The sequence below is a fragment of the Pongo pygmaeus genome, chromosome 19, assembly GCF_028885625.2.
Source record: "Pongo pygmaeus isolate AG05252 chromosome 19, NHGRI_mPonPyg2-v2.0_pri, whole genome shotgun sequence".
In the NCBI taxonomy this organism is placed as follows: domain Eukaryota; kingdom Metazoa; phylum Chordata; class Mammalia; order Primates; family Hominidae; genus Pongo; species Pongo pygmaeus.
This window is the reverse complement of record NC_072392.2, coordinates 74,069,846-74,128,109: the sequence shown is the minus strand read 5'-3', so window position 1 is coordinate 74,128,109 and position 58,264 is coordinate 74,069,846. Positions and strand designations below refer to the sequence as shown.

Genomic DNA, 58,264 nt, shown 5'->3' with positions numbered 1-58,264 from the left:
TCTAAGATATACAAAAGTATAATAAAAATTGTGAAACAATACGAACACAAGATTATAGAGTAATAGCACATAACGAATATACACGTTTCATTCAAGGTCCTAGGCTCATAACTCCCATAGCCCTTTTATTGATGTTAGGGCACTTTACACTTCAGAAGCAGGCCTCAGAAAACAGAATCTCTCTCTCTCTCTCTTTCTCACTCGCTTACTTGCTCTTGCTCTCTCTCTCTCTCTCGCTCCCTCTCTCTGGCCTTCTCCTCCCCTCTTTTCACCTGCTCCTTTTACTCCTCAAGGCAAGAATCTTCCCCCACTGTTCTTGGCACTGGCCGTCAAGATATTCTCCTACCTACCTTGTCTGATTGTAGGTCATGAGATCCCCATTTCAGAAGAGGTTGTGCCCCATGCCCTGGAGGAAGGAAGGCTGCATAGAGAGACCAAGAAGGATCTGACAGACAGGCCTTGCTGGGTTTCACCACTCACTCTACTAACATTAGATCATACTCTTTTTGTCCAATCACATTTCCAATGGTTGTCCATCATGCCCATCTACTGAAGTTTCCATAAAATGTTCAAAAAAAAAAAAAAAAAACCACAAAGTTTGAGGAGCTTCCAGATAGCTGAATGTGTGGAGGTTCCTGGAATGTGCTGTTCCCAGAGAGGTTATGAAAGCTCCTCATACCCCTTCCCCCACACCTCACCCTATGCATCTCTTCTTCTGTACCTTTTGTAATTGTCTTTATAATAAACCAATAAGCTAAATGTTTCCCTGAGTCCTGGGACCTGCTCTAGCACATTCATCAAACTTGAGGGTGTCATGGAATTCCCAATTTATGGCTGGTTGGTCGGAAGCACAGGCAAAACAACCTGAAGCTTGTGCTTGGCACTGGAAGTATGGGGCAGTCTTACAGAACTGAGCCCTCCCCTTGTAAAACCTGAAGCTATCACCAAGTAAATAGCGTTAGAATGGAATTGGAGTGGAAAACACGCAGCTGGTATCTGCTGCAGAATTTATTTCCTTGCTTATTGATGGGGAGAAATCCCACAAATTAGCCACAGAAATCTTCTGTGTTGATTGTTGTTGAGTGAGAGAATAGAAAGAACATTTGAGTGTGTTTTTTTTTTCCTTCTACCCAATAGCATAAGATGTAAAAATAGCTTATGCTACTGGGTAGAAGAACAAAATGCTAAATCAAGACTCCTGAGTTCTAGTCCCAACTTTGTAACTAGCTATCCATGAATCCTTGAGCAAGTCCCTTCACTTGCCTGGGTACCTATTTCTAATTTGGGAAATGAGAGAATTGAGTCATTACTGACAACATCCCTTCCAGGCATAAGAGAGTAGATAATTTCCTAAACAGGCTACACACTGACCAGTAATCGCTTCAGATGCCCAAAGAGGAAAAAAATATACAGTGGTCAAATTATACTGTATGCATTATCACCATCTTGCAAGTTTATAAAGTCACACTGGAATATTAAAGGGACTGAGATGCCCTGCAATAAAGAAAGCTCTACAACCAGTGGCCGGGCTCAGTGGCCCACACCTGTCATCCTAGCACTTTCGGAGGCTGAGGCAGGTGGATCACCTGAGGTCACAAGTTCGAGACCAGCATGACAAACATGGCAAAACCCCGTGTCTACTAAAAATACAAAAATTAGCCAGGCATCATGGTGGGCACCTGTGGTCTTACAGGCTGAAGCAGGAGAATCACTTGAATCCAGGAGGTGGAGGTTGGGGTGAAACAAGATCGTGCCACTACACTACAGCCTGGGTGACAGAGTGAGAGTCCATCTCCAAAAACAAAAAAAGAAAAGAAAAGAAAAAAAAACTCTATAACAATTACTCCCACACTAACTTAGCCAGAAAACTCTCTATTTTTATGTTACCTGTTAACACCCTGTAACACAAATACTCCTCAAAATATACTTTGAAAAATGATGAAAGAGAGCATCAACTGATGTTTTTATAATACCTGTATAATATTCCTATGTATTGTGAAGCAGAAAATAAATGTTAACTGCAAGGATGGATTTAAATGAATGTGATGTTGGCTATATACTATCACCGTTCTTATTCTAATTTTCAGAGAGAGTTCTAGAAGAAGCAAGCATTAAATAAAAGACGCATAGTGAGGCTTTCATTCCAAGGGATAAAATCTTTCGTCGTTAAATCAAAGTGGTGAGCCAATGCCTGGGGATAGAGGGGTATGGGAAGTGATTGCTTAAAGGTGTCATGGGGGTGTTCTTCTGTGATGATGGAAAAGTTTTTGAAACTAGAGAGAGATGATGTTGCCCAACATTATAAATATACTATATGTCACTCAATTATACACTTTAAAATGGTTAATTGTAGGTTATGTGAATTTAACCTCCATTTTAAAAAATCAAAAGAACAGGACCTCTGCTAGCACAACTTTAAAAGAATTAGGAAAAGGCACCACTTTGGAGAAGATCCAGACAGAGGGGTGCACAGTTTGTTGAGCCTCCAGCTTGATGTAAGAAATAATATGCTCCTTCCTCTGAGTGGACAGAACCACAAGCCACACATCAGGGCGCGACCTGTACATCCATACACAATGGCCCTACAATGTATTCAACATTTTATTCCCCTTATTTAGAGCTCTGTTGTCTCTGAGAGGGTTTAGGTTGGATGTATCTTTTAATTAAAAGGACTTTGGCTCAGCAGCACCCCAAAAAAGCCTGGTTGGCATTCAGGAGGGAAGAGATAGATCTTGTGACTTGGCGTAGGATAAAAGTTGGTGGTAAGAGGAGGTCCTTGAAGTTTATGTGTTATCTGGTCTAGATTACTAAGATGGAAGGCCAGAGCAGAAGCACAGAAGCCCTACATAGGAATGTTGTATTCATTTGACTGGTACATCAATCATGTTTTATTTCTCGAGAATCTAAGTAAGGCAGTCACAACTGAATTAGAGAACTAGTAAAATGGAGATGAAGAAATTGGGAGAATCCCCAGAACTTGTAACTAGAAAACCAGAACCATGATATCTTAAAGAAAAATAATTTCAAACATTAGTATCTGTGTTAAACCGAAGTCCAGCGTTCAGGAATAACAGACAAACACATTCTTTCTTCTTATGGTAGTGGAATGGTCTGGAGCCCATCACTTAAATGAAGCAATGAAAGCCAGAGGGAATCAGCACAGTAATAAGAAATGTGGTATATACATACAATGGAATACTATTGAGTCTATTAAAAAGCAGGAAATTCGGTCACATATTACAACACACCTAAACTTGAAGGATATTATGTAAAGTGAAATAAAATAAATTTCATTTTCTTAATTTACTTAGAGGAGGTAAGGGAATGTTCAGATTAGTCTTCGTTCTGTGGCACAGGAGTCAAATTCTCAAGTAAGTGTCATACCTTAAATTTTGCATTGAGGAAGATGTTGAAAATAGTGCCACAGTAGAAAAGCCCAGAAAGAGAGAACTGATATGAAACGCCACTGTCTCCAGTGCTCTTATCAATAATGTATTTCAAGTCCTCAGATATCTGAGCCTTTTGCAAAAGGAGACACATCTGTTTAGTATCAAAGATTCTGCTAAATTTAGATCTGAATTAAATAGCTCCTGAAGTTGTTGTCATGACACATCCACGTATTTCAAGCATCCAACATAAAAAATATTAGCTAATCAAAGAATCTGTGATGTAGCTTTGCTTAAGAAGAAGCAAGGAATTCACAAAGAATCACATCTTTTAAACCAAATTTGATGTGGGATTTGAAAATATGTCTTAATTCTGACTGAGAAAGAGTTATGATGTAAACTCAAAGCTGTCATTTCTAGAGAAGCAGAACTACCACTTGGTGTTCTGGTTCAAAATCCAAGAGTAGCATTGTAACTTGCATTTCTCTGTAATGAATCCATACTCCATGGAGGCCTGGTCACCTTTTATTGCATCTAAACAAAACCTTTATATTCACCATCATCAGCTGTCTCATTCAAATTATATAAACTTTCCAGTTCACTGGATTAGTCTCTAATATCTATAATAAACTGCATACAGCTGATCTAACACTCTGTAGTAAATCACATACTCCAGCATTAATATGTTAAAAAGTATAATTTTATGCAGTTAAAACATCTAAATCTGTAGAATATCCTAAGATAAAAGACGAGACAAAGTCACAAGGAGGTTAACTTTTTTAGCACTTAAGATTTTCTTGAAGTGTGCTTATTATGCTGTTAATAAATAAATAAAATCTCTAGGAATGGCTCTAGTATACAGTGTTATTACTTACCCTAAGCTCTCCCTTCCTTCCTTTTACTCTCAAAAAAGTCTGTAAGAAAGGAAGCAAATTTTTTTTTTTTTTGGTTACGGAGGTTAATTCTTTTTTTATTTTATTTTATTATTATTATACTTTAAGTTTTAGGGTACATGTGCACAATTTTACGGCTTGCTTTCACCCTTGGATTTTCCTTAGAATGACTGCTTACATAAAAAAAGAAGAAAGGAAAGAAAAGAAAGAAAGAAAGAATGAAAGAAAGAAAGAAGAAAGAAAGAAAAAGAAAAGAAAGAAAGAAGGAAAGAAAGAAAGAATGAGAAAGAAGGAAAGAAAGGAAGGAAGGAAGGGAATGAAGGAAGGAAGAAAGGGAGAAAGACAGAGAGAAAGAGAGAGAAAGAGAGAAAGAATTGACTGTAGTGTTTAAAGAGTTTAGTCTGGAATCAGAGGGTGTGGATTCAAATTTCAGATTCACTAGATACTAGTGTGAACTTGGGTAAGTTACTTCAATCTGTTGTGGCTCAGTTTTCTCACATGGTTGATGGGAGCGGCAATGATACCTAGCCCATAGATTGCTGTGAAAATTCAGCAAATTGACACATGCGAAGTACTCAGAACTATTTAGGCACATAATCAGTGATGGAAAAATGTTATCAAGAGCAATTAATGCCAGTCTCCCAGGCCTGAGAAAGCATCCCTTTCTGGCCAGCTGAATGTAGTCTTGCTTCACAGTCAAAGGGAAGATAAGAAAGTTAGAGAAGGACTGCAGTTAAAATGGGAGGGAATTAAACTGTCATGTGAGACCCAATCACCCAGTTGTAAGGGTCAACACTGAGTAATGTTGACAATCCTTAAAGGTGAGGCATCAGTCAATTATTCCTTGACCATGAGGAAATTTTAAGAAACATGAGGAGTTAGGGATCATATTCCTAATTAATGCCAATGACTACTTGACCACGGTAAAGAAGCCTAATTGCAGACCAAATACAATCAACTTTCAAAGGCTCTCAGTAGGTTCAACAAATAATTCAGGGAGAGGCCAATTATCATTCAGAGACAAATTATCAAACACAAATAAGGAAGAGACTTCAGGAATTATGTAAACAGTAGCTGGCCAAGGCTTATAAAAGGCCCAATGTGGCAGCCATCACCAAAACTCAGAAACTCCTCCAAGCAACCCAGACTTCAGACCAGCTCCCAACACCATGACCTGCTGCCAGACCAGTTTCTGTGGATATCCCAGCTGCTCCACCAGTGGGACATGCGGCTCCAGCTGCTGCCAGCCAAGCTGCTGTGAGACCAGCTGCTGCCAGCCACGCAGCTGCCAGACCAGCTTCTGCGGATTTCCCAGCTTCTCGACCAGTGAGACCTGCAGCTCCAGCTGCTGCCAGCCAAGCTGCTGTGAGACCAGCTGCTGCCAGCCAAGCTGCTGCCAGCCAAGCTGCTGCCAGACCAGCTCCTGCAGAACTGGCTGTGGCATTGGTGGTGGCATCGGCTATGGCCAGGAGGGCAGCAGTGGAGCTGTGAGCACCCGTATCAGGTGGTGCCGCCCAGACTGCCGTGTGGAGGGTACCTGCCTGCCCCCCTGCTGCGTGGTGAGCTGCACACCCCCATCCTGCTGCCAGCTGCACCACGCCGAGGCCTCCTGCTGCCGCCCGTCCTACTGTGGACAGTCCTGCTGCCGCCCAGTCTGCTGCTGCTACTCCTGTGAGCCCACCTGCTAAAAGCCAGTTTGCTGATTTTCAACTTGAAATTTCCACTTTCAGTTCCATTCATGAATGAATTATTTCTTCAAGCACTTATGGACCACTAACAAATTCTTGAACCTTTCTTTGGCTTTGTTATGGGGGCTACCAAATATTTTGGCCTCAGAATTATCTGATTCCTTTCAATTCCAGAAAGACCTTGCTCTTCTCTCTGAGGAGGCCAAAATACAAATTTGACCCAAGAAATGAAAAAGTTGATTTACCTTGAAATTGAGCCTTTACAAGCATTGAAGCCCATGCTCTGAGTTTCAGCGCCGACGAGACCATGGAAGAGCCATCTGTCCTTCTCAGGACACTCACTTCCTGTATTCCACCGTCCTGCAAATTTTACCCCCTATGAAAGAGGAATAATATACCAAGGTCTAATAAATTTTAACTATTGGTGCAACAAACATATCTTTTTTTTTCATTGAGTGTACTCAGGATGTATATTTCATAGAATGTCATATGAAAAATTTTAATCTGCTTTTGATATCCCTTCTCTTCTAATACCACATTAGGAAATTTGTTATCCAGAGGTCCAGTGGAGGTTAATGACCATAAAAACATAGAGTAAATGTAGTTATTTAGGGCCTCAGAAATGGCAAAGGCTCTGTTACCATAACTTAACCTTACACACTGCTTTCACAACCAGGAAGTTACAGAAATCAAATTCTCTGGCTGGGTGTGGTGGCTCACACCTGTAATCCCAGCATTTTGGGAGGCCAATGTGGGCAGATCATGAGATTGGGAGTTTGAGATCAGCTTGGCCAACATGGTGAAACCCCATCTCTACTAAAAAAATCAATTGCACTTCTATATACTAACCATGAAAAATCTGTAAGTAAAATTTTAAAAACAATTCCATTTACAATAACATTGAAAGAATAAAATACTTATGGCCGGGCATGGTGGCTCATGCTTGTAATCCCAGCACTTTGGTAAGCTGAGGCAGGCAGATCACCTGAGGTTAAGAGTTCAAGTCCAGCGTGGCCAATATAGTAAAACCCTGTCTCTACTAAAAATACAAAAATTAGCCAGGTATGTTCGTGGATGCCTATGGTCCCAGCTACTGGGGAGGCTGAGGCATGAGAATTGCTTGAACCCAGGAGGTGGAGGTTACAGTGAGCCAAGATTGTGCCACTTCACTCCAGCCTGGGTGACAGAGTGAGACTCCATTTCAAAAAATAATAATAATAATAAAAATAAAATAAAGAATAAAATACTTAGGAACAAACTTAACCTTGGAGGGGAAAGATTTGTACACCAGAAACTACAAAATGTTACTGAAAGAAATTAAAGAAGATACAAATAAATGAAAAGACATCCTGAGATCATGGATTGTAGGATTTAATATTGTTAAGATATCAATACTACCCAGAGAATCTACAGATTTAATGCAATACCTGTAAAAATCCCAATGATGTTTTTGCAGAAATTTTAAAAAAATCTATCCTAAAATACATATGAAATCAGAAGGGGTCCTATATAGCCAAAACAATCTTAAAAAAGAACAAAGTTGGTCTCACATTTTCCTATTTCAAAATTTACTGCAAAGGTACAGTAATCATAACAGTGTGATACTGACATAAAGACAGATATATAAAGCAATGGAAAAGAACAGAGAGCCTAGAAATAAACCCTCAAATACATATATGGTTAAATGAGTTCATTTATTTATTTATTTGAATTGACAAAAATTATATGTATTTATTGTGTACAACACATTGTTTTGGAATATGTATACTTTGTACAATCAAACTAATTAACATATGCATTACCTCACATAAGTTTTTTTGTAGCGAAAACACAAAATCTACTTTCTTAGCAATTTTCAGGACTGTAACATATTGTTATGAACTATAGTCTCTATGTTGTACAATAGATCTCTTGAATTTATTCCTCTTATCTAACTGAAATTTTGTAATCCTTTGACCAACATCTTCCCAACACACTCCACCACCACCCTACCCCCTGGTAACCACCATTCTACTTTCTACTTCTATGAGTTCAACTTTTTCTTTTTTTTGAGGTTTTTTTGTTTTTATTATACTTTAAGTTCTAGGGTACATGTGCACAACGTGCGGGTTTGTTACATATGTACACATGTGCCATGTTGGTGTGCTGTACCCAATAACTAATCATTTACATTAAGTTCCACTTATAAGTGAGAAAGTGCAATATTAGTCTTTTTCTTTGTCTGACTTATTTCACTTAGTATAATGTTCTCAAATTTCATCTGTGTTGCCCCAAATAGCAGGATTTCCTTCTTTTATGACCAATAATATTCCAGTGTGTGAGTGTGTGTGTGTGTATGTGTGCATGTATCGCATTTTCTTTATCCATTCATTTAATGATGGACATGGACACTTAGGTTGCTTCCATATCTTGGCTATTGGGAGTAATGCTGCAATGAACATGGGAATGCAGATGTCTCTTCAAAATACTGATTTACTTTCCTTCGGGTGTGTACACAGAAGTGGGATTGCTTGATTATATGACAGTTCTATTTTTAATGTTCTGAGGAATCTTCATATTGTTTTCCATAATGGCTGTACTAATTTACATTTCCACCAACAGTGTGCCAGAGTTCTCTTTTCTCCACCTCCTCTCCAACACTTGCTATCTTTTGTCTTTTTGATAATAACTACCTAATATGTGTGAGACGATATCTCATTGTGGTTTCAATTTGCATTATCTGATGATTGGTGATTTTGAAAATTTTTCATATACCTGTTGTCCATTTGTAGATTTTTTTTGAGAAAAGTCTATTTAGATTTTTTGCCCATTTTTCAATTACGTTATTTGTTTTCTTACTACAGGTATTGAGTTGTTTGAGTTTCCTCTATATTTTGGATATTAACTCCTTATCAGATATGTGGTTTATAAATATTTTCTCCCATTCAATGGTTTGTCTCTTCACTCAGTTTAGTGTTTTATTGGCTGTGCAGAAGCTTTTTAGTTTGATGTAATCCCACTTGTCTATTTTTGCTGATGCTTTTGGATTCGTGTTCACAATATCACAATATTGGCCAGGCAAAAGTCATGGAGTTTCCTCTGTTTTCTTCTAATACTTTTATCATTTTGAGTCTTTCTTACATTTCAGTCTTTTAATCCATTCTAAGTTGGTTTTTGTATATAATATGAGATAATGGTCTAATTTCATTCTTCTGCATGTGAATGTGGTCAAATGATTTTCAACAAGGATGACAAGACTATTTACAAATGGTTAAGATGGTTAATGTAAATGGTTCATAAATTTTATGGTATGTATATTTTACCACAATTAAAAATTTGTAACTATAAACATGTGTAGGAGACCCAAATTTTTCTGAAATAGAAGATATATATGTATATATGCTGGTTTATATTTGCAGAAGCAAGGATAAAGGTGTCAAAGAATGTGCACCAAATTCTTAATATTGATTACCTCCAGAGCATTAGTTTTGGAAGAGATGTGTGCATCTTCCGGGAAGGGAAAAGATACTAATTTTTCTTTATATACCTCTGTACTCTTTGACTTATTACAATGTGTATTCATTACTAGCACATATGTTTAATTTAATAGAGTCAGAAAACAATCTACAAGCAAAAGTCATTAAAGATTTTAGTTAGCAATATGTACATTCACTACTACTGAAGGCAAGAATATTAGATAGAGCTCTGAGGATCCTATAACTTGCACAAATTGATCATAGAAAGGCATACTTGGTTTGAAAGTTGATACATCAGGTTGTAGTTCATGTTTTGATGACACTAATGTTAGTCTTTCCAAGTCTGGACAAATTGTTTGTAAAACCATGATCATGGTTAAGTGACCATTTAAGGAAAAAGGTCAGTTAAGATAAATTCTGCCTAAAGGTTATCAAAAGACAAGTATGACAAAACGTGCCAGGGCAACACTTGGCTCAAGGCTAGTCTGTTATGTGACTTGCATAAAGAGGCACTTCTGTGCTTGGCTTCCATGGTGAGACTTCACTTAGTCCAGAAGGCAAAGAAGAAACATAATGAGACTTAATTGAACAATGGAAAAAGCAGGCTATTGAAATGCTATTTATAACTTTCTAAACACCTCAAGTATTAGCCAGAGACTCATACTGAAATTGACATCAAGAAAAGGTGTTAGGTAAAGATGCAGCTCTAGGGAACATATAAAAGGACAGATATAGAAGGTGCAGCCCAAACTCAGAAACCTCTCTTAACACAGCTCTCAACCCAACTTCTGACACCATGGCCAGCTGTTCCACCAGTGGGACCTGTGGCTCCAGCTGCTGCCAGTCAAGCTGCTGTGAAACTAGCTCCTGCCAGCCAAGCTGCTGCCAGACCAGCTCCTGCAGAACTGGCTGTGGCATTGGTGGTGGCATCGGCTATGGCCAGGAGGGCAGCAGTGGAGCTGTGAGCACCCGTATCAGGTGGTGCCGCCCAGATTGCCGCGTGGAGGGCAACTCCCTGCCCCCCTGCTGCCTGGTAAGCTGCACACCCCCATCCTGCTGCCAGCTGCACCACGCCGAGGCCTCCTGCTGCCGCCCGTCCTACTGTGGACAGTCCTGCTGCCGCCCAGCCTGCTGCTGCGACTGCTGTGAGCCCACCTGCTAAAAGCCAGGTTGCTGATCGCTTAAGAATGAAAGAGGAAGCACAGCAAAATTGTGCTGATTTCTGAAGAACTGTTCGATTTTACCTGGATGTTAAGTACCATGATGTTGTTAAGCTGCTCAGAGATAATGAAACTCCTAGTTAGGACACTGTGGATGTGCCGAATTCACTTACTGAAACATGTATCAATCAGTGTTCTGGATAGCTTGCATTGCTTGAGCAGAGGACCAGGATGGAATAGTTCATCATTTCAGTGACATCTCTGCTCCCCCAACTCTCTCTTGATGCCCATGCATCTGCAGACCTGGTTTTTCCTTGAATATCTCTGATTAATTCAAATAAAATGTTTTAATGTGCAAAGCAAACTGAGTTATGTCCTCCTTCTACCTTTAAACATGTCTTCTTGTAGCTGGTATTCAAGAGTGGATTTGCAATTTGATAATAATACCAAGGCATAACCATAAAGTCTAAACCAGAAAGATGAAATACAAAGTAAATTATGCTTGAATCCATCAGCTTAAAAATGCTCCATGAATTAAAGAATTTTTATAGTTCAAATATTTACATGCTCTAATCTATTATGATTAGGTCTAGACCAATAAAGCTTGACTTTTAGCTAAAATGTTAAGGTTGATCAAAGCTATTGATTTCTACCTAAATGTAATTCTACCATCTTTTGTCTCCTTCCATTTAATATACTAAATGTTCTCCTTCATTTATGCCCCAAAATCTAAAGAAATTGCATTACCTTCTAAATAGATTTAAAAATATCTACTAGATACTACCTATTTTCCAAGAGAATTTAGGTTTAATTTCTACACCTTAGCCTTTCGCATTCTTCCCACTGATCTCTGAATTGCTCTCTAAGCTTCAACTCCCACTATTCACCTTCATTTGATGTAGGTATGCATAAGGTGTATCTTTGGTCTAAATGATAGTAGAAGAAACAGCTATAGAGAGCACCCGCTGAGTTCTACCATTGCCATTTGTCAGACAGAAGCATTAGAAATCTGAAACAGCTCTATTATATTTGGCACTTTGCAACCCAACTTAAAAGATATTCTCTTAAGAAGTTAACACGCTGGGCGCGATGGCTTACGCCTGTAATCCCAGCACTTTGGGAGGCCGAGACAGGTGGATCACGAGGTCAGGAGATGGAGACCATCCTGGCTAACATGGTGAAACCCCGTCTTTACTAAAAATACAAAAAAAAAAAATTAGCCAGGTGTGGTTGTGGGTGCCTGCAGTCCCAGCTACTCGGGAGGCTGAGGCAGGAGTATGGCGTGAACCCAGGAGGTGGAGTTTGCAGTGAGCCAAGATCATGCCACTGTACTCCAGCCTGGGCAACAGAGCAAGACTCTGTCTCAAAAAAAAAAAAAAAAAAAAAAAAAATTTAACACAACCTAGAACAAAACAAAACATATTTTGCCATTTAATTTTTAAATTCTTCATTAGGCATTAGAGTGTAATACACAAAATACAACAGGATGCAAATATAGAAAGAAACACATTTTCCACATTATTTACAAGCTCCCAGAACTTACCTCTATCATTTAATTGGTAGCAATGATGGGTTACACACAAAATTATGCAATTTCCAAGAGGAATAAAGTAGATGGCAGTACATTCTTCAAAGTGTCATAACTCCTAGATATTTTTTCCCGAGCCTGGTTCCACTACTAAATCCAAAAAATAAAATAAAATAAAATAAATCAAAAAACACATTTTCTAGTCTCTTTACAGCAAATAACAAGACTCTTTCATGAGAAGTACTACAGCTTGAAAGTTCTCTTTAATCATGTGTGAGTGGCATTGATATCCACGAATCATGCCTTTTACTCCACCTATTCAATAAACATTTATTAAGGTTCTACCACAAACTAAGGACTCTGCTGGATACCTTCCTAAATACTATGTCAGTTTGGTACCCAAGAACAGATTTCTGGTCTGGAACAGGAATAATATTCACACATTCCAAATTGGTTGAAATCAAAGGAACTATAATCAGTAATTCAATAGGACATTGGAACAAAAAAAGGTGAAATCTGCAAATTATGTCTGACCAAAGGTACTCCTTCAGTTAGTAGATATCCAGATATCCAAAATTCAATAGAATGTAGTCTATATATCTAGAAGGAAAAAAATAATAGTTAAATATAACAGCACAATTATTACTCTTAGCCTTAGAGGTCTGGATAGATTGTCACATGGAATAACTATTATGTAAAATGAGAGCATTCTTTTGGACTAAAATGGAAGGACTCTTTGAACATGGGAAACCACAAACATATTCCAAAGAGCAAAGGACTGATATGAGGAGTCCAGAAGAAACTATAAAACAGAGTAATTTCTAAACTATTGCTCATAATGTGTCATAAGTATTCCAACGTAAGCCAATCAGAGATCCACTGAGAAACAAATTTAAACAAAAACAAAGAAAATATGTTAACAATTTTGTAAACAGCAGCTGGTTCAGATATATAAAAGGGCCAACGTGGAAGTCACCACCAAAACTCAGAAACTCCTCCAAGCAACCTAACTCTCAACCCAACTCCCAACGCCATGACCTGCTGCCAGACCAGCTTCTGTGGATATCCCAGCTTCTCCACCAGTGGGACCTGCGGCTCCAGCTGCTGCCAGCCAAGCTGCTGTGAGACCAGCTGCTGCCAGCCACGCAGCTGCCAGACCAGCTTCTGCGGATTTCCCAGCTTCTCAACCAGTGAGACCTGCAGCTCCAGCTGCTGTCAGCCAAGCTGCTGTGAGACCAGCTGCTGCCAGCCAAGCTGTTGCCAGACCAGCTCCTGCGGAACTGGCTGTGGCATTGGTGGTGGCATCAGCTATGGCCAGGAGGGCAGCAGTGGAGCTGTGAGCACCCGTATCAGGTGGTGCCGCCCAGACAGTCGTGTGGAGGGCACCTACCTGCCCCCCTGCTGTGTGGTGAGCTGCACGCCCCCATCCTGCTGCCAACTGCACCATGCCCAAGCCTCCTGCTGCCGCCCGTCCTACTGTGGACAGTCCTGCTGCCGCCCAGTCTGCTGCTGTGAGCCCACTTGCTGAAAGCCAGTTTGCTTATTTTCAGTTGCCTAGGTCACAGTGTCTCTGAACTGTTCATCCTTTGACCACCCCTGGACCACTAACAAGCTCTCAGACTTTGCATTACCTGTGATGGAGACTACTAAGTATATGAGCTCACAATTCTATCTGATTCCATTCTACAGTGGATACCTTGACGCTTCACTGGGGACACAGAAATGCTACAAAGCCACCTGCTGATCATCAATTTGCTTGGGATATACTATTTCTGATATTTCTGCAGGATTAAAAATTAATGACATGTTGTGGAATTTATCCATGAGAACTGTCCACAAGTCTAATGTTTCCATGCTTTATAATCTATTTTATCTTGTTTACCTAAAATTTTTTGCAACATCAAAGACACCAAATTACAGCCAAGTGACATTCCTCAAGTGTCACCAGAGAGAATGGAAGCTCATCACCCAACATTCAGCTTCTAAGAAGTAGGCTGGACTTTCCACGTTTTAACATCTGATCCATCCCTTGGTTTTTGGATCATAATGATCTTGCCTGCTGGATATTTCAGTTATATCTGTGATACAATGTCTTCTGTCATTTCTTCATAAATATTATATACTAGGCAAAGAAACCATTGTCTTTGTTTTCACTTGTACATAACCTGGTTTAACTGCTTATAATTCAAGAATGTCTACTTGAGGCCAGGAGCAGTGTTTCACACTTGTAATCCTAGCAATTTGGGAGGCTGAAGTGGGCGGATTACCTGAGCTCACGAGTTTGAGACCAGCCTGGGCAACATGGTGAAACCCTGTCTCTACTAAAAATACAAAAAAAAAAAAAAAAATTAGCTGGGCGTGGTGGTGCATGCCTGTAGTCCCAGCTACTTGGGAGGCTGAGGCAGGAGAATTGCTTGAACCCGGGAGGTGGAGGTTTCAGTGAGCTGAGATCATGCTACTGCACTCCATTACACTATGCAATAAACTGCAGTAAGCTCTCAAAATGGCAATTTCCTATGTATGACACCAAAGAAGACATAAGGTGCACTAAACAGTTAAGTAATGGTAAAAAGACACATATTTCCAAGTCCAAAGCAAACGTGAGAGCCTTTCTTTTATTGAGGATCATTGGCCATGTAAGGGTAGGTGGACAATGAAAAGGATGAAGCAAGATGAATTAAGGTACTAAAGGATGGAGACAAGAATGAAAAGGGGGAGAAGAGAACAAAATATAGGAGAAAAGACAGAAAGAAGACACAGTGAAAAAGGCTAGGTACAAGAGGCTGAAAGAAAAGGAGGAAGAGTGATGGAGAAGACACACCTGAAGGGAAAGGAGGTGAACCAGCGTGGCCTTATTAGTACCATATGCTGTGCATGTGCCAAGTACACATCATGCGAACTTTGCTTCACATAACATCTATATCGATCCTGTGAAATAGATATTGTGATCCTGGCTTGTAAATAAGTAAGTCTAAAAGAAGTTAAATAGCTTGTTTACAGTCACATAGCTCATAAGTTTAGAAACAAAACTGAAATCTGAATGCAACTCTGACTCCAAAATTTATGGAGAGAATGAAATTAAGAAAATAGATATAAAGGAGCGTGTGGGAAAGTTTATAAGATTTAAGGACGGCTATTTGAGAGACTGTGGGCTTCAGAATAAGTTACTCTGTGCTGCTGGTTAAGTTGTGGTCTCAGAACTCCCTATTATACTCAGCTTTATGATGTTAGCAATGAAATCTGCAAGCCACATTGTTGCTTTTCCAGCTTTCCATATTAGGCCTTGCTCCAGCCAGCCAGCACCCCATCCTCAGAGTTCCGAGTCAGGTCCACTGGGACTATCCTCCAAGTTCAGAGACATCAGAACATGTCAAGAAAAAATATGACTGTCAGTTCTGCAGGACCCAGCCTCTAAACTTATACATTTTAATAACTCCTAACTCTTCCTTGTTCCTTCAACCCTAGGGTCAGTAGCTGCTTCCTGTAGTTGCTACTTCCATGTTCAAATAATTGGCATGGATTTTGTCTCCTCGCTAGATGCTGACTGATAGAAAAGTTGTTACCAGGAGTGGTCCTGGAAAGTAGACCTTCATAGATGGGACTTGGGGATTGCTTTGGTAAAGTCCCTGAGCTTGAACCCAGTGTTAAACTCCTTGCCAATAAAAAATGAAATGCATTGCATGCAATAACATCACCATTATTACTTTGGTTGTTTAAATAAAGCACCTATTAAAATAAGTGGCTTGGGGGCTCAAGTTGCTGCTGCTCTTGACTATTAAGACAGTCGTGATGATTATAAGCATTGTGGTGAAGGATGTCTTCTGAGTGAACTGCGTGCTTTCAGAAAGAAAAATGGCAAATTCAAGACCTTAATATCTCAGGTCAGGTCATAATCAGAGATCCAGAAAAGATTCAGCAGCAGCCCTAAAATAATCACTTGTTTGTTATAGCCACAGGACTGATACTGCCCTATATTAAACACTAACTAAATTTAATTGTGTGAGTTGCATAATTGAAAGGTAAGTTGAATTCACAGCTTCAACAAGACTGTCATGTGAAAGTTAGGGAACTGACAAGGAAGAAGTTTTAGAATTGAAACCTGGCATAAGGATTTCTGTCTGAACTCAAAGGGGGCTGAGGATCTTGAATCTCCAAGTCATTCTGAGCCTCCTTTACCAGTAAAAATAGATTTCCCTCCTGATGAGTCTGATGAGAACAGCTGTCCACTGCTGGAAAATCCTCTAATAAACTCAATTAGGAAATGTACTTATATGGAATGCCTATTGTGCTGAATAGCCACCATAACTATAACTTTTTCCTACTAGTCCTGTATTTCTGATCACATTTCAGATGTTCCATAGGGCAAATATGATGTATGATCCAGGAAAAATAGCTCATACATGAAAAAACATGCAATAGGCCAAAATCCAGAATACTGACAACACCAAATGCTGACAAGAATATGGAGCAATAGGAACTCTCATTCATTGCTGGTGGGAATGGAAAATGGTACAGCCACTTTGGAAGACAGTTTGACAGTTTCTTACCAAACTAAACATATTCTTACCATACAATCCAGCAATCATACAACTTGGTATATACCTTAAAAAGTTGAAAACATATGTCCACTCAAAAACCCGCATATGGATGTTTAAAGTAGCTTTATTCATAATTGCCCAAACTTGAAAACAACCAAGATGCCCTTCAGTAGGAGAATGGATAAACTGTGGTACATCCAGACAATGAAATACTATTTAGTGCTGAAAAGAAATGAGTTATCAAGCCATGAAAAGACATAGATGAGATTTAAATGCATATGACTAAATGAAAGAAGCCATTTGAAAAGGCTAAATACTGTATGACTCCAAGTATATGACATTCTGAAAAAAGTAAAACTATGGAGACTAAAAAAATGAGTGGTTGCCAGGGGTTAGGGGTAGAAGGGGTGGAATAGGAACAACAAAAAAGGATTTTAGGGCAGTGAAACTATTCTGTATGATACTATAAGGTGGGTACAAATCATGTATTTATCCAAACCCGTAAAATGAACAACAAAAGTGAACCCAAATGAAAACTATGGACTCTGGATGATTATGTGTCAATGTAGATTTATCAATTGTAAAAAAATGTATCACTCTAGCGGGAGATGTTGATAATGGGGAAGCTACATATGTGTGAAAACAGGGGGTATATAGGAAACCTGTGTGCTTGATTTTGCTGTGAACTCAAAACTACTCTGGAAATAAAGTGTATTTTTAAAAAGCATTATTGTATTATTATATATTAGCAGAAACCTGAGGAATATGTGTAAGTGTATTTTTGGGGTAGTAAACCAAAGAAGATGGAATATGACACTCTAATAATCTCACTTAGGGAAGTTGCTTATGAGGAATGCCTAAATGATGTGATTACACTTAAAGATTCTGGATGTAAAATTTCTGTACAAAGAATTATTTGATTTGTTGGTTTAAACTTGAAATCAACAATGGCCTATGTTTACTGACGCTCACGTGTCAGGACTTTTTTGACATAATGTAAAGGAAAGGAATCAAAGACTTAAGGAGATAGGAATTTTGGAGACGATTTATCATGTGACACTGCACACATACGCATCGCCAAGTAACTTTCCAAAGGTCCCAGAGAAAACTGCCTTCACTCAAGGCTTTTATATTCATGAGAGACTCTTGCAGTAGCCTAGATATGATGGTGGAGATACTCCCTCTCTTTGATTTCAGTAGAGAAAATAGGATCTCAGAGCACTGGAAGCTAAGCCACAAAACTTGACTACCAAAGTAAAAGTAAGTGCAGTTGGCCTGTTTGAATTGCATGGGTCCACTTACACGCAGATTTTTTTCAACCAAACACTGATTGAAATACAGTATTCTCAAGACGCAAAATTTGCATATATGGAGGACCAACTTTTCATAAACACTCCACAGGGCTGACTGTGAGACTTGAATATGTGCAGATTTTGTATATGCAGGAGGCCTGGAACCAATTCCCCCCACCCAGTACACTGAGAGACAACTGTACATTCACTGTAAAAAGAAACAGAGATATAGTGGTAGCCAGAATGCTTTGACCCACAGGGTTCTGTCAGTAGTTAGTTTATTATGGTATCCTTGGAATGAAATTAAGGGGAAGCCTATTAAAATGTTGGCTGATATCTATACTTAGATGTTCAGGGGATTGTATTAGTTTCCAATTGCTCCTCTAACAAATTACCACAAAATTGGCAATCTAAAATAACACAAATGTATTATCTCACAGATTTTGTGGGTCAGGAGTACAGCAGGGCATGGCGAGATTCTTTGCTCTTGGTCTTATGGGAGTAAAACCAAAGTATCAGCTGGTTCTCATCTGAGGCTCAGTCTTCTTCCAGGAATTGTTTTATTGGCAGGATTCATTTCCTTCTCATGTTTTCATATAGTCCCCTCCATCTTCAAACCAGCAGTGGTAGGTCAAGTTCATGTTATACTTTGAATCTCTCTGATTTCCTACCCTACCCCCACTTCCCTCTCCAATGTCCTCTTCTGCTCTCAGCTGGGAAAAAAAAATGTTCTGCTTTTAAGGGCACATATAATTAAATTGGACGCACCTGGATAATTCAGGATATTGTCACTATCTTGAAGTCAACTGATTAGTAACCTTAATTACATTTGAAATGTCCCTTTTGTTACATAGCAGACATGCTACATAACATCCCCAAGTCCCATCTATGAAGGTCTACTTTCCAGGACCACTCCTGGTAACAACTTTTCCATTAGTCAGCATGTAGTGAGGAGACAAAATCCATGCCAATTATTTGAACATGGAAGTAGCAACTACAGGAAGCAGCTACTGACCCTAGGGTTGAAGGTACATGACCTTGGGTCATGACACAAGGGCTCAGAGGCCTTGGAGCCTGAAATTCTGCCAATTACAGGAACTATTAGACATTAAGTTGACACTAATTTCTAGAGACCCAAATGCCACTGGTCCTCCAAAAAAAAGTGGTGACTTTTGATGGCCAGATGATAGTTAGAATCTTGGTCTACATTTGAATCACAGTGGACCCAGTGGGCCTGCAGAACAATTCCCCAATTTGTGAATGTATAATTGGAATAATCATGCTTGACAGCTGGCAGAATCCCCACATTGGCACTGAGGAATAAAGCTCATTTGGTAAAAAGAACCAAGTTGAAGCCCCCAGAAGTTTCCCTTGATACAAGAATAGTAAATAAAAAATAATACTATATTGATGGGAAAATTTTGAAGATGGGTGCCATTATCAGAGACTTGGAAAAAGCTGGGTTGTGATACCTACCATCTCCCCATTGAGCTTGTTTATCCCGTGGACAAAGCAGATAAACCCTGGAGTATAACCAAACAATTATGTATTATTGTTTTAAATGAATTCAGGTGGTGACCTCAACTGGAGATGATGTTCCAAATGTTGTGTCTTGAATGGAGCAAATTAAGACAGCCCCTGGCACCTGGTATGCAGCTATTGACAAGAAAATGCATTTTTCTCTGTATCAGGGCAACCAGAAGTACTTTTCTTTGACCTGGCATGGCCAACAGTAACCTTCCAAGCATTGCCTCAGGGCTATGTCAACTATCCTGCTCTCTGTCCTAATATACTCATGGTATTAATCATCTTGACTTTCCATACAACATCATAACAGTCCACTATATCAATGACATCATGCTGGTTACATGTGACGAGCAGGAAGTAACAAGTACCTTAGAGGACTTGGTAAAACATTAATGAACTCCAGGGCAAGAAATAAACTCTACAAAATTAAAAAGCTCACCTCCTCAATGAAGTTTCTTGGAGTCCAATTGTCTGGAACACACTGATACATCCTTTCCAAGGTGAAAGATATATATTTTAAGCTAACTTCAGCTAAAAAGGCACAACTCTCGGTGGGCATTTTTGTATTTTGGGGTCAACATATACCATATATGAGTTTGTTATTTCAACCCACTTAATGAATAACTCAAAATGCTGCTAGGTTTTAGGGGGGACAAGAGCAAGAGAAGGCTCTAAAGAAAAGTCCCAGCTATGGGCGTGGTGGCACGCACTTGTAATCCCAGCTACTTGAGAGGCTGAGGCAGGAGAATTGCTTGAACCTGGGAGGCAGAGCTTGCAGTGAGCCCAGATCACTCCTCTGCACTCCAGCCTGGGTGACAGAGCAAGACTCCATTAAAAAAAAGAAGAAGAAGAAAGAAAAGAAAAGTCCCAGCTACAATTCAAGCTGCTATTTCATTTGAGCCTTATAAGCCAGCACATCCAACCATATTTGAAGTGTCTATGGAAAACACATGCTCACTGTATGTAGCCTCTGGCAAGCATCAATAGAAGAATTACAGGTCAGACTTATAAGGTTTTGGAGAAAATCCATGCCCTCCTCTGAAAATAACTACTGTCCTTTTGATAAACTACTTCCGGCTTGCTAGTGGGCAAGAACTGGAAAAAATGGAATGACTGTGCAACCTGAGCTTCTCATGCTTAGCTGGGTGTTATCTACCCACCAAACTATAAGGCTGGATGTGCACAGGAGCAATCTATTAAGGCAGGGGCCCCCAACCCCTGGGCAGTGGACTGGTACCAGTTGTGGCCTATTAGGAACCAGGCAGCACAGCAGGAGGTGAGCCACCGGCCAGAAGCAGTACTGCTTGAGCTCTGTCTCCTGTCAGATCAGCGGTGGCGTTACATTCTCACAGAAGCGCAAACCCTGTTGTGAACCATGCATGTGAGGGATCTAGGCTGTGGGCTCCTTATAAGACTCTAATTCCTGATGATGTGTCACCGTCTCCTATCACTCGCAGGTGTGACCGTCTAGTTGCAGGAAAACAAGCTCAGGGCTCCCATCAATTCTACATTACGGCGAGTTGTATAATTATCTCATTCTATATTACACTATAATAATAATAGAAATAAAGTGCACAATAAATGTAACGCACTTGAATCATCCTGAACCATCCCTACCCACCTCCCTGCTCCATGGAAAAATTGTCTTCCATGAAGCCGGTCCCTCGTGCCAAAAAGTTTGGGGGCTATGCCATATGCTACACCCCAAGCTAAGTAAGCTTCATATTAACCTAATTTCATTGAACACTTACATCAATCCTGTAAAATAGATACTGTTACATTACCTTTGTAGATGAGGAAATCAAACCTAAAGGCGGTTCAATAGTTTATTCATAAGTAAAAAACAGAAATACAAACCCAACTCTGATCCCAAAATTCTTGATGAGACCATGAAGTTAAGGAATTGGAAGTAAAGATTGGTGTTGGGAGATTCAGTAGATCCAAGGATATCTCTTTGGGCAGCTGTGGGCTTCAGGATAAGTTCCTCTTTGTGCCCATTACGTTTCTATTTCTCGGCTCCAAGGCCTCCCTTCTGTACTCTGCAAAACACACTGTGGCTTTGACTGCGGTTCTGTTAGGCTTTTCCACTAGGGGGTGACAGAGGAAAACTGCAAAGCTGGAATAGGAAGGCAGGATTTGTTCCTTCCTTCTGCTCCATTTGGGGCTTCCTGTATGCTAAGCAGATCCCAGGATAATTGCCCCAAGTCACACTTCTCACTCCAGCAGGTGCAGATCCTGCCCATGGCAGCACATGAATTCAGTTTGCAGTTTTCTCAACACTTGTAGAACCAGCTTCATTGTCTCCTTTCCAGGGTCACCAGGACCAACCAGTCCTCTCTTAAAACAACAGTTTCAGCTCTACAGGACATCTCCCTCTCTAAGGTTTAATTCCTTGCCTCTTGCATTTAAAGCTAGGCCTTTAAAGCTTCCCTGGAAAACTAGGGCTTTCTTCAGTTTCCACATTTGTGGTATTTTAGGGTCCTCTTTTAATCCTTTCAGTTATCTAGTGAACAGCTTAAAAATTATTCGTATGAATTTTATTCAATAGAAAAAGAAAGGGTTTGGTTCTCATCTTCTGTGGGACCCTAACTGTTATACTCTTACTGCCTTTGAAAAATCAGATTATTTAGTGAGCCATTTGTACAGAATGTTCACTTACTCCCTTTCATTAATCACCATAGTGGATTATGAGAAAAAAATTATATCTGAGCTTTGGAGATGGCAGTCAGAGAATTACAGCATTTTAGACCTGATAGAATCCAATTGAGAAACTAGAAAGATTACTCAACAACATTAAGCTCTGTAGTTAAGAAAGTTCCACCTTTTCTATCAAAAGCCTTCCATGAAAAGTGGGATGTGCCCAGAGACCTGACTGCAGATGGCCCTTTGTTAATGACTGACTTATCCCAAAAATCATAACTCTGACTTAAGAAACCTATTCTCCATCATGATTATTCTGTTAAATGCCATTAGACAGAATTAGTTTTAAAAGCTCAAAGACACAAAGGGATGTTGAGAAACTTGAAGGGAGAAAATGTTGAATCATCACATCAACTAAAGCATGTAAGCCTTGGGTAAGACTGGAGATTTGAGAGTTTAGTAAAATTGTTTTGTGAGGTTGAGAGAGACTAATCCAAAGCACCAAGTATTATGAGCCTATGTTGGGCCTATTCATTTCTAAGCATGTTCTCTTTTTTCTTCTTTGTTCTTGCATTACAAATATGGGATAGAGAAACAGGACTGGTACAGTACACAACATGAAAATCAAAATTCCTGGCTTTTAATTGGTTAATACTTAACATACAAAATTTCAATAATTTTACTTTCTTAATTTTTTAATATCTTATTTATTTTAGTTGCATGAATGAAACAAACCAAATATTTTCCCAAAAGGATCAGAGAAATCTTGGTCCAAATGGGGCCAGAGTAAAGAACTACAATTATGTTATCTCTAAGACAGTACTGACTTGTTCAAAAGATGACACCTGTGACCCTGGGAAAAAAGATCCTAATGGGCTGATAACCTTACGGTAAGAAGAAGGGAAAGAACTCAGGATTTTCAGAGCAACTGAAGCCAGGAAGCATGAGGAAGTTTGAGAAGAGTTAGAGATGACAGAGGTTGACAGCAACAGCCACAAAAAACTCTGAACAGAAGGAAATTCAAGGTTCTCTATTCAGGAGAGGTTGAGGGAGAAAAAAACAATAGAATCCTAGAGATAGAATTCAGGAAACTCTGAGGTTAACATTTTTGCCCTTTACTCCAACGCTTGTTGGTTTAGTGATCAGAAGGGACCAAACAGAAAGAGAACTGCACAAAAGACAGGGATAGAAGTTAGAGGGAACCAGAAGCTGGGACTAGAAGTCGTACGAAACACTTGTTTTCTGTGTTAACATGTACTAAGCAAAACAAACTTGTTATGTTGTTTCTCAGGGGTCCCCAAGCCCCAGGCTGCAGAGTGATACCTGTCCCTGGCCTGTTAGGAACTGGATCACACAGCAGGAGGTGAGCAGCCGAGGAGCAAGTATTCCCGCCTGAGATTCGCCTCCTGTCAGATCAGTAGATCGGCAGCATTAGATTCTCATAGAAGTGCAAAGCCTATTGTGAACTGCACGTGTGAGGGATCCAGGTTGCAAGTTCCTTGTGAGAATCTGTCTGAGGTGGGACAGTTTCATCCCAAAACCATCCCACCCTCATCCCACCCACAGTCAGTGGAAAAATTGTCCTCCATGAAACCGGTCACTGGTGTCAAAAAGGCTGGGGACTGCTATTGTATTTGAGTATAGGTTGACACTTTAATCACTCTAAAGATGTTTTTAACTGTAGGAAGGGACAGAGAGTGGGATGAGAAAGGAATCAGAAGACCTGAGTTTAAAATCCCAAATCTACTCACTAACTGACTGTGACCTTAGACAAATCTTCTCAGAAGCTCAGTTTTTGTCTTGTATATCAAATGGGGGTTCTAATATGTCACAGTATTGCTGTGAATAACAAATAAGGTTATTAATAGTAATATGCCTGGCATATAGCAGGTGCTCAATAAATTTTATTTTCTATGTCTCTTCTCCATTCAAGTGTATGTCTTCAGGAGCAGAAAGCCCTTTTGGCTATGGAGAGGATAGCATAGTCATGTGTGGAAAATAGCTTTAAAAATAGGAAGAGCATTGCTCAGGGTGATGTTGTATTCCATTTGAATAAAATGGTTCACACAAAAACGGTCATCTCATTCTCAGTCTAAGTGCTTCATAGTAAGCACAATTTTCATCTATATGTTGGAGCCTTCCAAATCTTTACCTCCAGTACTAAGCGTGGTGTACTCTCGAAAATCAAAACACACTTAATATTTTTGGGAAGGTTTTTCTCATGTTGTCGTCCTCCTTTCTGTTCTTTTCATCCCAATGGACTCAGATGTCAAATTTCCACTCAGGAAAACTGACCAGCTATGATTACAAGCTGTTGCAATACATCTTATTCTATGGAGGAAATTACTAACTGTACCAAAATATAAATTGTATCACTTCATGTAAATCACAGATAGTAATGAGAAAGACAGAATGAGGAAGAGGTCATGCTCAAGCAGATAGAGCATTTCTTCAGTCCCCTCTGAGTAATAAATCCTGCTAGGCATTTGTGATGACTGCCTCCTGAAAAAGGCAATGTGGTAGAGGGGACATGAGGAGCGCACACTGCTTCCCAGTGATCTTACAGGGTTCCAGCAAAGCAAGGTAGAGGGGCACAGTTTCCTTTGTGGAGGCGGGGTCTTCACTGGTTGCAAAAACTATAATGAAGACTATCAACAGGCAGGCTTTCCAGGCATGGGAAACCTAAAAGCTAAACTCCCAAATTTAGCCCTAGATTCCCTATTGTTGGAGAGAAAGAATAGCTGAAAATGACGGGGAAGAAAAAACTCCAGCCTCCCTCTGCTTATTTAGTAACAACAATCACACCTATTAGAATCATTTATTAAGGACTTACTATGTTCCAGGCACTGCATTGCACATTTTAATGCTTTCTTTAATTTACTCTTTAAACATCCTATCAATGTGATAGCAATATTGGCCATATTTACAAATGAAGGAGTTAAAGAGGTAACTTCCCTGCCTTAGAAAAATATATACCAGTGGTTCTCCATGGGTCTACTTAATTCAAGTTCAGACTCCTCATCTTGGGGTCAAGACTCTATATCTTGCTTTTATCTCACACAATTGTTCTCTAGACACCGCGCACTATTCATGGCTTCCTAACAACCATTTTTTCTTTTCCACTTCTTCTATGCATTTACTGCTGCTCTTCCCTACAGCTGGAATGCCTTCCTACTCCTCTGCCTTGCATTCAAGCCCGGTGTACCCTGCGAATCCCAGTAAATTCTAAGATATTTAAGAGTACACCATGTCCTGCTTGTCCTTGAATGCCTTAAATCTCCTAGCACAGTACAAAGCAAATAGCACGTGCTCAACAGAGATAGGTTGAAATAAACCAAGTTGTATATTTTCTCTTGAAAAATGTAATAATCAATAATAGAGAGATTATAAACTAATGTATAGTGACTAAGAATGCAGACTCTGGAGCCAGGTGGCCTTGGTTCAGATTTTAATTCCATCACTTACCAGCTATTGACTTTGAGCAACTTACTTAACTGCTCTATGCCTCAGTTTCCTTCAGCTATGAAAGAGATGATAGCTTTAATACCAACCTCATAGGGCTGTGGTAAGAATTAAATGACATGATACATGTAGTGCGCTTTTAAAAAAATCTGTTACACAGAAAATTCTGTATGAGAATTTGCCCTTACCGTATAGCCAACTATATGTTTAGTAAAATAAGCTAAAAACTCAAAGTATATTTTAAAACCATAGTGTCATGTTATTTAAATACATAACAATTAAGTCTCTTAATTTCAAAAAATTTCAAGTACTACAGGAGCTCTTTGGAAAATCAGTAGTCATTTAATTCAATACAGTAGTCAGATTTATCTAATCAATGGAGAAAAAAGTCTCTGATTCAAAATAAAATTATAAAGTACAACAATTGTTAGAAAATAATTCCAAGGATGAAAATTCCAAAGCTTACTCCAGAATATTGTAAGTTTAAATATCTTAATATTTCACATAGTAGGCAGCTGAAAATTTTATTTTACCAGTGCCTGGCATATAGTAGGTACTCAAATTTTATGGAGTGTCTATTTTCCTAAACATATTAATTTTAGTTAACACATATTTTTATATATTAATCATATAGAATTATCTGTTACTATCTGTATACTCCACAGCCTACAATAATACATAAGAATTAAACTGAAAGCCTAGGGTTCCCAGGAAAAATAGGTAACACTTCCAGCCAGCTGGCTAAGCAACCACTTGCAAGAATGTTGCATGTGCCACGTGACTGAAAGCTATGAGATCAGCTCTGCATGTTGCCAGATGACAACTACAGAGACTATCAGATGTCCTCAAGTGGAAAACACCACTACTTCCATTTAAAAGAAATTCAATTTGGGGGTAATTTTCAGTGCAAGCTAATAAGGTGACGAGATATATCAGGCTTGACTATAACCACAAACTGGAAAAAAAAAAAAAATCTGATGCAACTGGAAAACACTCCCAAAGTTCACCATTTAACCCAAGCCCAGAATCCTTTGCGTGAATGCTCAGCAAATAGCAAAGTAAACAAAGAATAAATTGATGTCAATGGCAGCCCTGATACCAGCCATTCTTTCTTTCAATCTATACTATAAAGGAATGCACTGGCAGTTTCAAAGATCATGCAGTTCAGGAAATGAAGACCAAATGTTTTCACTTACCAGACATTTTTATTAGGATGACAAACTTTAAAGGTTCCTATATCCTGCTTTTGTGAAGGGATGAAGAATTCCAACAGGCTTTAGGAAAATTGAGTGGCCCAAAAGTGTGAAGCTTCCTAACATCCCTGCTGACTCAGGAGGTGACACTGTGGAAGGCGTTTCCCAACAGCCACCCAGAAATTCACTGAGTTGTTGGGAGATGGATATTGGTAAGGCACAAAGTGGCTCACAGCAAAACATGACTAACGCACATAAAAGTGACTATCTCATTCTTAGTCCACACACATCATTGAAAGCAAAATTTTTCCTGTATGTTGGAGCCTCCCAAATCTGCACCTCCAGCTCTGCTCCCTCTCACAGCTTCGGGATGTTTTGTCTGTCGGTCCCAAACTAAACTCATCTCCAATCCCTTTCCTATCACCCCAGACAGCAGCCGTTTCTACGAGTAAATCTGACACCTAGATATGATCCTTGGCTCCACACATCCTCTCAATCAGCATGACCTATCATCTCCACTTTCAAAAGGGCTTCCAAACTCTACCACTTCTTAACAGTTCATCAAAAACTAGCATCAACTGTCTATCCTCACACTTTCTAGTTGTGCCAGTTTCCACTTTGCTCTGCTGCAGTTCATTTTCCTTTGAACATAAATCGCATCTTATCACTCCCTTCTTTAAGTCATCCAGTGGATTTCAACACCCTTAGAGTAAAATCTAAACTGTGTAGAACAACTAAAAAATCCTACACGGCCTGCCACCTGCCACCTTCTGTAACCTTATTTCCTATTATACTCCTTCAAAATCCTACACAGCCTGCCACCTGCCACCTTCTGTAACCTTATTTCCCATCACACTCCTTCAAAATCCTACACGGCCTGCCACCTGCCACCTTCTGTAACCTCATTTCCTATTACACTCCTTCTCTTCACTATAGTCCAGCCACTCTGACCACTCTAACTAAGTTAGTACACTCCCTGGCACTTCTCTGGAGTTCTTATTTATTCATTTGTTAGTTTTTTTATTGTCTGTCTCTCCCACTTGACAACAAGGACCTTATCTGACCTGTTTATTGCTCTATGCTTAGTACCTAGCATAGTCTTAGACATTTTGTTGAGGGCATTAATAAATTTTAAAAGTACATGAGCATAATCTACAATTATATAAAATTTAATTCCACAAAAATATTGATTTTGTGCCAACTATTGTTATTAGGTGAGCCATCATTCACTAGCAGTGTGACTTTAGAATCATTACTTAATATCCTTACTCTTGGTTTCATCATCTGGGAAATGGGTACAGTAATAGTGTATCCAGCAGTGATCTTAAAGGGTTGTAAGATATGAGGAAGAAGTTGCACAATAATACTTAGCACCATGCCTGACACATGGTATACATCTCATACATGCAAAGTGTTAGCAGAGGATTAGTGTTCCCATTACCTTAAAAACAAAAATATTAATTTTATTGTGGAAACTGATGTACTACCCAGAGGGTGGTCCCTAAAAACTGAATGATGTGATAAGAAATCTCCGGTAAGTCTCTCTTCTCTATTCCCACAAAACTGTGATATCTTCTAAGACACTCCTCACTCCCCTAGAACACCCAAATAGTTTCTTAATTATTGTCCTTGTCTTCAAATTACCTCCCTTCTACAGCGTAGTCTTTTGACTAAGAAAATAGCTCTAAACTCAACTCCCCTTGTGGTCCCAAGACCTTCAATGACCTGGCCTCATCCTTCCTACCAGTCTTACGCTCAACTAATCTTGAGGGTCTTCTGCAGTGTAGTCAGACAATACCCCTAAAGCAGGAGGGAATCTGGCACAGTGATTAAGACCATGGAGTCTGAAGCCATACTGTTTGGCTTCAAATGCCAGCTACTCACTCGCTAGCTACTTAGCCTCTCTATGCCTCAGGTTCCTCATCTGTCAAAGGGCAAGGAAAATATCATTGCATACATCATTATAAGGTTGTTGTAAGAACTGTATGAGATAATGCATGCAAAGCACTCAGCACATTACTTAATACTTAGTAAGTGGCAATGATAACCATGGTGAGCCTCCCCTCAAAAACTACAGCATCTTTCCAAAATCTAGTCATGTCACATACCTGTTCAGCAACCTTAACATAATGCCCATCGCCTACAAGATAAAGTTCAAAATCCTAAGTGTAGGACACTAAGCACAGTACAAATTCTTCATACTGTGGCACTAACCCACCTTTCCATCTTCATTCCAACAGATTCAGAACCTATGCTTCAACCCGGCAACACTTTTTGCCATACCATGGGTGTCCTGTGGCATTTTGTTTCAATGGCTGAAATAGCCTTACTATTTATTTCTATCTGCTAAGCTCCTTTTCACCCTTCAAGATCCAAACAAATGTTCTCTTTTTGTGAAGGGCTTCCTAAGTTTTTCAGGAGAAGTCTATGGCTTCTACCTCTAAACTCTCATATCATAACCTGGAAAATCTAAATGTACACTCCTTTGTTATTGTTTGCTGGCTTATTTCTCTGAGTCTGTCTTCTTCTCTATGACCCCTGTAAGGGCAGGAGCCTATTGCGACTTTTTGCATGATACCCAACATACAACAGGTGTTCAATCAATGAGCATTTTATATGTAAATTCTAATTTTGATATGTAAATATCTAAGAGAGATGAGATGTAAATTCCAGCATAGGAATCCAAAACTGCAAAATCATTCCAATAAGAAAATGGCTAAAATGAAAGCAGTTTCATGCTAAGCATTTTTTTAATCCAACATCTTGTTGATTTGCATCTCATTGGGCTTCTGATTCCTCTGCATTGTGCAATTTTCTACTTTAGAACTTGAGCCATCTTATCTGAAAAAATGGGTCAAGAAAATATGTACGTGTTTTTAAGCCTTTCTAAGTAAGCTATTTCTAAAGGTTTTACCAGTTTAGTATTTTTCATATTCTAAAGTAATTCTAAATCATCATACTAAATTTTCTACCTTTATCTACTTTTACAACTTTATTTTTAGACTTTTAGTGGTTTAGATGAAACTTGGAAATGTCTCTATTCTGGACCACAGAGCCTGTAAGTAAGACAGGGGTGTTCAATGTTTTGGCTTCCCTGAGCCACATTGAAAGAAGAAGAATTGTCTTGGGCCACACATAAAATACACTAACACTAATGACAGCTGATGAGCAAAAAAAGAAAAAAAAAATCACAAAAAAATCTCATAATGTTTTAAGAAAGTTTATGAATTTGTGTTGTGGTGCATTCAGTGCCATTCTGGGCCACAGGTTGAACAAGCTTGCTGTAAGATGTTGCTAAATCTCCCCAAGTATGTTTCATAAAGCACTGACCTATAGAGCTAATCTCTGAAAACAAACAAAAAGCAGTCCATGGTCAAGTAAGTTTGGAGAAAAATATATGCTATATCTCTGTATTGAAAAGTCATAGAGCATTTTAGCACATTAAAGGCTCTGAGAGGCCCAACAATGAAGAACTCAGCATTTCCCAAACTTACTTACCAGAGAACACTTTCAAGTCCCTTGGAACCAGTGTTCATGGAACTCAACCTGGGAAATACTGCACCATTTAGCTTCTGAATGGCCCAATACAACTAGCTTTTTGGTTATAAATAATCTCCATTTATAACACAGTTGGACGGAGCTTAAAGGACGCCCATCTTTGTCACCCATGCAGGTCTTCATTCCCATCTGCATGTTCTTACCAAGTGATCGTTCAGAGCATATTTGAAAGTAATGCAGAACAAACGATTTGTTACAGCTCTGTTAGAAAGTGCCTCTTTACACAAAACCAAAATCTATTTCTCTATAGATTCTATCCATTCATCTTCATTCAGTTTATTAGAGCCACAAATAATAAATCTAAAATGTTATATCACTTTTTCAGCCCGAGGGCCTAAAGGATCACATAGAACCTTTGGTCACTGGTAGAACAGCAAACAAAAAGCTTACTTGTCCTCTTCATCTGAAAAGTAAACAAAAGACGTGGGAAAGGTTTGCAGATGCCTGGCATACCGAGCCATTATTAGTGAGGGTATAATGATTAGAAGATAATGGCCCAGTACCTTTGAAGACTGGAATGAAGCTTTCTGTGTAGTGACACACTGGCAATGTGAATAGTCCTAATTTGACAACAAAACAACCTAAATCTCTTTTATGAGGTGAGCAGTGTATCTTAGGTAATAAACACTTAAGTAATTAGATGGTTTTTATGGAAATAGCTATAAACTGAAACATGGGGAAAAAACCCTCAGTAATAGGCTGACGCCCAGGGAGATGGGTATATAAGAGCCAGAGCAGAAGAGAGGAGCATCGAGACACCAATAGACTTCTTCTCTCAACTCAACAAAAACCCACCTCCCATTGCTATGGATTGCTGTGCTCTCCGCTCCTGCAGCGTCCCCACTGGCCCTGCCACCACCTTCTGCTCCTTTGATAAAAGCTGCCGCTGCGGAGTCTGCCTACCCAGCACCTGCCCACATGAGATCAGCCTCCTTCAGCCCATCTGCTGTGACACCTGCCCCCCACCCTGCTGCAAGCCTGATACCTATGTGCCAACTTGCTGGCTGCTCAACAACCATTACCAGACTCCCGGACTGAGTGGGATCAACCTGACCACTTATGTTCAGCCTGGCTGTGAGAGTCCCTGTGAGCCCCGCTGTTAACCAGCGGAGTCTGCACAGGTTCCATGAGGTGGCTGCCCAATGTTCTCCGCACCATCTGGGCTTCAGCACTCACTACTGCCTACATCAAAGCTAAGGCCATCCCAATCCCTGGGGCCAAGTCTTGATGAATCTTCTTAATTCTTTGCTCCTTTGGGTACAGTTGGAGACCTCCTTTCTGTCTTTTAGGCTATTTCATCACTCTTTGAGAAATAACCATTTTGACTATTTGTTAATAAACTTTATTCTGGCTTAGCAAATATGACCTTGTGATGATTTATTTTCATGTTTCCCATTAGGGAAAGTGGAATGCCTACCTAAACCTGAACAGCAGGTTATCACACTATCCAAGATTTACCCCAACAGAGTAAGAGCTCTCATAGTGGAATTTATCGAAAAAATAAATACTGGTTATTTGTGATAGGTTAAAAAGTAAAAAATGTGGTAGTTCATTTTATAGAATCTTTTTATTTAACAGATCTTTATTTAATAGATATTATCGGAAGACATCCACTGTGCAAGCACTATGCTAGAGTCTAGAGATTAAGAGAATGTTTTAAAAATACTTGATTTTAGTTTCCATTGATTCTGACATTGATTTTTCTTTCTTCCTTAATTGACTAAATGAATTGATCACTGTGCTGGTGTGTATAAATAATTTGATTATCCTAGTCCTCACAGTCATCTGAAATTCTGAGCTCAAAATGCAAAGCAATTTTGAGAAGTATATATCTCCATTTCTTCATATATGCTGTCTTCCAAAACAATCCATTTTGAATTAATATTAGCATTTATTGAGTATTCATTGATCCCTCAAATGGGGCTTACTTGGTTTACATTAGTCATGACCATGATTAGAAGTTTGCTAGTCTAAGTGACATATAATATCATGACATTGAAATATACTTAAAATATCAGACCACAGTGTAGTATTTTCTACACACCAGAAATAGTCACACAATTCTGAGAGAAAAAACACACAGTTTCTGTTAGAACAAAACCTCTATGATAACCACTAATTCATGTCCTTATTTATCTTAGAAAAATCTAAGTGCAATTAGGTCTTTGCAGAAAATAAAGGTATCATGATACATATATATATGTGTGTATATATACATGTGTGTATATATATGTATATATGTGTGTGTGTATATATATCTATATCTATATCTATCTATCTATCTATCTATATATATATATGTACTTTTGGACTTGCCTTTGGCCTTTGGGCCAATTGCTTCCCTCTCAGTCTCAATTTCCCTCTTATTAAAGTGGTTTCCTACCTATAGCTTGGTTTCCTACAGGCTCAGTTAGCTTGTTATTACTCTCTGCCTTGCTTCTGTCTCAGGATTATTGTGAGGACAAGATGCCCTGAAGTATAGAAACCACCGTGTCCACAGCATCAACCTGTTACACATGAAAGACTATCACCATTACTGCCATATGGTAGTTCCCAAATTTCTCACCAAAAGGCATCTTTTGAAAATATTTATTTATTTATTTATTTATTTCAGTAGCTTTTGGGGTACAAGTGGTTTTTGGTTACACGGATGAATTATATAGTGGTGGTGAATTCTGAGATTTTAGTGCACCCGTACCCGAGGAGTATACATGGTAGCTAATATGTAGTGTTTTATCCTTGGCCTCCTTCCCACCCTCCACCTTTTGAGTCTCTAAAGTCCATTATATCACTCCATATGCATCTGCATACTTAGTTTAGCTCCCACTTATAAGTGAAAACATGGCTTTTTGTTTTCCATTCCTGTGATTTCCCACTCCATTACACTCAGAATAATGGTCTCCAGCTCCATCCAAGTTGCTGCAAAAGACATTGTTTCATTCCCTTTAACAGCTGAGTAGTATTCCATGGTGTATATATACCACAGTTTCTCTGTCCACTCATTGGATGATGGATACTTAGGTTGGTCATCTTTTTATTTCTTGAAATATTTATTTTTCCCAAATGGCTTTCTTAAAAAAGTTTATTAATTCCTTCATTTGTGTTCATAAATACATTTATAAATATCAATGAAATGTTTAGGATTATTATAGAATAACCTTTGTTACCATGCCAAGTTACCTTTTTTCTAGTCAAAAGCAAAGAACGTTCATGTTTTCATACATGCTAGTAAGGGATAAAAATTTAGAGTTTGTTTTTAGTACCTAAAATACTACCATGGTGTTTAGCATTCACGGGCCCTGGCCTAGTTATAAATCCCCAACTGGAAACCAGAAGATGTGTTGTTTTAGTCCTGGCTCTGCCTTGAGCTGCCTCTGTGGCCCTAAGCAAGTCAATTAAGTTATTGGGGTCTCGGGTGTTAAAGCAGTAAAATGGGTTGGTTGATCAGACCATCTCTAAGGTTGCTTTTCGTTTTAACATTCTATGATTCTAGATCATCCAGAAGCATTCTAAGTAACGAGTACCCCATGCAACTAACCAAGCCCATTCTACCTCATTACTTTTACTGCTTTCATTAGGAATAGCTCACATTAAGTGAATATCTACTGGGCATACTAATGAGGTAGAAGGTGGGACTCTACTCCAGAGGCGGAGCTCAGATACTGGACCAAACTGAGGGCTAGCTAAAACAGGATGGGGACGGAAACAGCTTTCCAATCAGACATGCCCACCAGCATGCCGTGTCAATTTACCATTGCCATGGCAACACCTGAGTTACCACCCCTTTCCGTGGCAATGACCCAATGACCTAAAACTTACTACTCCTTCCTTAGAAATTTCTGCACGAACCACTCTTTAATCTACATCTAATTAAAAGTAGGTAGAAATATGCAAAACTGCCCTGAGCTGCTACTCTCTGCCTACAGAGGTAGCCCTGTTCTACAGGAGCAGTCATGGAGCTGTAACACTGCTGCTTCAATAAAGCTGTTTTCTACCTCCGGCTTGCCCTTGAATTCTTCCCTAGGCAAAGCCAAGAACCCTTGCAGGCTAAGCCCCACTTTGGGGCTCCCCTGCCCTGCATCACTAACAGGTGAAGAAAGGCCACTCACAGGTGCAGAAACTCAGGCTGAGAAAGACTAAATTACTTGCAAAAGTTACATAAATCATAAGTGAGAGAGAAGAACTTAAACCCCAAACTAAGTCCCAAGTCCCTTCTCTTTCCACTACACCAAAGCACTCACCTTCCCCATAGACAGCAATATGTCAAAGAGAAATGTGATTATAGGTGGCTGTCTTTATTCAGGAGAAAGTATATGACACTTGACAATATATTCTCTACTATCCCTGTCAATTGTATCTTTTGTTGTACACAGCAGCTCTGCTTTCTCTGTGGTGATTATAGTCTAAAATAAAATGAGTGTATACAATGAGTATTAAAAAAGGTATCCATGTTTCTAAGGTAAGAACAAACCTTTTTTAAAAAGTTAGACTTTACTGATTAGCAGTGTCAGCAGAGAAGAAATATTGGCTGGATCATTAACTTTGAATTGAAATGCAGAATGTTTGGCAACTCAAACACATTTTCAGTTCAACTTCAGCATCAATAATCAAGGTAAAACAACTGCCCTTAACATTAATAATTGTTTATCCTTGATAATATAATAAAAAAACAAGGTATTTCATTTTTCCTTCAAATTGTTATTGAGGCCAGGCACAGCGACTCATGCCTGTAATCCCAGCACTTTGGGAGGCCGAGGTGGGTCTACTGTGAGTCCATTAAACTTCTTTCCTTTATAAATTACCCAATCTCGGGTATGTCCCTATAGCAGCGTGAGAACAGACTAATACAACATGGATGTGTCTACATGTGAGTAAGTGGAAAACTACACTGACACCATTTTGAAACTACAACAGGAAGCAAGTTTGAATGTAGCAACACAACTAAATAAAACTGAAGGAGAGCTCATCCCGTGTCTGATATGTAAAGAAGTTAGTGAGTTATTTTTACAGAATTAGGTAAACAGTAACAAGGATGTTCCGTCCAACATTCTGATGGACACAAGCCATGTTCTCTGAGATAGGTGGATATAAAAGACCCATAGAGGACAACCCTGTAGAAGAAAGCCTTCCTTTGCAACAAAACATTTTCCTGGTCCACTGTCACCACGTCTTGCTGTGATTCCTATCTCCAAGGATGCTGCAGTGTCCCCACTGGCCTGGCCACCACTATCTGCCCCTCTGACATAAGCTGTCAATGTGAAGTCTGCCTGCCCAACACCTGCCCTCATGAGATCAGCCGCCTTCAGCCCACCTGCTGTGAACCTGCCCCCTGCCCTGCTGCGTGCCTGACTCCTATGTGCCATCCTGTTGGCTGCTCAACAAATGCCACCCAGCTCCAACCCTGAGCGGGCTCTCTGTCACCACCTGCATCCAGAGTGTGAACCACCTTGCTGCTAGCCAAAGAGCTTGCCCACATGACCCTAAGGACCTTCAGTAGTCATTGAGGGCTGCTCAGCAAATGGCCTTTAATTAGGCCATTTGGAAGAAAATATTATAGCACTGTGCTTTCAGTTTTACAGAAGTTTTCTTTTCCTGTTTTGAACAATGATTTCAAATGAGAAATGGGAAAAAAAAAATGCTATCATGGATCTCCTTACTTCAAAACTAAATAAACACCACTACTCCCCAAACCACATACTGTCTTAACATTTAATGCTATAATTATCCAACGACTCTTGACACATGCATCATGAACTTATAAATACATCCAACAGAATTACACTTTCTGATGACATCAACATAAATTTCAGAGCCAAAAAGAGGCCTCACAGGCACACATAGATACCTGAAGAAAACTGTGAGGATAGTGAAATGCATTAGGCTCTAAGCTTAGAATCGTTTTAAATGCCAAGGTCAGCATCTACCTCTGATTTTTATTTTTTCCCTGCCTCTAAATAAACTCACATGTGTCCTTAAAGAGGCAGTGAACCTAGCAATTTGAGATCAACATGCTCACCGAAAGGACTTCAAAGATTGAGCCAAGCCCATTTTTTTCAAAGTCTCATTTAGGTAAATCTTCGAATTTAAAAATGTGGGCCAGGCATGGTGGCTCACGCCTCTAATCCCAGCAGTTTGGGAGGCTGAGGCGGGTGGATCACCTGAGGTCCGGAGTTCGAGACCAGCCTGACCAACATGGTGAAAGCCCGTCTCTACTAAAAATACTAAAAATACAAAATTAGCCGGTCATGGTAGCGCATGAATGTAATCCCATCTATTCCGGAGGCTGAGGCAGGAGAATGGCTTGAACCCGGGAGGCAGAGGTTGCTGTGAGCCAAGATCGTGCCATTGCACTCCAGCCTGGGCAACAAGAGCGAAACTCCATCTCAAAAAAAAAAAAGTTTTGACAACTGTAAAGCAATTCACACAAAAAATGAATCACTTGGTTTATATAAAGTGTTACTGTTATAAAAGGCCATTATAAAAATAAATACCTTTTTAATTCTAATCTGAAATGTAATCCAATTCAACAAATATTTATCAAATGCCTACTCTGTTTCAGGCTTTGTCCTAGGTGCTTGAAAAAGACAAATAAAACTAACATACAATTACCGCTTCCAAGAACCTTGCATTGGAGTGAGGAAAACAAATTTAAGTGACAAACTACAAAATATAGCAGAAAGAAATGAGGTTGAAAGGGAAGAATAGGCAGCCCATTTTGTGAGAGCAGAGAAAAGGATGCAAACATCTAGAAGAATCACCTAGAGTTTCTTTATGAAGGTGATGTTTGGCTGAATCTTGAGGGATCAACAGGATTTGGAAAGTAGAGAATTGGGAAAGGTCATTTTAAGCTAAAGAAACAGTATGAACAAGGTCACAGAGGGTAAAGTACCTAGGAGACTCCCGCCTTCACTTTATGTAATGTGCTGTATGATTAACGTATGCGTGACTCACATAGTTATCATTTTTGTGATGAGAACACTTAATCCATTCTCTCAGCGTTTTTCAAAAATGCAGTATATGGTTATTCACTATAGTCACCATGTTGTACAGTAGATCTCCTGAATCTATATGACATTTCAAGATCGATTTTAAAAGAGAAGTCAGAGAGAACACAGAGAATGGGAGAGGGTCTTCTTCATATATTCTACTTGCCAAGCCACTGGCTTCTAGATGAGAGAGACTGGTAAGTCAAGAGTAAGTAAACATTAAACATTTCCTTGACGATTTCAATACTAGTTCATTAACTTTGAATTTTATAATATACTTGGAAGGCCACTTGAATTTGCTTCTCTGTTCTTCAGTAGTAAAGTATAGGTATTGAGGCAGGAGAATAGCAAAGGGAATTAAAATTTGGATAAAGCGTGGAGTGAATAAAAGCAGAGACCAGAAGCAAGGTGAAGGGGCAGGTAAGCAAGAAGCAAGATAAGAAGCAGAAGTTAGACCAGGCGCGGTGGCTCATCCTGTAATCCTGGCATTTTGGGAGGCCGAAGCAGGTGGATCATTCGAGATTAGGAGTTCGAGACCAGCCTGGCCAACATGGAGAAATACCCCTTTCTACAAAAAATACAAAACTTAGCTGGGTGTGGTGGTGGGCACCTGTAATCCCACCTGCTACTTGGGAGTCTGAGGTAGGAGAATCACTTGAACCCAGGAAGTGGAGGCTGCAGTGAGCAGAGAATGCCACTGCACTCCAGCCAAAACAAAAAGTAAGATAGAGAAGAAAGCAAGGCCCCCATGGCCGGCAAGATAAGGATCAAACCAGTAAGGGGCAACTCTTCATGGATAAGCATGCACATTTAAGAGAAAACGTATCCTTAACATGACCTTGTATGAAAATCAGCTCATTCAGGCTTATGCATATGGACTGCATATCATGTATGTACTTAAAATTATGGGCTGGAGGTGGTGCGCAAGCACACAGGGGCCAAAGTAACTAAGCAACACACCTGTCAATCAAAGAGGCAGACACTGGCTAGAGATTAGGCAGCCTTGGGAAAGGACACACACACACACACACACAAAGACGCAAACTGCACCAAGCTGGGGGCTGATCTCATCTCATAGAGGTCGGTTCACTCTCCCCCTCTTAGAGTGTAATACTGTGCTTAATAGACTTTTGTTTCTTTGTTTTGCTGTGTGTGTCTCGTCCAGTTCTTTGTTTGGGACACCAAAAGCCTGGAACTGCACAGCACCATCTGGTAACAGTATGATGTTCAACACCCTTGGCATTTGTTGTAAACTCCTGCTAATAAAAATGATTTGAAAGCTGTTTTCTGTTTTTTTGTTTTTAACTTTTAAGTTCAGGGGTACCTGTGCAGGTTTGTTACATGGGTAAGCTGGTGTCATGGGGGTTTGTTGTACAGATTATCTCATCACCCAGGTATTAAGCCTAGTACCTACCAGTTATTTTTCCTGATCCTGTCCCTCCTCCCACCTTCCACCCTCTGATAGATTCCAGCGTCTGTTATTCCCCTCTATGTGTACATGTGTTCTCATCATTTAGCTACCACTTATAAGTGAGAACATGCAGTATTTGGTTTTCTGTTTCTGCATTAGTTACTAAAGATAATAGCCTCCAGCTCCATCCATGTTTCTTCAAAGGATAGTATCTCCTTATTTTTTATGGCTGCATAGTATTCTACGGCATATATGTACCATGTATTTTTGTTGTTAAAGAAAAAGATAAACTGGTTGTTTTAACATATAACATATAAGGCTTACCTACCAATGACATTTGATATTTTTCCACTGATTTTAGCCAGCTTTCTTCTCTTTTAAATAGATCATACTGGTTTTTGGTAATGTCCCCTCAGAAACAACCTACCCAGAATCTTTGCTTTCTGTTTAGTCAACAAATTGCCACATAACGAGTATGTAATTTAAATTATACAATATTATCTGAAAGGATTTGTGCTGATCACGGACAGGTGTAAGAAGATGTTGGAATCTAGAATATTACACATTTGAGATTATCTAGTTCAATCTCTGGCTGACTTAAGTAAATAATGTTGTTTAAGGCATACCTCAAAGGAATTTCAATCTAGTTAAAGATCCAAGGTATGAAAACAAATAAACATGCAAAGTAGGGAGTAAGTCAGTGAAAAAGTGATTTTTATGAATGCCATAGTTCTAAATTGCATTGGGTCAGATTCCCTGCCAAAACCCATGATTGTTCTGTGACTCTTGTGGTTTCTCCTTTTAATTCTTATTTCATCTTATTTTAAAGCATGTACACCAGTCACATGAAAATGAATCAAGGCTGAGGTGGTTTTCTTTTAGTGGTATATTCAACAAAGAATGGCCACTGTGTGGACCCTTCCTTCCAATGAATTTATACTTTGATTCACCACAAGATTGGCATAACTTTGAGAATAGAGACTATTTTAGAAAAAAACAATCCATACAATAATACAACCTTGAGAAATTCACTACGGATTTATTAAAAATAATAAAAAGGAGTTTCATCCTGTACCATTCTACCACTTTGCTTGCTCAATAGAACCTGAATTATAATATCACTAAATAATGCAAACATGTCCGAGATGCCTGTAGTCACATGAAACATTCATCTGTAAATAGCCATGTTCTTGTTGACTTTATTGAGTTGAAAATGGTCCAGTTCATCATTTGAGTTAGTCATTCTGAAACTAGTCAATAGAAATCACATTATCCATAGTATTTAAAATTAAGAGGGAAAAACCAAAAGAGTTTGGCCTCCAAAATTATAGCTGAATTGTCACTTGGATTGATTACCCATAAAAGTCATATAAGGTTTGGCATGCCAGAAACCTGTGAAGACAAAATGTGATGATCTTGTGACAAAAATGACAAGTCAATGAGTCAAAAATATGATTAACTTAATAAGAGCAGGAACTCTTAATGGACATGTAAATGCCAAACTGATTAGAGAATCTCAGTGAAAAAGGGTGCCATAAACAAAACAGGAAGGCTTCCAGTTGGACCAATGCCCACTTGGGAGGGTATATAATAGCCCTAACAAGAGAGGAGACATTTGTACCTCAGAATCCTCATCTGTCTAAGAAACTGAAAGCTAACCAGACGCCCATTGCCATGGATTGCTGTGCCTCTCACAGCTGCAGTGTCCCCACCGGGCCTGCCACCACCATCTGCTCCTTCGACAAATCCTGCCGCTGTGGAGTCTGCCTGCCCAGCACCTGCCCACACACAGTTTGGTTACTGGAGCCCACCTGCTGTGACAACTGTCCCCCACCCTGCCACATTCCTCAGCCCTGTGTGCCCACCTGCTTCCTGCTCAACTCCTGCCAGCCAACTCCAGGTCTGGAGACCCTCAACCTCACCACTTTCACTCAGCCCTGCTGTGAGCCCTGCCTCCCAAGAGGCTGCTGGTAGATGGCTACTTTGCTCAGTGCCCGACAACGAAGAATCCAGAAGCTGTCTCTTCAGTATTCACTTGCCTCAGTAGTTTACCAGATGTTAAGGTAGACCAGATGACCAAGATATGAAGAACTTACCTTTGGTTTTAATGGGGGAAAAAAGAAAAGTATTTTTTATGCTTATTTAGCTGAATAACCATTTGGTTCCTGTGGGCAGGTGAATGTGTTTTATTAGCAAAATACTGTTTCAATCTTTAAGACCTCAGATTACATGTTCTTGGTCATATTGCTTCCTGGCTCTTGTTTCTTATATTGGGTATTTTCATAGAAGAAAATTTCTTGGTGGGTTTTCCAATAAACTATATTTCTCTGGCAAGATGTGTCATTTGTTTATGTTAGTTTTGGGTATATTTCTTCCATTTTAAAAAGGTAAAAATAGGATGATCATTTTAATTTTTTAAAAAAGACTCTATTGGCAGAATGACTAACATTCTTGCTACTACTAACACGCCTTGCTAACTTTTAACAGGTTCTCTTTTATGTTTGCCTTCTCTTCTCTCTTCTTCCTCAGACAAATGCAATTTTGGTGTGAACCAACATTTATTTATCTACTCTTCACTAGTAAATCATTCATTTAGTCCTTAAAACAGCACTAATGGATAAGAAAAAATTAAGTTTTAAGAGTTATTCAACATTCTCAAAGTCATAAAGTTAATTACTTAGAAAATCAGAATTCAGCCTCTTGTATGTCTGACTCTAAAGCCCAATTTTTCCTACCACATCATAGAACCTTCAATACTAATGAAACCAGAAGCTTAATGAGCACAGTTGTGAAATAAACCCAAAATATGCAAGAGAAATAAAACATGTAACATTCTTTAACAAAATCCACATTGGATTATAACAGAAAAAGAGTACATTGGTTCATAGATTAAAATTGGCAGATATTCAATTCTAAAATCTGGGTATTTTGGAGGTGTACCTATTTCAACTTCATTTTCTCTTAGAGAGAACTCAAAGTGGTCGACTCTAGTAACAAGGCACCACGAACATACCTCTATTTGCCACCATACTCAGCACAGATGTTCTACCACAGTAATCAATAGAATGCCAATACTTTTCAGGTGTCTCAGGTTGAGAGCTGAAACTCTGATTAAATATGCTTTAATTCGTTACTTAATTTTGTCAACCTACTTAATTTTATCTCATGAAGATTTTTTTTCCAAGCCTAGAGAGAACAAGTATATATATTATATATATAATACATCCAATACATTTATGTAACACATATAAATATATGTGTGTACGTATATCTATACACAATACATATATAAAGACACAAGTCAAAATCTGAAAATGCATTGAAATAAAACCACAAGAATACATGCAAGAAAAAGAGCAGGACAAGGAAGGGGAGAAGCAAATGCTTTTTAACAAACTTGTTTTAAAATGTCCTCAATGTACCTGTTAGTCTCTTCAGAGAGAAATTTCTCACGGGATTCCATAGGCTTTTTACAGCTCAACCTTAAATGAATAGAACTTAGCAGCCATGGAGTCTATGGGACACAACAGAGGATACTGTCAACAAGAGATTTAGTCCATTCACTCATTCATTTGTCCATATTTCCGAGTGTTTGCCCTGTGTCAGGCATTATATTAATGCCAGGAGTAGAAAGATAAAAGAAATGCTATTACGTCAAGTCTCAAGTGCCCTCAAGTCTCTCCCAAATCTGGTGAAGGAGAAAGACAAGTTATAATCGTAATAATTGCAATGCTGAGGGATTCTGCCGTGACTGGGAGGTGAGCAGCATGGCATGCAAGCATACAGAAAGAATAACTAAAACCCAGATTTGGTGATTCAGTGTCAAAGGTGAGAAATAGTTATGGAAAGCCTCTGAGCTATCCAGTCTAAGCTTTAAAAGATGAATAGGCAGCAGGAGAGGTAGGGAACAGTTGTTCCAGATAGAACAGCAGCTTAATAAATCATGGAGGCAGCAGAGAGGTTGGTGTCTTTAAGCCACAGGAGGTAGTTGGGAATGACTGGATGAACAATGCATTGAAGAGGGTGAGGCAGAGAAGACAGAAATACAAAGACCCAGACATAAGGGGCTCCCTAAAGCAAAGGGGTTTGGACTGAAACTTTGAAGCAATGAAATATTTCAAGCAAGAGACCAATATAATCGTGTTTTGCTTCTGTCTCTTTTCATTACTAATCTTTGATTTATGTCTTCACTGTCCCAGATCCCTCCATTGACTACAGAAAGATATAATTAAAACTGGACTTCTTGGATGTGTGCGTGTGCGTGTGTGTATGTGTGTGTGTGTCTAGAGTTTTAGCACCCTGAAAATCTACCATCTCATCAAGCATCACCATATTTTTCCTACATTCGCTTAAAGAAAAAAGATACCCTTTCTTTTCAAAAATAAAATGCTTAGTGTCTCTGACACATAGTTTAAACTTCCATTTCTAACCACATAAAAGGCAGCTCAATCCCAATAGGTCCTATATTTAGTTTTTAACACACCAGCTCCCAAACCATCTAAGGCAAATCATCTCACCTCCCTATGAATCACTATCATCATTTATAAACAAAGGGGAGTAATTCCCAGGTCTCTTAGACCACTGCAGAGAAAATACATTTTAATAAAGTGCTGCAAGTCTTGTCAATAAAAGAGAAGAGCTTATCATAATAAACTTGTTGCATTACAACTGTTTGTAATCTGTAACCTTGTCTTATTTATGATTAGAGAAACACAATGTGCTGCATAAACAGTAATAGTTGCTCTAATCTTTTATGGTGAATTCAAAGTAATATTGTATCCCAGGCAAGAAGCTGATAGCTTTCTGCCATGAAATTCCAATCCTGAGGGTCTGCAAGCCATGTTTCCTTTGTAATGTGTCCCACAAAATAATTTTTTTCTTTTATTTTTTGTATTTTACTCTTTTTCTTCCCTATTACAATGTATAATAGTGGCAACTTATAATAATATGTTATGTGTATGAAAAATTCTTCCACCAAACTATAAACTTCATGAGGGCAAGGATGGTGCCTATTTTGTTTATTGCTATATATCCAACATTTATCACAGTGACTGGCACATAGTAACTGCTCAGCAAATGTCTGTTGAATTATTTTTTAAATAATAAGTGAAATACTAATCAGTCCTAAGTAAAAGGGTACACACTTTGGCAGGTATTCATACAAAGATAAACCTGGGGAAAGTCCAGGAACCAGAAGATATCATGAATTCTCTCTTTCAAGCAGAGCCGTAGAGAGCTTTTCAAATTTTTAAGTTTGTTAATTTATATGCCAACCACTTTCTCTAATCGTAGATGTGATTATTTATTTATTTGTATAAACTAATATAAATGTTTGCTCTTTCCTATAAGGTTGCTGTCTTACTTACCTTCATCTCTTTTTCTTTTCTTCTTTTGACTATGTTTCTTTTATCTTTACCTTGCCTTGAATTTGATCTGTAATTTGCTTCAATCATGATAATAATTTATTTTTGCATAGCACTATATGGTTGTCCATGAGCTTTCACCCTTTTTATCACATGTGAACCTCACAATAATCTTCTGAGTGGAGGAATATGCATGTGATTACTCTGATTTCTCAGAGAAAAAGGATGAAGCTCCTAAAAGTGAATTGCTTACCATAACAAGGAAGATAACCAGCAGCACCGGGAACAGTCAAGAGCTATTCTGACTCCTCGTGTGGTCCTCTTGACTATACGTCCCCATTCCCAAAACATACAAACATGCACACCACCATGCACCACTCAACAGGTGTGCCTAAAGGAGGAGGTGAGAAGAATGTGAGAAGAACCATGGCTTGCAGGACGCATGAGACCACACTGAGCGGAAATGGTTTGAAGTGTATAAATGATATTGGCCACAAGTCCACCTTGTGCTCCCTCTTAAACACTGAACTATGCCTGCAGTCTAAATAGCGTACTGGTACTAGAACCAGGTCTTTCCTACCACAGCTACATTTGATTTCAGGAAAAAATGCAATACCTTGTAAAAAAAAAGAAAAAGAGAGAGAGAACGAAATCAAATGTCAACAGATTAATCTAGCTCAGGCTCATAAGTTTCCTTTGGTAACAATTTTACTTGAATTTTAGTTTTGTATTCTTAAGTTATTATTTTATTTAGTCTATATAGACAGAAGCTAAAAATTCAATTTGCCTGCAATTAGCAGTGAAGGAAACAAAGCAAGCCAGCTCTCAATAGAAGACAGATGGCCAATATGCATATGAAGCAATATTTCAACCTAGCTGGTTATAAAAGAAATACAGACACGACAATCATAAAATTGTGTTTTTCACCCATGAAATTGGAAAACACCTTTAAAATAAAGTACCTGTCAAAGATACAGGAAATGGGAATTCTTAATCAAACACACCTGGTGGAAATAGATAATTTGAACAAAAAAAATAGGTAAATAGAACCATTCTGAAAAGCAGTATGGCAATCATATGAAAGGCCTTAAAAATACTAGAAATTAACATTTGCCTCTATAATTCTACCAAATAATTAATTCTGTTTCTGAAATAATCAAAAATATGCACAAAGATTTATATAACAGAGGTGCTCTATTGCCACAATTATTGTAGAGAAAAGTTGAAAATAACCTCAATGCATAATAATATAAAATTTTAAAGTAACAGAAGTGCAATTATATAATAAATGCTAAGAAATATTAAAAGTAACACTATCAAATATGAATATATATATATATATATATATACACACACACAAAGGCAAGTTTCAGAACCTATGCACAATATGATTCCGGTAATGTAATGTAATGATAAACAAATGTATACAAAATATTTTATAGTAAAAAACTAGAATAATAAGTGTTTTTAAAAGTTTTTCCATATTTCTCAATGGCATATTTCTTCATGTTAATGTAATTTTGATCTTCAAAAGCCTCAAAGCTAAAAGAAAGTAAAATTAAGTTCAACTCTTTAAAACAAGAATACTTTATCAGACAAATTGGTAGAGATAAAGTGACAGATTAAAAATAAAGCAGCACTGGAGAGCAGGCCCACATATTACAGACTCACTGTCATGCAATATTCCCCAGCAGGGCTGGTGTTGAAAATATAATAACAGAAGGCTTTGGTGATACCTCATAAAGCTTGTGTTCCAGTGACAAATAGCAAGGGTAATCAGTTCAGATTTAGCAATGAACTCAAATAAAAGTTAATTAGGAAAATGGGGACTCTTTACAGAGTCTAAATGTCAAACAAATTAAAGAATAATGGGTACACTAAATAAACAAGAACCAGGAAAGAAGCCTCTTGGCTGGACCAACTCCCAGTGGAGAGGGTATATAAGAGCCCCATAGAAAGGAGAGATATTCACACCTCAGAAGCCTTATCCATCTTTTCAATCAAACCCATAAATACCACAGACTCCGATAGCCATGGATTGCTGTGCCTCTCACAGCTGCAGTGTCCCCACCGGGCCTGCCACCACCATCTGCTCCTTTGACAAATCCTGCCGCTGTGGAGTCTGCCTGCCCAGCACCTGCCCACACACAGTTTGGTTACTGGAGCCCACCTGCTGTGACAACTGTCCCCCACCCTGCCACATTCCTCAGCCCTGCGTGCCCACCTGCTTCCTGCTCAACTCCTGCCAGCCAACTCCAGGTCTGGAGACCCTCAACCTCACCACCTTCACTCAGCCCTGCTGTGAGCCCTGCCTCCCAAAAGGCTGCTAATGGATGGCTACTTTGCTCAGTGCCTGAGACTGAAAAAGTCAACATAGAAGCTTTAGCGTTCACCTATCTCAGTACCTACAACTAATGTACTCTGCTTTAGAAATTGGAACAAGGATGGTACTATCACAACCACCCCCTGCAAAAAAAAGAGACCAGGAAACTTTGAATGACCATTCAGCTATAACCAACTGCAGTTTGAGTCGGTGGATGCCTACAGCTTCCTGAAGCTGTTCGATTCCTTCATATTAAAGTGTCTCTTTCTGTGGGTGCTTTGGGAATTCTGTTTTCAGTCTTGGGTGGTATCTTTCTGGAAATTAAGGAAGTTCTTCATGATTATCCTAATAAATTTTACATCTCTGGCATAGCACAAATGTCTACAATTACTCCTGTTTATTTCTGTTCATTCATTAAATGTGTTTCTTAACTCTGAACATTGGCATTTAAAGAAAAACTGGGAACATTAGTGAAACTGAAAATGGTGGCAGTATGGACAAAAATTTCTTAATTTTGTTGTTCTTGCTGTTTTAAGAAAATTAAACATTCTTGCATATAAGATGGTCTAGTACATCGGCATATTTGAAAGTAGACTTTTCCTGACTTGTCCTCCCAAAAAATGGTTTCAGACAGGTTGAGAAATACTGGACATTACCCAAACACCAAATATGACAAAATATATAAACTAATCCAGATGACATTATCTATTTATGAAAAAAAAATATAATAGTGTCATTATTTATTCAACTAAGATTTATTAAATGTCTATTGTGTGTCCTATGTTTTATTGTCTCTGCTGAAAATAAGCTAACCATCAGGCAGGTGAAGCAAATACAAACACAACAGCCATTTGTTTCTTCCTACAGTTAATAATTATCAAATTCCAATTGCTGTGTTATAATAAAAAAAAAAGATGTGTTCTACCAGCAGCATTAGTAAAGTGCTGTGGGATCATAAAATTGAGAACAATGAAGACTGTTGTCATGGGGGTAAAGTGGGAAAGTCATAGTCAAAGAGGAATTGACTGCAGCTAGTCATCAAAGGGATACGGAGGAAAATAAAATATCAAAGAAAGACTAGACAGTGGAGTTATGTCACCAATTGAGCCTAGGAGCCTAGAAAGAGGAGAGAATTCAAGATGGAAATGCTCTGTTCTTCTTGCTCTAGACATGTCATGTTTGCAACACGAGTAGCTATATCTAAATGGAGTTTGGAAAGCTATTCTGGAGAAGAAGAAGATATACGTAGGTAAGTAAACAAGACTGTGTAAAAGTTCTCAGTACTTACAGAAGGTGCAGTTGCATATACGTTGGCTGAAATTTCATCAGGCATAGCAAAGAGTGGCTGCTGGGTGATTAGAAGCTGAATGGAGATACCAGAGGTCATTCACTATTAACAGACTTTGAGGTTCCAGCCTAGCCAGGGTAGAAAAAAAGGATTGAAAAAAAAAAAAAAATTGAAGGAAAAAAAAAAAAAAAAAGAAAAAAAATTGAAGAAACTAAGAAGCCTGTGGGAAAGTATCAAGTGGTGAAACGAGGATGAAACTGGAGTCTCAGAATGAGAGGAGTTAAAGAACAGGAAATAAAAATTTGGGAGGGAATAAAAGCAAAAATTTTTGAAATTTGGTGACATATCTTATTAACTCACATATTCAAGAATCTCAACAAACTCTTAGCAGGATAATTGCAATACACGCACACACACCACCTACACATATCATAGTCAAACTGCTGAATAACAATTAAGGAAAAAAAAACAAATTAAATAGAAGGCAGCAAAGAAAAAGTGGATGTCTGACTTCTCTTCAGATAAAATGGATGTAAGAGGAAAATCAAACCTCATTTAAAAGGTCCTAAAGGAAAAAAAACTGTGAACACTACAGTCTGCAAAAACAACCTTCAAAATTAAAGAAAAAATAAAAACACTTTTAGGTGAATAAAGCTAACTTCTTTTTTAAGTGCCTGAAGATCTACACTATAAGAAACACTAAGGAAGTCCTTTTGGTTTAAGAGTAATTTTACCTCAACGACAAAAAACAAACAAACCAGTTCAGAAATGGACAGAGAACTTGAATAGACATTTCTTCAAAGAAGATATACAAATAGCCAATCAGCACAAGCAAAGGTACTCAGCATCACATCACTAATCATTAGCAAAGTGCAAATCAAAACTACAATGAGATACTACCTCCCACCCATTAGGATGGCTGCCATAAAATAAATAAATAAATACAAAAAACAAAACGGCCAGGTGTGATGGCTCATGCCTATAATCCCAGCACTTTGGGAGGCCAAGGCAGGCAGATCACTCGAGGTCAGGAATTTGAGACCAGCCCGGCCAGCATGGTGAAATCCCGTCTCTAGTAAAAATACATAAATTAGCCGGGCGTGGTGGTGGGCTCCTGTAATCCCAGCTACTCAGGAGGCTGAAGCAAGAGAATCACTTGAACCCGGGAGGCAGAGGTTGCACTGAGCCAAGATGGCACCACTGCACTCCAGCCTGGGTGACAGAGCAAGACTCCATCTCAAAAAAAAAAACTCATACATATATATATAAAATATATAATATATACATTATATATATATAGAGAGAGAGAGAGAGAGAAATTGGAACCCTCAAGCATTGCTGGTAGGAAGGTAAAGTTGTACAGTGACTGTGAAAAACAATATAGCAGTTTCTCAAAAAATTAAATGTAGAATTGCCTTATGATCCTGCGCTTCCACTTCTGGGTATATACCCAAAAGAATTGAAAGCAGGGTCTCTAAAAGACATTTGTATACTTGTGTTCATAGCAGCAATAATCCCAATAGCTAAAATATGAAAACAAACAAGTGCTCATTGATAGATGGATGGATAATCAAAATGTGGTACACCCATACAATGGAATATTATTCAGCCCTAAAAGGGAAGGACTTTCTGACACATGCCACAACATGAATTAACCTTGAAGACGTTGTGCTAAGTGAAGTAAGCCAGTCACAAAAAGATACTATTCACTTATATGCTTTCACTTATATGAGGTAGTTAAAAGTAGTAAAAAAAATCATAGAGCTGAAAAGCAGAACAATGGTTGCCAGGACACAAGGGCAGGCTTCATGGGCAGTTGTTTAAAGGGAACAGAGTTTCAGTTTTGAAAGGTGAAAAGAGTTATGGAGAAGGACGGTGGTGATGCCTGCACAACATTTGAATGTACTTAATACCACAGGATTGTACACTTAAAAATAGTTAAGATAGTAAATTTTATGTTACTTGTATTTTGCCACAATAAAAAAATTTTAAGAGTAATTATACAAAATGAAGTCTCAGACCTTCAGGAAGGAAAAAAAAACACTGAAAATGGCAAATACATGGATAAAATATGAGACTTTCTCTTTTTCCCTTTCTCAATATTCTAAAAGACAATTATTTAAAGCAAAAACAATGGCATTGTAGGGTTTCTATATGCAGAAGTAAGCAATTTGACAGTGATAGCACAAAGAACAGAAAGGAGCAAAAAGAACTCTACTGTGGTAAGGTTCTCGTATTTTACATAAAGTGCTAGAGTATTAATTCCAAGTGGAGTATAAAAATGTAAAGATGCATATCATAATCCTGGGAGAACTACCCCACCCTTTAGAAAAACCATTAAAATATACATACTTACAAAGCTAGTATAGAAAATAAAGTAGAATGTTTGATTGGCCCAAAATAAGATGAGAAACAAAAGGGAAAGGAAGCAAAACACATGGAAATAAAAAACAAATAGCAAGATGGTAGATTTTAAACCAACCATATCAATAATTATATTAAATATAAAGTAAGCATTCCAATAAAAAGTGAGAGGATGTCAGATTGGATTTAAAAAGAAAACCCAGCACCATGCTGTTTAAAAGTGATTCACTTTAAATATAAGAGCACAAGAAAATTGAATTCTGTAGTCTGAAAAAAAGACATACCACGCAAATAGTAATGATAAGAAAGAAGTTTGGTCATTTAAATATTAGATAATTTTTAAGGTGATATTTCATAATGAAAAAGGGAAAATTCATCAGGTGGTCCTATAATCCTTAAAAATATGACCCAATAACAGAGCTTCAAAATAAATAAGGCAAAAAATCACAGAAGTCAAGAGAGAAATAGATGAATCCAAAATCACATTTGGTGATTTTAATATCCCCTGTCAAGATCTGAGAGAACAAACAGATAAGAAAATTACCAAGGATAAAGAAGATTTGAATAATAGTATCAAACAATTTTACCCAGTTACATTTACAGAATGTTACCCCCTACAATTGCAGAATATACATTCTTTTCAAATGCATAAGGAACTCTCACCAAAATAGACTATATTCTGGGCCATTAAATTTGTCTCCATAAATTCCAAAATCTAACAAAATATGTTATCTGACCACAATGGAATTAAATGAGAAATCAATCAGATACTTAGAAAAATCACCAAATATTTGAAAATCAAACAACACAGTTATAATAACCTATGGATCAAATAATAAATACCAATACAGTTTAAGAAATATTATGAGCTGAATGATAATGAAAACACAAGATTTTAAAAATTTATGGGAAAAATACAGCATTGGATTAGCAAAAAATATACAGCAAATGATTATATTAGAAAATAAGATTTACATCTTTATCACCTTCATTTACCTCTTCATCAGTCACTTAAGTTTTCATTTCAACTAAATAGAAAAAGAACAATTAAAATTCAAAGTAAGGAGAAATAAATAATAAACATAATATAAGAAATCAATGAAATAGAAAACAATGAGGAAATTAATGAAGCTAAAATTTGATTCTTTGAAAGGATTCATAAAGTACTTCTATTTAGTTATTTTTTAGTTGGCAAATAATAATTGTGTATATGTATATTTGTCGGGTACAATGTGGTGTTTTGATTTATGTATGCATTGTGGAAAGATAAACCAAGCTAATTAACATATTCATCACCTAAGCACCTTATCATTGTTTTATGATGAGAACATCAAAAATCTACTCTTTCAGCAACTTTGAAATAAACGATACGTTAGTATTAATCTGATGAACATCAAGCCAGATCGATGGGGGAAGCATGAGATAAAACACAAATTACCAATATCTGGAATTAAATAGTGAGAATTTATAGACACTACAGATACTAAAATTCATGATAAGGATTATTATGAACAACTTTATTTCAGTATTTTTGCAACTTAGGTGAAGTGAACAAACTCCTTGAAAAATGCAACTTTCACACAAAATGAAATAGAACAACTGAATAGCATTGTGGGGTTTCTATAAGTAGAGGTAAGCAATTTGATATCTTTTAATATTTGATGTAGAGGTCAGCAAATATATATATATTTGTGTGTGTGTGCCGGTGTGTGTGTGTGTGTGTGTGTGTTTGAAATGGAGTCTCATTCTCACCCAAGCTGGAGTGCAATGGTGTGATCTTGGCTCACCGCAACATCTGCCTTCCAGGTTTCAGCAATTCTCATGCCTCAGCCTCCCGAAAAGCTAGGACTACAGGTGTTCGCCACTATGCCCAACTAATTTTTGTATTTTTAGTAGAGACAAGGCTTTATCATATTAGCCAGGCTGGTCTCAAACTCCTGCCCTTAAGTGATCTGCCTGCCTGGGCCTCCCAAAGCACTGGGATTACAGGCTTGAGCCACCGTGCCCAGACTTTTTTTTCCTAGTTAAAAAAAAAACACAACTTTTTCACACGGGAGTCTCCTGGAAGAGGTGGCCTCACTGGACTCCATCAAACATTTAAGGAATAAATAACACTAATCTTATAGAATCTCATGAAATAAAGAAGAAACATTTCCCAATTTAATTTATGAACAGTATTACTCCATTCTCACACTGTTATAAAGAAATATCTGAGACTGGATAATTTATAAAGGAAGGAGGTGTGATTGAGTCCCAGTTCCACATGCTGGGGAGGCCTCAGGAAACTTACAATAATGATGGAAGGGGAAGCAGGCACTTCTTACATGGGGGCAGGTGAGAGAGAGTGTGTGAAGGAGGAACTGTCACACACTTTCAAAACCATTAGATTTCCTGAGAATGAACTCACTATCACAAGAACAGTATACGGGAAACTGCCCCCATGATCCAATCACCCAGGTCCCTCCCCTAACACACGGGGATTTGGGGATTACAATTTGAGATGAAGTTTGGGTGGGGACACAGAGCCAAGTCATATTGTGAACCCAGTATGTAACTTGATACCAAAACCTAACAAGGTCATTAGAAGAAAAGAAATTTACAGGAAATATTTCTCATGAACATAGATGGGGGGAAAAATCCATTTGCTAATCCTATCAACTAATTGAATAAAGCAATTTACATAAAGGATAATGTAGAGTGACCAAGTCATTCAATATGATTGATCATATTGTAGGATCCCCCAGATCACCCCCCGACTTCCTTCTTTGCCTTGGGAAACAGATTACCTTGACCACTCTGTGTCCCGGCCAGCTGTGTGTTTCCCCTGCAGCTTGAACCCGAGCTGGGCCTTGAACATTCCCAGGCACTGTTAAAAGTTATTTAGGTTGTTGCCCAAAACAGTGAAAATCAACCAAGTTGCTGCACGTGGATACTAGCTCTGGCCCTGAGCCAAATTTCTTAAGGCCTCATGTAAACTCTTGCAACCTGTCGCACAAATGTTAAAAGCAACAAGACAACTGCTATAGCAGAGATGCGTGCAAAGTGCTCTGGGAGGAGCCCCATCTCCACATAAGGCAGTTGAACAATGTTTCAGCTGAGTCTTGACATGTGAGTTCATCCAGGAAAGGAATAGCAGAAGAGCATTTGACCAAGAAAATAGTACCTACAAAGCTTGAAGGATGGCTGGAGCTTAGGGTTTGTAAGAGAGAACATCAGGAAGTGAGCCCAGAAAGGTAAATTGGCACCAGGTTAGGGAAGGTCATATTTGCCAAGGTAGAAAGTTTGCATTCTGTAAGTGGAGGGTGACAAAAAGCAGGTTTGTATTTTAGGAAAATGATTCTGGCAGCCTAGGTGGATGTTGTAAGGTAAGAGCATAGTATTATACAAAATAAACTACCGTGTTGTTGTCGGTTTTTTTTTTTTTTTATCATGGCCTTTCATGACGTCTATTTCTTTTTCTCTATTCCCAATGTTCCTTTCTTCTGATGATGATATGATATAGAAATTGTCACGGGTGATTAGCAACTATCTGGGGCTGGTGGCATGAGGGTAAGAAGAATTTATCAAGATAGTTGTAGGTAAAGAAAGGCAGATGTATCAGAGAACGTATGAAAATATGTTGCAAGGAAGCAATGGGCAGCACAGCAGAGAAGCAGCTGTCTGCAAGGAGACAAAGGTGTGCTGGAGATTTTACAGGATGGTGCTTATGCTGTGTGCTGAAGAGGGTTTGTGCGGTACTGATAACACTAAGGTTGCAGTGAGCTAAGTTGCATTTTTCTATCAGCTGAAGGTCTGGTGATAGCTGGGTGCAGGAATATTGTGCAGGAGGGCTATGTGTCCTGGACCATGAAGAAGGTGAGTCTTATAGCTTATCTGCTTTCTTTCTTTGTTTTTTGCTTTTTTTGTTTTTTGTTTTTTGGTTTTTTTTCACTTTCCTCTGGTCCTGCCAGCCTGACTTCTTTTCCCTAAGGAGGACTCCACAGAAACGAATTCTGGGTGATTTCTATATTCTACGATGGAGACTATAGCTATAGATCATTATACAACACTACCTAATTAATCAAGACCAAAATAAATAGTCCTACCTGCAGGACAATAACCAGTAACCAATAATTTACAATTAGAAATTAGTTCCAGACAAAAGGAAATATTTCTTATTTTACCTGCACTTACACGACTGCATTTTAGCTAACTAGAACCCGTGATGGACAACCAAAACATGGGTTTTCTTCAAAGATATTTTTCTTTTGACTCATTAGGTTACTGTGAAAAGATAATTTTCTTTCAGAGATTTGTAATTTTTCAGAAGTGTTTTTGAATCCTTGAACTCATATTTGTCGCAGAGCAGCATCAATATACCATGAGACACTCTAAGAACTTTTTGCATAAGTGTTGATGTGTAAAGAGAATCACTAAATTCAAACCCAACTCTGCCCAGGGAGTAATAAATCCTAAGAGACTATTTTAACTCACTTATATATGTTCTTCTGGTTTGGTTTGGTTTGGTTTCTATTATCAGCTACCTAGGAAGTAGCACTCAAGATTAGGAGAAAAAATAAGTTTATTCTGGATCAAAATTTTTTTAACTTTTTCAGATTAATGTGTTTTTTTCCTATAATGTTCTTAAAAATTCTAGAGACAATTTTCTCTATGCACCTTTGAAAATGAAATAAATGTAACGACTAAAACCAAGCAAAGTGAAATAGATTATGCTTCATAATGGAGGTGAAATCAAGAAAGAATTCAAAAAAATTATATATCTCAAGTTCCTGTCTGTCGGATTCGGCACCAGAGATTTCATCCAGCAGAATTACTGATTTGGAACCTAAATAGAATTTTATTTTCCAAGTTCCAGTATTTTTAACTTTCATGAAATTCAGGCCTTCATAAATAAATAAATAGGAGAAAACAGGCTCTACATCTCAGAAGAAAAGACTCCTGTGGGTTCCTTGCCCCTAATCTGAAGTATAATCATTAAGGAATTCCCAAGGGACTAAAAGGTTATAACTTAGAATTTATATTTCACTCTTATTAGGAATACAGGTAAAATAGTATAACTTATCTAACAATAAGAAATGAGAAATGTGGAGAAGGCAAGTTTCAGGAAATCAAAGATCATAATTCCAGCTCTAACCAATTTATATTTTAGCCTGCAGAAAAACAAGTTATTCTTATCAGTTATGTAAAGTGACTTTTCCATTTGTACGCAAGTAGACATGGTTTGTACACACACACACACACACACTTTAAACCCAATATATAGCTCACTCCTCCAGTCTTTATCAGCACATGCTCTGAGATCACAAAAAGCATTGAAAGATTGCTAATCACACTGACAATTTTTATGGTGGTGGCACAAACAAATAATTGTCATTTTATGAGCTGTAATACTAATTTTAAAAGGGGACACAAGCAATCAATCCACAGAATCAAAATCTGTGGACACAGTATTTTCCTGATTTGTAATGAGTTGTATCTATAATTATTGATTGGCCAAATTTTCTCTTTCTTTTCTTATTCTTTCAAAAGGACAAAGCTTCCTATGACGATTTTCTGAAATAAGTGTTTTGTCTTGCACATGGAAATGGGGTGGGTCCTGCTTTGGTAACCTAAAGTTATCCCTCTTTTATGAGGCATAAAACTCTTCTTCAGTAAATAAACAACTCTAATGAGATGTTTGTACAAAAACTGGCACCATCAGTGATAAAGAAAACATCCGGTGCAGTCTGTAAACACCCATTTTGGGGGGTTATAAAACTCTCAGGAGAGGAGAGTTTTGGAGTCAAGGCAACCCAAGTTTTGCAGCCAGTCTCTGTCTTTGCTTCTGGAAGGATGACTTCTGACTGCTCCTCCACGCACTGCTCTCCTGAGTCCTGTACCACGGCTTCCGGTTGTGCACCTGCCTCAAGCTGTTCCATGGAAACAGCTTGTCTCCCCGGTGCCTGTGCTACATCCCGATGTCAGACTCCAAGCTTCCTATCCAGGTCTCGTGGGCTGACTGGTTGCCTCCTGCCATGCTACTTTACTGGGAGTTGTAATAGTCCCTGCTTGGTGGGGAACTGTGCCTGGTGTGAGGATGGGGTGTTCACTAGCAATGAGAAGGAGACGATGCAGTTCCTGAATGACAGACTCGCCAACTATCTGGAGAAGGTGCGCAGCCTGGAGGAGACCAACGCAGAGCTGGAATCCAGGATCCAAGAACAATGTGAACAGGATATCCCAATGGTGTGCCCGGATTATCAGCATTACTTCAACACCATTGAAGATCTCCAACAAAAGGTCTGTGTCCTGTTGCCCTAGTGCTCCACCTTCCCTATCTATGGTTTGCTTTATCTTTCTACTAGGAGGGGCTGTTTTACAGAAGGAAACCAATGGAAAGGAGAATTCTAAGAGTTAATGATACATAGGGGAGAGCACCGGACTGAAAGTCAGAAAACCTCAGCATCAGCCCCAGAGCTACCCCTGATTACTGAGTGACTATAATAAAGTAACTTGCCTGTAGGCTTTTCCTTCATCATCTATAAAATGCAGAAAAACTGTATTATATCCAAAATCACTTTTGTATGTGACACTGAACATTTACATTATCTGAACACAGATCATGAAATGCCATCTTTTTAACTACCTAGTAATCATTTTCTTCTCTCCATGAATTTCTATTATTATGGGAGAGGATATACTCATAATACAAACTACTGATGGAGAAAACATTAATGGTGTTCAACTGCCTGGGAGTGTTGCAAAATGTCTTATGTTATTAAAAAACTAAACCTTTTTATTTCATTATTTTGTTTCTAAATTGGCGCTGCTTTTTTTCTTCATGAAGTGACAAGGTTAATAAAAAAAGCAGGCTGAGGGTGATTTTACACTTTCTTATAAAGACTTTCAAAAGATAACTAATGGCATAGCTGTTGGATAGAAGTTTATTTAGGTTTCTCTCAAAGAATCATTTATCACATAATGACTTGCTTCCCAGATCTTATGCACGAAAGCAGAGAATTCTAGACTTGCTGTACAGCTTGACAACTGCAAACTGGCCACTGATGACTTTAAGTCAAAGTAAGTTTAATTTAATTTAATTTAATTTATTTATTTTGAGAAGGAGTTTCACTCTAGTCACCCAAGCTAGAGTACAATGGTGCTATCTCAGCTCACTGCAACCTCTGCCTCTTGGGTTCAAGCAGATCTCCTGCCTCAGCCTCCTGAGTAGCCAGGATTACAGGCAGGCGTGCACCACCACACCCGGCTAATTTTTGTATTTTTAGTAGAGACGGGGTTTCACCATGTGGGCCAGGCTGGTCTCAGACTCCTGACTTCAAGCTGGCCTGGAACTCCTTGGCCTCCCAAAGTGCTGGGATTACAGGCATGGGCCACCACGCCTGGCCTTAATTTTAATTTGAAAATAATTTATGGCTCTCTCTCAATCTCTCTCTCTTTCTCTCACACACACACAAATATTCTCTATATAATATTTTAAAGTTAAGAATGTTTTAAAAGCTTGAATTTATCATTACTTAGGAATTAAGAGAAATTATGCACATGGCTTCCTGAAGTCCATGTGTCGATCCTCCACGTATCCCCACACTTTGCACAGCATTCAGCAAAGTAAGCATTGGATTTCTCTTTTGCTGTGAAAGGTACGAGAGTGAACTGTCCCTTCGCCAGCTGTTAGAGGCTGACATCAGCAGCCTGCATGGGATCCTGGATGAACTGACCCTGTGCAAATCTGATCTGGAGGCCCATGTGGAGTCTCTGAAGGAAGATCTCCTTTGCCTTAAGAAAAACCATGAAGAGGTAAGGAAAGTGGCAACTCCGCTGAAGGACTCCAAGAGTAACGTACTTACACTGACAGATGATCTGTTGATGTTTGTAAATCGAATTTGGGCAGATGTTGTTTAAGCTGGAATAAAACTACTCGAGGTGAGGCCAGGCATGGTGGCTCACGCCTGTAATCCGAGCACTTTGGGAGGCCGAGGCAGGAGGATCACAAGGTCAGGAGTTCAAGACCAGCCTGGCCAATATGATGAAACCCCATCTCTACTAAAAATACAAAAATTAGCTGGGCATGGTGGCAGGCGCCTGTAGTCCTAGCTACTCGGGAGGCTGACGCAGGAGAATCACTTGAACTCAGGAGGCGGAGGTTGCAGTGAGCCGAGATCTCACCACTGCACTCCAGCCTGGGTGACAGAGCGAGACTCCATCTCAAAAA

The 58,264-nt window shown here is 38.7% G+C and overlaps 7 protein-coding genes across 7 annotated transcripts in view; all 7 read left to right on the top strand.

Moving 5' to 3' along the window:
* Positions 1–5,395: 5,395 nt before the first annotated feature.
* LOC129017482 (keratin-associated protein 1-3) lies at positions 5,396–6,401 on the top strand. The gene has a single exon (XM_054458110.1). The coding sequence runs from the start codon at positions 5,449–5,451 to the stop codon at positions 5,965–5,967; it is 519 nt and encodes a 172-aa protein (XP_054314085.1). The 5' UTR covers positions 5,396–5,448; the 3' UTR covers positions 5,968–6,401.
* Positions 6,402–10,101: 3,700 nt separating this feature from the next.
* LOC129017893 (keratin-associated protein 1-4) lies at positions 10,102–10,946 on the top strand. Its single transcript, XM_054458804.2, has one exon. The coding sequence runs from the start codon at positions 10,219–10,221 to the stop codon at positions 10,582–10,584; it is 366 nt and encodes a 121-aa protein (XP_054314779.1). The 5' UTR covers positions 10,102–10,218; the 3' UTR covers positions 10,585–10,946.
* A 2,144-nt stretch (positions 10,947–13,090) lies between these two features.
* Positions 13,091–16,402, top strand: LOC129017645 (keratin-associated protein 1-5). Its single transcript, XM_063657083.1, has one exon. The coding sequence runs from the start codon at positions 13,144–13,146 to the stop codon at positions 13,636–13,638; it is 495 nt and encodes a 164-aa protein (XP_063513153.1). The 5' UTR covers positions 13,091–13,143; the 3' UTR covers positions 13,639–16,402.
* Positions 16,403–31,069: 14,667 nt separating this feature from the next.
* On the top strand, positions 31,070–31,680 carry LOC129017678 (keratin-associated protein 3-1). The gene has a single exon (XM_054458290.1). The coding sequence runs from the start codon at positions 31,127–31,129 to the stop codon at positions 31,421–31,423; it is 297 nt and encodes a 98-aa protein (XP_054314265.1). The 5' UTR covers positions 31,070–31,126; the 3' UTR covers positions 31,424–31,680.
* An 8,632-nt stretch (positions 31,681–40,312) lies between these two features.
* LOC129017655 (keratin-associated protein 3-2) lies at positions 40,313–41,051 on the top strand. The gene has a single exon (XM_054458263.1). It carries the CDS (start codon positions 40,392–40,394, stop codon positions 40,689–40,691), a length of 300 nt encoding a protein of 99 aa, XP_054314238.1. The 5' UTR covers positions 40,313–40,391; the 3' UTR covers positions 40,692–41,051.
* A 4,995-nt stretch (positions 41,052–46,046) lies between these two features.
* Positions 46,047–46,789, top strand: LOC129017643 (keratin-associated protein 3-2-like). Its single transcript, XM_054458252.2, has one exon. The coding sequence runs from the start codon at positions 46,114–46,116 to the stop codon at positions 46,408–46,410; it is 297 nt and encodes a 98-aa protein (XP_054314227.1). The 5' UTR covers positions 46,047–46,113; the 3' UTR covers positions 46,411–46,789.
* Positions 46,790–55,834: 9,045 nt separating this feature from the next.
* KRT40 (keratin 40) overlaps positions 55,835–58,264 on the top strand; it is a 6,614-nt gene continuing 4,184 nt past the window's right edge. Inside the window, exons 1-3 of the mRNA XM_054457871.2 lie at positions 55,835–56,334; positions 57,032–57,114; positions 57,693–57,849. Coding sequence (XP_054313846.2) covers positions 55,888–56,334; positions 57,032–57,114; positions 57,693–57,849 — 687 coding nt within the window. The 5' untranslated portion in view covers positions 55,835–55,887. The remainder of the gene's footprint in view (positions 56,335–57,031; positions 57,115–57,692; positions 57,850–58,264) is intronic.

Coding starts and splice junctions, on each gene's coding strand:
- LOC129017643 (XM_054458252.2), top strand. CDS start 46,114: ATGGATTGCTGTGCCTCTCACAGCTGCAGTGTCCCCACCGGGCCTGCC.
- LOC129017893 (XM_054458804.2), top strand. CDS start 10,219: ATGGCCAGCTGTTCCACCAGTGGGACCTGTGGCTCCAGCTGCTGCCAG.
- LOC129017655 (XM_054458263.1), top strand. CDS start 40,392: ATGGATTGCTGTGCCTCTCACAGCTGCAGTGTCCCCACCGGGCCTGCC.
- LOC129017645 (XM_063657083.1), top strand. CDS start 13,144: ATGACCTGCTGCCAGACCAGCTTCTGTGGATATCCCAGCTTCTCCACC.
- LOC129017678 (XM_054458290.1), top strand. CDS start 31,127: ATGGATTGCTGTGCTCTCCGCTCCTGCAGCGTCCCCACTGGCCCTGCC.
- LOC129017482 (XM_054458110.1), top strand. CDS start 5,449: ATGACCTGCTGCCAGACCAGTTTCTGTGGATATCCCAGCTGCTCCACC.